Source organism: Poromitra crassiceps (genome assembly GCF_964638095.1).
Source record: "Poromitra crassiceps genome assembly, chromosome: 29".
NCBI lineage: Eukaryota > Metazoa > Chordata > Actinopteri > Beryciformes > Melamphaidae > Poromitra > Poromitra crassiceps.
The window spans coordinates 11,666,855-11,738,943 of record NC_139641.1 but is presented as its reverse complement, the minus strand read 5'-3'; the positions used below and the strand labels follow the sequence as shown (position 1 = coordinate 11,738,943).

At 42.5% G+C, this 72,089-nt stretch overlaps 4 protein-coding genes across 4 annotated transcripts in view; all 4 read left to right on the top strand.

The window, feature by feature from the left end:
- The window catches only part of LOC310800258 (C-type lectin domain family 6 member A-like), a gene marked incomplete at both ends in the record, with an annotated part of 4,089 nt that extends 602 nt beyond the window's left edge, over nt 1-3,487 (top strand). Inside the window, 5 exons of the mRNA XM_083662836.1 lie at nt 1,613-1,738; nt 1,844-1,930; nt 2,829-2,974; nt 3,132-3,235; nt 3,346-3,487. Coding sequence (XP_083518962.1) covers nt 1,613-1,738; nt 1,844-1,930; nt 2,829-2,974; nt 3,132-3,235; nt 3,346-3,487 — 605 coding nt within the window. The remainder of the gene's footprint in view (nt 1-1,612; nt 1,739-1,843; nt 1,931-2,828; nt 2,975-3,131; nt 3,236-3,345) is intronic.
- A 5,786-nt stretch (nt 3,488-9,273) lies between these two features.
- On the top strand, nt 9,274-10,686 carry LOC310800257 (E3 ubiquitin-protein ligase TRIM35-like; the record flags this gene model as incomplete). The annotated part of the gene is made up of 1 exon (XM_083662835.1): nt 9,274-10,686. One exon carries the CDS (start codon nt 9,274-9,276, stop codon nt 10,684-10,686), a length of 1,413 nt encoding a protein of 470 aa, XP_083518961.1.
- Nucleotides 10,687-17,289: 6,603 nt separating this feature from the next.
- On the top strand, nt 17,290-55,528 carry gnl2 (G protein nucleolar 2). Its single transcript, XM_083662520.1, has 16 exons — nt 17,290-17,483; nt 18,304-18,388; nt 19,965-20,059; nt 21,749-21,888; nt 34,491-34,675; nt 36,792-36,858; nt 36,970-37,128; nt 37,252-37,365; nt 40,516-40,644; nt 45,374-45,478; nt 45,965-46,123; nt 49,367-49,474; nt 50,261-50,760; nt 53,247-53,326; nt 53,623-53,714; nt 54,519-55,528. Exons 1-16 carry the CDS (start codon nt 17,420-17,422, stop codon nt 54,660-54,662), a joined length of 2,226 nt encoding a protein of 741 aa, XP_083518646.1. The 5' UTR covers nt 17,290-17,419; the 3' UTR covers nt 54,663-55,528.
- Nucleotides 55,529-66,573: 11,045 nt separating this feature from the next.
- The window catches only part of LOC310800256 (uncharacterized protein), a gene marked incomplete at its 3' end in the record, with an annotated part of 11,408 nt that continues 5,892 nt past the window's right edge, over nt 66,574-72,089 (top strand). Inside the window, exons 1-2 of the mRNA XM_083662834.1 lie at nt 66,574-67,514; nt 68,578-68,648. Of these exons, the coding sequence (XP_083518960.1) occupies nt 66,758-67,514; nt 68,578-68,648 (828 nt within the window). The 5' untranslated portion in view covers nt 66,574-66,757. The remainder of the gene's footprint in view (nt 67,515-68,577; nt 68,649-72,089) is intronic.

Genomic DNA, 72,089 nt, shown 5'->3' with positions numbered 1-72,089 from the left:
ACTTTTGCACAGAGAATGGGAGTGACTTTGATTTTGCTTTCAACATTATTTGCATTATCTTATAATAGAACAAGTCGTTAAATTTCATGACACGGGAATTTAGAAACAGTGGATTTGTGTGAGCATAGTAATGCTTTTTATTAATGATACGTATGGCTCGTTTTTGTAGAACAACTATTGAATTTAGAGTTGTTTTAAAGGTTGATCCCCAGAGTTCTACACAATAAGACATGTAAGGTAAAATGAGTGAACAATAAATGATATGCAAGGCCTTATAATTCAATACATCTCTAAATTTATACAGGATTGCTAGTGACTTTGAAATTGTCCCTTTGATATAATCTACATGTTGTTTCCATGACAGTTTACGATCAATCACAACCCCAAGGAATTTGGTCTCAAATACTCTTTCAATGTTAGTATTACAGATTTTTAATTCAATATCATCATCAATGATGATATTGACACACACACACACACACACACACACACACACACACACACACACACACACACACACACACACACACACACACACAAAATCAGGTCTCATTCTTCACCAACTCACCCATAGCCAGCGTTAAGTTAAGTTAATTACATGTAGTAGTTGGGCACTAGGTAGTTTTAATTTGTTTAATATTATAATAATTTAATTAGTTTTAGTTTGACAAGATAATTCCTTTGAGAGTGGTCAAGATGTAGTTAAACTTTTATTGGGTATTGTTTGGTAAATTAGTTTCTCAAACAATGCCCATATAACACTATCTCTCGCTCTCTTACACACACACACACACACACACACACACACACACACACACACACACACACAGACACACACACACACACACACACACACACACACACACACACACAAATGTATCCGCTGTTTGAAAGTGAAAGTATGCTCTCTGTTCCCCGTCTACTCAGTTTCTTAGACGGGAGGCCATCCGTTTCCATAGTGAGATTGAGTCAAACGTATATTTGAGGCCTTCTAATCCTGACATTGAACTTCCCTTTTCCTTACAGCCTTGACGTGGAACTTCTCTATTCTTTAAAATTCTCCTAATCAATTCCCTAAATTGCAAAGTTCAGTAGACAGTCACATGGTTTTTCTAATTTGACAACCATGACCAAATAAGCTGTGTTTCCTCTTCCTATCATTTGTGTATAATATCAATCATTTCATGCTTGTGGTTAGAGTTCCTCTCTTGATAGAAATATATAGCATCAAAATGTTTTTTTGGGGAAAACTGAAAACATGTTTCTTATTTAGCCTATTTATCTAGTTAACATAAATACATCGAAAAATGTGTTATTTGGAAAAGAATTACAATAAAAAAGTTATATTTGTGGGGGTCCCACAGGTTCTGGACTATGGGGTCCCAGACTCTATCTATGGGGTCCAAGACCCCATAGGTCCCCCCATAACTCGAACCCTGATACAGTATATGGTAGTTATGCTGCTGTACACACACACACACACACACACACACACACACACACACACACACACAGCAAAACCACAAAATGACGAGTCATGCTATATGAACAGCAATATTCAGTAGCTGTGTAGCAGCTCCTCTCTAAACCATGATGGCCTGTTTTCCTACAGGTGATGTTGTCCAGTCAGTGATGAAGCCCTGCAGGGTGACTACAGTGTGTCTGCTGATCATGTGTCTTCTCCTACTGGCTTTGGTGCTGGTGCTCATGTGTCTTCTCCTCGGCCTTAGGGTCCACTGTGAGGCATTCACTTCCTCTATCGCACAAGACATTAGCACTCTTCAGCCTCCATTTTGCATATTTGTTTCTACCTAAAGTCCACCACTGTTTGTATTTCCTGCAGGTACAAAAGCTGATGGCATCTTAGAAGAGACACTCCACAAACTGCAGACCCTCAACAAGACCTGGACTGAAAACAGGAAGACCCTCAGTGAGTCTGTCTGTCTTATTCTGTGTGTGTGTGTGTGTGTGTGTGTGTGTGTGTGTGTGTGTGTGTGTGTGTGTGTGTGTGTGTGTGTGTGTGTGAGAGAGACAGTATATGAGCATGCATGTACTGTAGGGCATTCACGACTAGTGAATTTTACTAGTCGACTAGTTGTCCCTAAAGGTAGTCGACTAGTCTGAGTTTTTTTCTCCCCCCCAAAAAACGCTCAACTCACGTCAAAAGGTCTAGTAGTACTAATGTAGTAGGCGGGACAAACCTGGGGAAAAGCAGAGCCCTCAATTGGCTCTGAGAGGTTGTTTACAAATTAACCGCGATCTGATTGGACTAAACCCAGCATGCTTGTCTGAACTAGATTTGCTGATTGAGTGACTGCAGTAATAACGCCACTAATTTGTCCAAATAGTTTAAATTATGTTTAGTTAACATGGCATAATGTAGAAATTTTAATGATTGTTAAAACAAATCTATTTTCAACAACGACAAACGTTATGTCCACCTTCGCTTGCTGCTATTCAGACTGATGATGTGCTAAAGTACCGTTATGCCCAAACAGAGATCAACTTCACATATAACTTGTGAAACTACTATTATTCCCGAGCGCGGCGCACGCGCTCACCGCTCCCCCAGGGGATGGGTCAAATGCGGAGAACAAATTTCACACATTGTGTGACAATCAGTGGGACTTTACCTTTACCTTTATTAATAGCAATCTCGACAATTAACATGCATGTCCACAGATTGCATAACGTGTTGTTTACTCTAGTGGTTTTACTAGTCGACCAGTCAAATAGTTGGTGAATGCCCTAATGTACTGTACATTTGAGTGCATAATGCATTTGTGCTTTTATTTGCTGCACATTCTTATCATCCTCTCCTCTTGCAGAGCATTTCTGTAAAGATGGAGGATGTAGATCATTCAGCAACAGTGTTTACTACATCTCTAATGATGTAAAGAGCTGGGATGACAGCAGGCAGGACTGTATACAGAGAGGAGCACACCTGGTCATCATAAACAGTGAAGAAGAACAGGTAAAGGGAAAAGTGGCAAAACACCCCCCCCCCTCCCCCCCAGTTCCTGTTTGAGTTTAAAAAACCTCTTTAGAATCTCTTGTGTTTAGTTATGTTACTCTCCACAGTGCTTCATAAGTGTGTGTTGTTGTCATTTGTCTTTTAAACAATTCAACAGAAATTCATCAATTTCTTGTACAAGCACAACTGGATTGGTTTGAGTGACAGGGATGAGGAGGGAATCTGGAAATGGGTGGATGGGACACGTCTGAACAGCACAGGGTAAGACATCCATTCTTCAGTCTTACCAGTCAGTCAACAGGTTGGCCTGATGATGCATCGTGCTTCTTATTTTCCATCAAGTACAGTTCACTCTTTTCTTTTTTAAACAGGTTCTGGATGAGAGGCCAGCCCGATGACAATAAGCAAAGAGAGGACTGTGTTAACATTTGGCCTCAAGAACTAAACAGCTGGTATGATGCCAGGTGTGACTCATTGTACAACTGGGTCTGTGAAAAAGTGATTGACTTCTAACATTATGTGTCGTCTCAAATGAAAACATATTGTGACTTTACACCTCACACCAAGTCTGTCATTGTCATTCACACAGAGAATGTGAAATGCTCCTTTTAACCCTTGTACCCTGCTGTTTTGTCCAACTCATCTTACTGTTGGTCCAAGCAACTACCCAAATTATGAATAATTAATAAGATTATTATTAATTTTTTCCCAAACATTTTTTATATATTTTTTTTATTCATTGGTAACTTCATCCCTCATTATGTGTACCAACATTTCATACTTAGTCAGAACTTTAACCCCTCAAATGCCAGTGTCCAGTAGTACTGTAAGTACAGTAAAAGTACAGCAATTTCCCATACATTTTTGTTCCCATAAATGCAAAGTGGATTTTTCAAGGGGGGGATTTCATAGCCTGGGATAGGTCAAAGATTGGCAGCAACATTAATTTTCATCCATCTTTAGTTTTTTTTTTTTTTGTAATTTCTATCTGTAAATTCAGATTACTTTTGTAATCAGATTACTCATTGTAATCAGATTACTCATTGTAATCAGATTACTTTTGTAATCAGATTATCATCAGTGATGTCATAAGATGTTTTTGGTCACTAATGATGTCACTGATGACATTCATAGACATTGTGACATCATCAGTTGGTTTTCATATTTACTGCATGATTTGAGCCAAAAAAGCAAAAAGTGCCTGTTTTGGACTCCCAGACTTTTTCCGCAAAAAACACAAATGAGCTTTAGTCCAGCATCTATCCTGGTCTAAAGGCTTCAAATTAGTAGTGTGCACTGTAAAATTCTGTTTTTGAATATTTTCCCATGTTCGGCATACAGATCAATTTCCTGTACATTTCATGTAAACTGCATGTAATTGGTTGTTGTGCCAAAACTGGGGGAATAGGGGGAAATAGCCAAACACAATAGAAACTAGTAATTACAAGCCTTGACTCAAGGTGAGATGTGTAACATCAGGGAAATAATCTTTTTTGGGGAAAAAAGCTGGAGGTCATAAAAAAGAGTCGTTTTTGTTCAAAATTAACATTGAAAACAATGGGAAAACTATGCAATGGACTTTGAGGCCATGTAATTCCCCCAAATTTTCAGCCAACCACAAAATTCCATTTCAAGGTTAAATTTCAAGGTGTTTGGTCCAGGATGATAGAATAAAAACATAATGTGAGTGCATTTTTTTTTTCAATGGCTGGAGGTCCCAAAAAAGTATGTTATAATGGAAGTAAATGAGAATTTGCGGTCCATGCAACAACCGCCAACAGTAAACATGCAAGTATTTTCTCTACAGGAGGCCACGAGTGTCCCTAACATGGTGAGAGGGAGACTTTTGTAAAACACACAGAAAAAAAGACCTGAGCATACTTTTGGCCTCAGACCACCAAAAATGTCAAAACCCCATCCGCGCGAATGTTAAAACCATCCAACCGTTGGACTAACAGGGTACAAGAGAGATTGGGGTTTATTGTTTGTAAAGCACTTTGTAATCTTTTTGTTATAACTTCAGAACACAAGAATGGCTGTTGGGACCAGGATCAGTTTTGTTAATCATTCAGTAGAAGTGTAGATTTAACAGCTCCTCTTTTCTTCAGTCTCGACTCAAGACTTAAACTGATTTTAGTTAGTAAGACTAGACCATGCAACATCTGCCTGAGGAACTTAGATAAGCTACTTCAATTATGATCTTTCAAATCATGTCTCACACTTCCATCAACCTACTGTAGTTTTGCATAATGTTTTTACAATGTAATGTTCTTGTTGTGTTTTTATTTTTAATTACCTTCACAATGTGCTTCCCAATTTTTTACTCATTATTATAATTCTTTCATTTTTGCCTTATGATAAAGTACATTGCAAACTCTGCTTTTAAGAGCGAACAAGATCAGAAGTGCTATATAAATAAAATGTATTTTGCCAAATTATTCTGTGTGGATTGAGAGATAATGTTTTTAGAAACACGCTATGATTGCCTATAATTCCTGTGCAGTGCACCACAATTATTGGATGCTAAAACCATCAACAGTTGATTCAGTTTGTTCACAGCTTGGTCTTACAATCAAAAACTAATTAGACAAAATCACCACGCTGACATGAGGATGTGAATCAGTTCTGAATCCATTATGAGAACAACCAGTCTTCATTTGATCAAGCCTAGGAAATGCTTTCACTAAGAGTCAGTTTTAAACTGAATTTATAGGCCTGTGCAACCTCAGCAGAAGTCTCACTTGATTGTGCAAAATCTAAATAAATTATTTATGATTTTGTATTTCTTTATGAATGCATTGATGCATAGATTGCAAATAAAGAGCAGATTTACAATACCTGGTAGTTTGTCTCACATCAAATTGAAAAAGAAATTCCTTTAAATATATGAACTTTGTAAATATACAAACAAGTCGTGATAAAAAGATTGTGGATAATTTTCTTCTTCATACCTCGATCGATGCTCTAGATTCCCACGTTTCTTAATGAGCCTGAGTCAAGTGCATCACATCACTTTGTGTTGAAAAGTGGTCGGGAAATGTGGGCTCAGATGGATAAAAAAACACATCAAAGGTCAAACACATTGTTGGAGTTTAAGTTGAGGTCAGCTACAATGAGTCACACTGTGCTCTAACTTCACCAGCGAGATGAGATCATTTTCTATAGATGACTGCTTGCTCTGTGTTTAACAGTCACTGTGCACAGTGTGACAGGACATTCACACCTTCCTGTGCAGCCAGGGCCGTAGCTAGCTATGAGAACGGGGAGGTCCGGACCTCCCCTAATATTTCAGAGATTTTTTTTTTTTTTTTTAGCCTTTATTTAACCAGGTTTGTCCCATTGAGATCAAAGATCTCTTTTACAAGAGAGACCTGGCCAAGAAACAGCAGCAACACAAAGTTACAACAAACAAACACATAAACACATACAATTGAAAAACATTAAAATGATCAAATAAAACATTTGCATACAGACAGCCTGTTCTCAAGAGATTTTACCATAGCCTTAAAACCATTTAAGGTTACTAAGCTATTAAGTTTAAGATCAGACTGCAGACTGTTCCATGCGGTGGGTGCAGAGAACCTAAAAGCTTTCTTCCCCAATTCAGTTCGGACTTTGGGAACAGAAAATTGTAGAGTGTCCTGAGAACGAAGATTGTAAAAAAATAAAACAATCTGCATGGAAAACAGGAAAAGCATGAAAAACACGGGATCGCTTTTATTTTGAAACGAAAGGCAGGTCAGGCAGGAAGTCATCTGACGCCGCGTCCGCGGTAACTTGATTCTGAGAGAGCAGCAGCATGGTGGTGAGTGATGACTGTCTGTCTGCCTGGCGAGATAATTGAAGGTGAGCGAGCTGCGAGACAGTGAGCGAGTGAACGACAGACAGTGAGTGACTGACTGCAGCAGAAGCCAAAGTACACTCACACAGAAAAGGTAATTCATGTTATTAGTATACACATATTACTGTTACAATTACACTTGGAATGATCATTATAACTTATGTTTGTTCTATTTAATTTCAGTGGGCCAACAGATGATGAGTGACTGACTGCAGAAGAATCCTAAGTACACTCACACACTCTCACATCCTTCTAATAAATACATGTTCTTGCCAGCCAACAGGTCCCTCTGTATGTTTTTTTTATTATCGATGATGACTTTGTGATGATGATGATTACATGATAACATGATTTTAGTTAGTAAGATTAGGCCCAGGCCCCCCCATTCCCCAAACAGGCCCCCCCATTCCATTCCATTCCAATTTTTTTTTTTTTTTGGTGTGCTAAAAACGTTTTTCCGTTTTTCTGTTTTAAAGTTTAAAACGGAAAACGAAAACGAAAAAATGAAAATGGGGAAAAAACGGAAAAACTAAAAAATGAAGAAAAAGAAACCATAACAAAAAAACTGATTCCCCCCATTTTGTTTTTTCAATTTAAAACCATTGAAAATGGGTTATACTTGAGTACCCTGACCTGGTCTATTTATTTTTAAACATTTATAATACTGAATGAATGTTTAATACTAATGTTATGTTAAATAATCTGTCTTAACCTGTTGGCACAGGAAAAGAAAATTTGAAAACATACAGAAATACCCACTGTAATATAGGTGAGCACATCAATAAACTATGTGTCATATATTTATTTAGGTAGAAATACATTTTTTGATGGCACAAGGGTTTTCTGGTCCAATTACTAGTAAATATTACACAGTAGTGTATAGACAGGGTTAGACCAGGAAGCTTGTTATTATTTATTATTTATGGAGAAGGGGTGGGAGTTAATAAGTTTTACTTCTTCTCACTCCTTTTCGAATATGTATATATTCTATTTCTCTTTGTTTCTGAAATGGCTTTTATTTTATTATTTTGCTTTCATATTCGAAATAAACACTTCAATCAATCAATCAAAAAAAAAATTTTGCCGCGAAAACTGCCGCGCTTAATATCGTTTGGCCCACGACTCCTTATATTTTTCTGTATGCGGCCCACAACCAAAAAAGTTTGGCCACCCCTGACTTAGGGTGTCAAGTCATAGTCTATTTTTTATTTGTCTTTATTGAATGTTCCAAAACTGCATGTTTAACTAAGAATAAGCTAATGATTATTTCCATCCACCACTTATTTAATTTGGTTACTTTCCTGTCAAAAGTTTGTAAGGAACAAAGCATGCTGGGAGAAATATGCAAGTGTGTTTGTCAAGAATGTCATCATCATCTGTCATTTGCTCCGTAATGAAGATATTTCACCCTATCACATACAATAAGGTTATTATCAGACAATTTGAAAACGGAATTCTAGACTTCGGTCCTCTTTTGTTCTGCATATTAAAACCACACTCTTGCTGGCATTATATTTCATATCATTTTCCTTGGCATAGTTAGTGCATATATTAAGAAGCTGCTGGAGACCAGCGCTACTCGGACTAAGTACCACAAGGTAATCCGCATACATTAAATCAGGGGTGCCCAATACGTCGATCGAAGGTAGTGTGGTAGATCGCATGGCATTGAGGAGATTTTTTTTTTTTTTTTTTTTTTTTTTTAATAAGAAAATAAAATATAATGGAAGTAGTTTATTTTAATTATGGATCATAATACAATGCAATTGTATTGTAAAGTGAGAAAAAATAAATCATGTATTGGGGGAAAAAGTGAGGCATCGATTTAAGATGCATCGATGTGTGTGCGTTTGCGATGTTGAAACTGGACTGGTAGATCTCGGGAGGCTGGCTACTTGAAAAGTAGATCTTGGGTCAAAAAAGTTTGGGCACCCCTGCATTAAATGATCGACTAGAGAATTCAGAAGGCAGCCAGTGTTACACACATTCATTTGCTGTCACAATTCATCCATATATACGGTAAATTAAAAAGAACAGGAGACAAAATACCCCCTGTTTCACGCCATTGCTTACTCCAAATGGAGCCGAGACACTATTGCCCCATTTTACTTGCATTTTCTGTTTTCCATACCAGTAGGCTAACAGTCTCCTCACACTGAGGATCTACCTGTCATGTGATCCTCCTTTTCATTCCATGGATATACGCACTTAGGATTACGCACCAGGAGGCTCTGAGCACAGCGGTACTCCAAGAAGAATCTCGTGAATAATTAACCCATGACAGAGGCAGGTGAAATTAAAAGCAGACTTTGACATTGCTGAACAGAGCAGAGTCACCATTACAGGATGCGAGATCGCTACTGAAACACACAGATTCGGAGGACTGTAAAGCAGCAAGTTGAAGTGGATGTGATTTGGTGAGTCTTGCTATTGAAAGATATTTTGGATACCAAAGCAAATGGCGGCGAAAATGGATCTTCAAAGTTACTTGAGTTGCCATGTGTGTTCAGAGACTTTTAGAGATCCTGTGACTCTGAGCTGCAGCCACAGCTTCTGTTCCAGCTGCCTGAAACAATTTTGTGAAAAAGCTAAAAACAAAAACTGTCCGATTTGTAAAAGAAAAATGTCAAAGGGTTTTGTAGTGAACTTTACACTGAAGGAACTAGCTGACGCCTTTAGGCAGAAAGCTGGGTCATCTGAGACGGCTAAAGGAGAGGAGAAAGTGGAGGTGGTGTGTACTAAACATCCAGAAGTGCCTAAATGGTTCTGTAAGGAGGAGCAGAGAGCTGTGTGTCCTGTCTGTGAGTTCCCTCACCACCAAGGTCACAAGGTGGTTCCTATAGAAGAAGAAGTCAGCGAGCTGAAGGAGCAGCTGAAACCTGACTTAAAGTCTCTACAGGACAAGAGGGACAAATACAAAGAGGTGGAGAAGAAATACAACGAAGTGGTTCAACACTCCAAGAAAGAGCTGAAGGCCACAGAGACACAGATCAGAGCGGAGTTCAACAAGCTCCGCCAGTTTCTGAAAGAGGAAGAGGAGGCCAGAGTGACGGCTCTGAGGGAGGAAGAGAAGCAGAAGGAGAAGACTATCGCCAGAGAAATGAAGATCATTCAGGAGAAGATCTCCTCTCTCTCAGAAAGCATCTCTGCTGTTGAACAAGACCTGCAGAAACACAATGTGCCGTTCCTCACCAGTTATAAACCCACTCAGACCAGAGCCAGAGAGCAGCGCTCACTGCCTGATCCACAGCTGGTCTCAGGAGCACTGATAGATGTGGCCAAACACCTGGGCAACCTGTCCTTCAGAGTCTGGGAGAAGATGAAGGGGAAGGTCACCTTCAGTCCTGTGATTCTGGACCCAAACACTGCACATGGCTGTCTCTCTCTGTCCGATGACCTGACCAGTGTGAGGCGTGGAGAGTCAAGGCAGCGGCTCCCTGACAACCCAGAGAGACACACCAAGTATCTCACTGTGCTGGGCTCTGAGGGCTTCAGCTCAGGGAAACACAGCTGGGAGGTGGAGGTGGGACATCATCCTGACTGGGCTGTGGGTTTGATTAAAGAGTCCGTTGAGAGGAAGGGGGCGGTACCTGCCTCAACCAGATCTGGAATCTGGGCTTTAATGCACCGCAAGGGAGAATACACTTCTGGGGTTAGTAAGATCCCAATGAAGAAGGGTCTCCAGAGGATCAGAGTCCAGCTGGACTATGACAGGGGGGAGGTGTTCTTCTACAACTCTGAGGGCAACACTCACATCTGCACTCACAAAGACACTTTCAGTGAGAAACTCTACCCATATTTCAGTGTTGGAAGAGCTGGTGACGCAGAGACAACTGCTATCAAAGTTTGGCCAGCTGAGGCTTCTCTGTGATGTTATGGGATGTTAATGAGGTGTGTGCAGTGGCGCTGGAAGTACTTTTAGGTAGGGGGTGCTGCAAGGCAATTTTTTTTGGCCACTTTGTCGCCAGATTAGAGGAATATTAACATTAAGATTAGACTGTTGTGTTATTATTCAGTCACCTTTTCTCACTCACCTCCATGTCACCACTTGCTCCCACTGCTGTGTTGGAATCCTCATTCTCTCCCCCACCCTTTTTGGACTTTTAGCCATATTTAGAGGAATATTTAATTTTAAATGAACATTAGGATTATACTGTTGTGATGTCATTATTCAGTGTCTTCTCCTCTTCTCTGCAGCATTACTCAATTTACCCTCAGGAATCAGGGACAGTGATAGCCTACCTGCTATTCCTCCCATATATCCAGGGCCGGATTAATAGTACCATGGGCCGCCGGGGCTATTCATTTTCTAAGCTATTCATTTAGCCTTTTAGTCATAAAGTCATATTGGCCAGAATTACATGAACATTTGGACACTTATTCAGCGGGTATTTTGCATGTTGCGTTCAGGTGCACTGTAAAAAATACAAAAAAATACAAAAATTACATCTCTTGACACCGCACCCAGCTTCCCGCGCACAGATTATTTTGAATAAATTAATCTTCATGAATGTGTGATGGAGCAGCAGAGAATAGGCCTATAAGGAGAGTGGTAAATGTGGTAACTTGGTGTTAAGTAGTGTGGGTCTGATGGTAACTTGGTGTTAAGTAGTGTGGCTCTGATTCGCCGTGTGAAGCAGTTTTAGCAACATGGTGATTGTGGGGTCAAAGGTGAGCCCTGGAGTCAGTTGAGCAAAAAGACCATTTTTGTTTTAGTGTCATAATTCTAAAGTTTTAGCTACAGAACATGTTTAATTTCCATGGATGCCAAACAACCTTAAATATATAGAAAAATGATTGTTTGAAATAGACACACATTATTTTAAATGTAAATATAAAACAGAAAAACACTCGCCCTGTTCTCTCTTTCTGTAGAACATTATTTTTACTAAGTTGAAATTGTAATTATTTGAGTGTTAAATCATTGGTTAAAGCTGAACTTTCTGAAAATGTGTCTGAGCTTTTAATGTTTACAAATATTCTTTTTAAGTAACGCCATGTTTTACTATGCAGGAAGGACCATGGCTTGTCCACGGTTGTAAGGATTTATACTTCCTGTGTACCACTATCATGAAGCATTGAGGTTTATTACTGACTGTAACTTGACCTGTGATTGGCCTATTACTGACTGTAACTTGACCTGTGATTGGCCTGACCTTTACACTCAAAGTCATTGGTACAATACAATATAATCAACAAGGCCTGTACTGTAAATCATTTGAAGTTAATTATCCAAGTCATAAAAATCATAGGTTACAGTTTAATTTCTGAAAACTTGTTCATATTGAGTGCCCTCAGCTTTTAATGCTTATACAGATATTTTTAAATAACATGCCATGTTTCACTGTGTAAGATGGACCGGACATGGTGTGTTGGTGTAAGGATTTATACTTCCTCTGTACCACTATCATGAAGCATTGAGGTGTATTACTGACTGTAACTTGGCCTCTGATTGGTCTGACCTTTACACTCAAAGACTCATTGCTACACTATAATCAACAAGGCCTGTACTGTAGATAATTTGTTCCATTTAAGCTGTATTATCCAAGTCATAAAAATAATAGGTTTACAGATTAATTTCTGAAAACTTGTTCATCTTAAGTACCCTCAGCTTTTAATTGTAATTAAATTAAATTAAATTAAATTAAATTAAATTAAATTAAATTAAATTAAATTAAATTAAATTAAATTAAATTAAATTAAATGTTTAAATAACATGCCATGTTTTACTATGCAAGATGGACCAGACATGGCATGTTGGTGTAATGATTTAACCATCAACTGTTCACTATGTGTATCATGGAGCATTGAGGATTATTACTAGTCTACTGTAGTGGGTTCACTGTATAAACGTTATAGAGGCTACACGTCATAGTAGAGTCTGTTATTGAAATAACGTGGTGGTCAGTGGTCACATTTAACATGTTTGTTATTAAGTCTAACCCAAACCCTAACCTTAACCTTAACCAAGTTGTTTTACTTGCCTAAACATAAGCAAAGTTGTTAAAGTTGTTTGTGTTTAACGTTAGAAACCCAGCGAGGCTTTCCAATTAACCGCCATTTTGTTTAAAGATGCACGTTGAGATGGTAGGTTGTAAAAAGCCACGTTTTTGAAACGTAAAAGGTTGCTATTGACAACAAGTTGTGTTTTGATTCACATGTTGCTGCCACATCGAAAAAGGTCCAGCAGCAGCGTCTCTTTTTTTTGAGAAAAATGCAATCTTTTAATGTATCTTCTGAACTCATGACACTTTTCTATAGGAGTTTTATTTAATCTGTTTTTATGTTTTGCATTGTGCCCTGGTACGGCAACACAACCATGGCCAATAAGAACAGGCTCGGTAGCCTAGTCAAGGTGGCCAGCAAGGTTTCTGGGAGCACCTTAACCCAGCTCCTCGACCTCTACAGGTGATCAGGAAGACCACGTCCATCCTGGAGGCCCCTGATCATCCCCTCCATTCAGAGTTTGAGCTCTTGCCCTCAGGGCGTCGGTTCAGAGTGCCCGCGACGAGGACCAAGCGCCTCAAACTCTCTTTCGTCCCGGCTGCCATCCAGCTGCTAAACGGCAGATAGAACTTTAATTCCCTGGCTTTGCCTGTTTGCACCTTACTGCTCACTCTTGCACTTTTTATGATGCTACCTATTTTGCACTTTCTGATATTTGCCTTCATTGCCCTGTGCTTTTTTGTGCTTTTATGTCTTAGGTATGTATGCTTTTAGCTGTAGTTTTATCTTGACTCTTAAGTGTTTGTTTGCTTTTAGTACTTGTTGTTTTATGTGAGTATTTTTGTGCCTGTTTTTAGTGTTTGTGCTGCACTATGTGTGTTTTTAGATTTCCTGTCTGCAAACCAATTTCCCTGCAGGGACAATAAAACTACCTTTGACCTTTGACCTTTGAAGGTTGACATTTTGTGCTTTTATAATGTTATTTTTTTATTTTTCCAGTCGTCGCCCCATCCCCCTTTGGTATTGCATTGCTTACGTCACCTTGCTTTTGCTCTTTTTGGACTTTTGCAATTGTTGTGAAGCAATTTAGTTTAGTTTAGTTTGTTCACAGTGATGATCAAATGACAGGTAAATCCTCAGTGTGACACAGTGATGGTCACATGACAGGTAGATCCTCAGTGGGACCCCTCTTTCACTCAACTTGACCAACAGTTTACTGTGATTTACACCATCAAAAGCTTTAGAAGCATCAATAAAACACATAAAGACAGTAGAGTTTTGTCTTCTATACTTGCCTACAATTTCCTTTCAACCATATATACACACAGGTCAGTGCCATGCTTGGCTTTGAAGCCAAACTGATTATCAGTGGAGTGAATGAACTGATTTATTCTATCCAGCAGAATGATCTCCAGGACTTTAGACAGTATGCTGGCTAAAGCTATAGGTCTGTAGTTGTCCAGGCCTACTGACCTTACCAGCTTTGTCCTTGATCACTGGGACAAGTAAGACAGAAAGCATGGAGTCTGGCAGCAAGCCATGGAACATGAAACCAGTCAAAGATAGGGCAAGGAGAGGAGCTGTTCTCAAACTAGCATACTTGAGATGCTCGGCAGTGATGCTCTCTAAACCGCTCGATTTATTATCAGAGATCTGGTTTATGGCATTATACATTATTATATCTCGGCACGCATTAAATTCAAAACACTGGTTCTGGCCTACAGGGCAGTACACCAGACTCTGTACTTACAATCTATGGTCAGGCTCCAAATCTCTCACCGTTCCCTCCGCTCCTCCACCAGCGCAGGATGCCTCGCCCCTCCTCCACTACGGGGGCTCAAAAGTCGCTCATCCCGTTCGTGACTCTTCTCGTCCCTGGCACCTCAATGGTGGAACGAGCTTCCACCTTCGGTCAGGACGGCCGAATCACTGCCGATCTTTCGGAAAAGAGTAAAGACACACCTTTTCATGCTCCATCTGGGCCCTTCTTGATCTAACTTCTTTCTCTCTTAAAAAACAAACAAACAAACTACTGACCTAAACTAAACTTGTACCACTGTTCCTTCAGAAGTTGTAGTTGTCACAGACTGTGTTGCATAGTTGATTGCTCTATTGCTGACAAAAATGTGTTATTGTAAGTCGCTTTGGATAAAAGTGTCTGCCAAATGACGTAATGTAATGTAATGTAATGTAATGTAATACATCCAGTGTTGGGGGTAACTCATTACAAAAGTAACATATTACATGTAATATATTACTTTTAGCAGTAACTTATTTATAGGATTTCAGTAATATTATACCAGTTACTTTGTCAAGTAACTCAAGTTACAAATTGAGTTACATTTTATTAAATCAATGCACATATTTAAAAAAGATACAATAATTTCTTAATCAAACTGTTTTTATGCAAATAACCACTATAGATGACAATAACAAAGGAAAAGGATAACATTTAGAATTTTGGATTGTTTACACTGACTTCAAGGCGGTTGAAATTATTTTTGGGATGGTTCCGGGGCAACGATGTCATTCTGCTGCTGCTGTTGTTTTGGTAAAAGTAATGCAAAAGTAGTGTAATAAGTAATGAGTTACTCTACACAGACAGTAATATTGTAAAGTAACTTATTATTTTCAAATGAAAGTTACTAATATGTATATATTACATTTTGAAAGTAACTTGCCCAACACTGAATACATCTGATGTGTTCTAATAACCATATTCAGCACTCTCTGTGTTGTCTGCATTACGGCCGGTTCACACACACGCCTAGAGCAACGCTTAAAGCAACGCCTAAGCAACGCCTAAAATTTAGGCGTCCTTGTTAACAGACGAGAGCGTTCACACATACTGCTGCCACGCTGTGCTGAAGCCACGCTCGCGCTGTGCCTACGCTGCGCTGCATTTATCGTTTAGGCGTCTGTTCTATTTTTCAGCTCTAGGCGCGCTGAACTGTCAAGCTGGCTGTTGTTTCTGGTGGACTTGGGCCATATTTTCTACCGAGTTTGCCCAAAAGGGAGGGTGGAGCGCGAATTAACGAGTGCATAGTAAGAGAGCTGTCCTTCATGTGTTCCTCTATTAACGTCTTTTCTGTCAGATGTATATATACCCCCCCTGTCTCAATGCATGTATCACTCATGGTGTTGATGACTCATAGTCACATGATTACCCGAGGGAAAATAACAATTACAGCGGGCCAAGAAATAGACAAGACATCCTCACTTGCACATTACAATAAAAAAAGAGGACTCACCCATGCTATAAATCAGATCTGAAAAGTGTAAAAAAACCGCTGCTCATGTGTTCAGCGTAGCGCAGAGCGTGGCGTCCTGTGTGAACGAAAATAGGCGCCAGGCGTGCATGAAGCAATGCCTATATGCGTAGGCATAGGCGTAGGCATAGGCGTAGGCGTGTGTGTGAACTGGCCGTTACACAGCTCACTATTAAGGCAATTATTGTCTGCATCAATGCAATTAAATAAACTACTATAATGCTTTCGCCATACCTCAGCAATATTGTGTGTACCAGATGTTCCATCTACAGCACATGGTAGAGATGTTTTACAATTATTGAGAAGTCTCACTTCTTTCCAAAAGTCAACAACACTGTTTCCAAGCAGCTTCTTTGCCATGGAGTCCGCTCTCATTGCTTGTTCATTTTTAGAGATAAAACCAATTGCGTACTTATACCACCTTGCATTAGTGAGCTTCTTATGCGACATCATTCATCAGTGATGATGAATATATGATGTCATAACTCCTGCTGAGAGAAAACAAGCTTCAACAGCCAGAAACCCCGCTGAGGCCGCTATCAGATCAATCTCAAATGATCCAAAAGTTCAGTTTCTGACTGAACTTTTATTTAAAGTCTAGTAACAAAAAGACAAACAAATATATAAACATATAGACAAGTAACAGCATGTACAAATATAGACAGAGTGTACAAATAAACATAGACAAGTAACAGCATAAACAAATATAGACAGAATATACAGATATACACAGACAGAATTGAAGTGCTACACTACTACTAAACTGAAAGGGGGAGTTGTGTGTGTGTGTGTGTGTGTGTGCGTGTGTGTGTCAGTCAGTGTGTGTGTGTGTGTGTGTGTGTTTGTGTGTGTGTGTGTGTGTGTGTGTGTGTGTGTGTGTGTGTGTGTGTGTGTGTGTGTGTGAGAGAGATGGGGTGTCTAATCAACAGATACAGCGGTCAACAAAGAGTTAGTCTGTTTTTACCTGGGTGAATTCCTGTTTTCTCTTCAATCTTGATCTTTGATATTGTGCTATCTTCGTCAATTTATTGTATCTGTAGGGCAACAATATTTGTACTAATTATGTACGGACAAGACCCACACGGGTCCTGTGCAGATATAGAGGTCCTGTGGCTGTCATCAGAGCAACGCCAGCTGGACCCTTTCTGCTCTCTGATTGGTTCTTGTCCCTGTCGCTCCTTATCCAGCTGGACCCTTCTGCTCTCTGATTGGTTCTTGTCCCTGTCGCTCCGTGATGACGTTCTTCCTGGTTGCACAGCTCATAACACGTGTGCGTGCTGCTCTCTCCGTGAGGAAGAAAACTGTAAATAAGTGTAGCTGTCGGACCCCGGCGTGTGGTTTCTGTGTATTTCTTCTTTTTGTTAAGGCTTTACCAGCTAAACAGCCAACATGGTGAAGCCACAGTTCAAGGGGAAAGGCACGATCAATCCCTCGTCGTCGAGCAGCAACCCTGGTAAGTTTGTTTACAGCTAATGCTAATTCATGCTAGTTGGGTGAACATATGCTCTGAGAAAGTAATTTCGGTGTAATTTAGTTTAACTATATCATAGTTACATGTTACAGTATCACCACACACACAACGTGTCAAACCCAACTATAAGTTACGATAACCTGATTGAAACATAAGTTTGCTTAAAGTCGAGCATGGTAAACAACCTTGAGGGAAGTGCCCGTTTCTGAAGTGTACGGGCTTGTCATTTGTCAAACCAGATTTTTTTGTGGGGCACTCAACATAGAGGCCATTTACACTACACCTGGCGCTAACATGCGTTTTCTGTGATCAGATTGCAATCAGATTGTGTTTTATCACTTGAAATGCCAGGTGTAAACACCCCCAAAATGCATTGCAGAAGGATTGCAATCTGATCGGCCAAACCACCTCCGGAGGTGGTCAGGGATGCATTGTGTACACATTGAACACAAGTGTAAATGCAATGTGTCCTCTCAATCTGGATACACCAACTGTATGCGGATTGAGAGGACAACCAATCTGATTGCAATCAGATTGCAGAAAATGCATGTTAACGGAATCAGGCTGAAGTGATCAAATACAATCTGATTGCAATCTGATGGCAGAAACCACAGTAAAATGGCCTCATACAGACATATGTAGGCCTACATGTCTGTATGATCGTAGACTTGCCCCACTACTAGTCTTGTTTACACGTGCATTTCGTTTTCAGAATGCAGAACGTGCTTTGTTTATATATGATCTGTACATTAGTTGCAAGTCAATATTAAGTGTACTGTACATACATATTTCACCTTTACAGATCGAGTCAAGGGTGCTGGTGGGAACAACATGAGGGACCGAGCCACTATCAAGCGTCTGAATATGTACAGACAGAAGCAGAGATGGTAGGCTGAGTGATGATGTGTGTGTGATGCACTGTTTGTTGCATGTTGACTGTGTTTTCCATACATAATGCAGCATGATGAGAGCGTGCTCTCAGGGGCCTTACCCTTGTATAAATAAAGGTTAAAGCAGGACTAAACCCACCCAGATTTCTGGCAAAACGGTATAGACCTTATTCGCTAACCCTGGACGGCACCATATTGTTGACATACCGTCCTGCGCGCACACAGCGCTGCAGCTGACAACTAGTAACAGCCTTATTGTCGTTTCTGTTCTATTACAAAATAGCGATGGTAATGACAGCAATAAAAAACCCACAGTTGTTATTTGTATGCTGCCGACGGCAGCCGTTAATCTGCCTGTAATAAATAAACAAAAGAACGAGGTGAACAGACTTTGCTGTGAGGAGCTGTCAGAAAGTTTCACCTGTCTCAACTAACTATCCACACACCTCTCCTGTGCTGCTGACGTATCCTCCGTCTCGCTCCCTTCACGTCTGAGGACGGTAGAGATAGAAACAAACCACGGGGACTTTATTGCTGTCATTACTACAGCCATGCCTAACGCAGGTCACCGTCCGAACACAATTGGAACGATACAGGTAACGCTAACAGCGGCTAGCTTCCTATAAACGCTGCTCTTACATAGGCTGTCACTTGAGAGCTGCTGCGTTCTGTCGACAATATGGTGGCGGTGGGCGTGCTAGTACGGTACATGAGTGACGTCAATCGAATAAGGTCTATTCTACTTTATTTGAAAACTGCAGGCAAGATGGCCACCTATACTCCCTTGTACCCTGGCAGAATTCCTAGCCCATAAACTAACATAACTTGGCCAATAAGTATGTAACATACAAAATAAAACAAACAATAATGTCTTCATTTGATGTAGAATGCAGAGGACATGTAACTGGTTCGTTAAACCAGTTACCAGTTAAATTGAATAAGTGATAAGTGACAGTAAAATATTATATATTTTTTAAATGTCATATTAGGCTCAGTAAAAACTTTCCCTCTGATAACGGGTATGTTTGTACTTACACTAGGGTTGGGCATTTTTAATCAATTTCCATAATCGAAATTCGGGAAAATTAACGATCAATTATCGATAGCGTAATAATAATTATATATATATTCTGTCTGGTAATAACGTTGCGCGTTCTCAGGCCATCTATAATGGCGATGCCACTTGAATTCACTTAAACACGTGTGCCGTTACTCACACTTTGTTGAAAATTAGGAGAGAAGTGTACGAACTGTCATAGTTATAACGGCCTCACTGAGGTCCGCCGCAGACGGCTGGGTGCATTTGTTTGTGTGCCCGGCGCATGCTTTGTTGGCACAAAGGCCCCCGCCCAGCCAGAAAACTAGAGACTATATTCAGCTCCACCTCACGTTAGTCGGCTGTGCAATGGAGTGGAGCGAGGAGGAACGAATTCCACCCAAACCTAGTCCGCAAAAAAACAACAACAAAAAACAATAATCGATCAAAATTCCACGTGATCGAATTCATTCCTCAACGATCAATTATCGATTATTGATGAACATCCCCTAACTTACACTGTTCTTCCATTGACAGCAATAACAGAGGGAAAGTCATCAAACCGTTGCAGTACCAGTCCACAGTGGCTCCGGGGACTGTAGCCAGAGTTGAACCTAACATCAAATGGTTTGGTGAGTACATTACAACCTGCGGGAGCCTTCATATTCTCTCTCTCCCCTCCCACCCCCCTCTCTGTATATGGGCAGACTGCACGCATAAACAAGTCAGTTAAATGTTGCCATGTTCATTAACAAACTTTCAGTTTTAAAGCAGCTACGAGCAAGATTTTCGATTGTTATTAAACAGTCTAAATTTAATATTGATGCATCACATCTTACCTCTAATAGTAGACGAGACCAACGCTGAGTAGTCTCGCTTGAACCCCGAGTGAATCGGCCAGTGTGGTCTTGACGATTAGTCTGTCTGCGGCCGGGGCAGATCAGGAAGTGAAATGAAACGGTTTGCGGCAGCCACTTCGGCCATAACCACAAAATAACAAAATGACTTCCAAACAAACTGTTAGAATATAACGAGAGATGTTTGCGAGAGTAGCAAGCCCCTGCATGGCGTTCTCCGTGTTTACGGTCTGTTGCTAGGCAGAGCGAAACGGTTGAAGGCAGGCAGCTGCCGTAAACCGTTTCGTTTCACTTCCGGGTTTAGCCGGCCCGCCGGAAGACAGACACAGACTCTATAATCATCAAGAGAGCAATCTCCGATTCACACGGCTTTGGTCTCAGCTACTATTATAGGTAAGATGTGATGCATCAATATTATAATTATACTGTTTAATAACAATCGAAAATCTTGCTCGTAGCTGCTTTAAGAGTTGATGTTTTATGGAAATGCATGCTCGTTCATAGATCATATATGTGTGCCCAAATTGAAATTGGACCCTAATGAAAGCTGTCTTGAGCCATATTCTTCAAGGTGTGCATGTCTGATGGTGAGCAACACTTTATTACCTTGTTTGACTTCATGTCTCTCCCAAGCAGAGATAACACATCGGGGGTGCAACCACAGTAGACTACAACACTCAAAAGCTTCTCAATGTGTGGTCCGGGGACCACCAGGGAGGTCCCCAGGAAATTGATGAATTGTGAAACTTTACAATAGAGACACTGCGTAACGCGTCATCATTCAGAAGCCACGCCCAAGACGGGGGGAAACAGAAACCCCCCCTCCAATCCTGGCATTCTCCTATGTCACGTGCACGGTTGCGTGTTGCACAAAAAGATTGTATATACGGAAGATGAACACTCCAACTTCCTTGACAGCTAGATCCACATTTTTCTTCTCGCCAATTCTCAATGGCTTCCTTGTTTTGCTCAGGAGTACAAAATAATTTTTACATTTGTTGTCTGCGCAGCCCACCACCACACAACAGCTTTTAGCTATGTTTAATTCAAGGAAATTGACGTTGGTGTGTGGGAATGAACGGAGCTTTTCCCCCGTGATGGGCGTGGCCTATGCAGTGTCTCTATGGTTTCATTTACAAGAATTTAACACAATTAAATCATGTAAAAGTATTAGTTTTGATCATAGTTTCTCTCTTATCTCTCTACTTGCAATACAAACAGTCATGGAATTCTGTACCAAATCATATCTAACAATCAAAATACTCTCAGATTTGGCTTCCAGAGAAATCGAATTGGGTCCATAGCTCAAATGTTCTCTAAATCAGGGGTCCTTGATATGAAAAGGTTGAGTCACTGATCTAACTTACCAGAGGGGAAGAGCAGAAGCAGGAACTATGGCTGACTTTGGCTGAAGTTATAAGGGATGTGACGTTCACGTTGCTTCTACGTCTCCTCTGTCCTCAGCAAACACCCGGGTGATCAAGCAGTCGTCTCTCCAGAAGTTCCAGGACGAGATGGGTGCTGTAGTGAAGGATCCGTACCGTGTGGTGATGAAACAGAGCAAACTCCCCATGTCGCTGTTGCACGATCGAGTCAAAGCCCACGTGAGTAACAAAGACAGTATAAACCAGAGTCCGACCGATACTGGATTTTGGAGGCCGATGCCGATACCGATATTAGGGAGTAAAAAAATTCCGATATCGATATATCGGCCGATATTCTTACATTATATAATACACCATTATATTACACAATTCTTTTGCAATGATCCCTCAAATATCAAACAGTTGACAAAGATAGGACTTGACATGACTTGAGATATGTAATGTAGGCAGGATATTTTACAGCTTATCAATCAACTTTATTGTCCAAAATGACATCACTGCAATGAAACGGTAAACTGAACTGGGAATTTAATAATGATAAATAACTAGAAATGCAAAAACACAAATAAAATAAATATAAAATATAACTTGAGTTAAGAAAAAACGTCAAATATACACAACATGCTGTCTATAACTTAAAAAATATATAAAAAAAAAAATAATGAATTAATTAACTATTAATTAATTATTAATTAAGAGATTAATAACCCCTGGTAACCGCCTGAGACTGATTTCTCTGTTCTATCACTTGCTGTTGTCTGTCAGATGCTCCTTATGGCTCCATGTGGCTCTCAAGACATTTTTATAGATGTTGATATGAGTGTTCGTACTAGAGGGGTGTAACGGGACGGGGGGTACCAACGGGACCCAACGGAAATCTCGCGGGATCGGGCGGTAATCACGTCGGCGTGGGCGGTCAAAAAATAAACAGCGGGTCCCGCGATTTCAGTCTCTCCTCGTGTACCGCAGAGTAAATTCATAATCGCCTCGGAGATAGACGATCTTTTGCAGTGCGGCTGTTCCTGCCTGTCAGTCTGAGAGTTGCTATGCAACCCTCGCCCCTCTCTCCTCGGACTCGGAGCGTTCGGCGAGACAGACGGGCTGCATGTGAGGAGAAGCAGGTAGGCAGCAGACTGAAACCAAAGGTTTTCCCCCCCGACATGAAACAAGGGAATAAAGTTAGAGATGGTAGCGACGAGGGCTTTTCTAGTTACACCCAGAGACATTCAACTTTTCAAACCCAGCAACTTTTCAGAACGCTGCAAGCCCGTCTGGTATTCAACCAACCCAAATTATCTCGTGTCACTCCCCTCTTCCGGGACCTTCACTGGCTTCCCATCTCGGCACGCATTAAATTCAAAACACTGGTTCTGGCCTACAGGGCAGTTACACCAGACAGCCCCTCTGTACCTACAATCTATGGTCAGGCTCCAAATCTCTCACCGTTCCCTCTGCTCCTCCACCAGTGCAGGACGCCTCGCCCCTCCTTCACTACGGGGGCTCAAAAGTCGCTCATCCCGTTCGCGACTCTTCTCGTCCCTGGCACCCCAATGGTGGAACGAGCTTCCACCTTCAGTCAGGACGGCCGAATCACTGCCGATCTTTCGGAAAAGACTAAAGACACACCTTTTCAGGCTCCATCTGGGCCCTTCTTGATCTAACTTCTTTCTCTTAAAAAAAAAAAAAAAAGTTCCTTCAGAAGTTGTAGTTGTCATAGACTGTGTTGCATAGTTGATTGCTCTATTGCTGACAAAAATGTGTTATTGTAAGTCGCTTTGGATAAAAGCATCTGCCAAATGATGTAATGTAATGAAATGAATGGCCGCGCTGGATAAGAAGATTTGACAGATTTCGGATCGCTTCATGACTCAATGAGAGGGAGATCAGGTGAACTCACTCTGGGATGGGAGATGCAGCTGACGACGTTTCAGCAGTTTAACCACCATGACTGAGGCAGATAAGAAGAAGTATGAGGCTGTTAGAGCAACAGTGTTTGATCAGGACTACATAGGTTGAGGCCACGTCTCGTCATAGACGCTGGTTTAGCTTGCTCAGCCTGGCTGGGGGCGGGGTCAGGGTGGGGTAAAACCCCCCGTTCTATCCGTTCAGCAAAGTTAGAATTTAGCCTGATAGCCCAGCCCAGGCAGACACGATCGGGGATTTAACCACCGCAGTAAACGCACGTCTGAGCAGACGTCTTGTGTTCTGCTCTAGAACCCCCAAACCTGTAGTTTAGAGCCGCAGCACCGTCTTTTGGTCAGTCAGCCCATGAGATATATCGGCGGTTTTACCCCACTCGCGCGCCAGCCGTTTAACATTTTGTGGGCGTTCCCAGACATGCGGACTGTCTCTATAGGAAAACATGATGTGATGTTTGAGAGAGCCCAACTCAATTAAGTACCGTGGAGCGGCCACACCCTGCATCCCCCAGTCCCGCGCACCCCTCTAGTTCATACCTACAAAAATCAGTTCTCTTTTTCCCTGGTGAGCATCATGTGGTGTAGATCAGAATCGTAGCAACTGTTTTCCCCCCAGTAGCTTGTTCCTCGGGGTTTTATGAGGTGAGATTCACATGAAACTGCGCCAACGTTTCAGCCAAAAGAGAGAAATCACTTCAACCTTCATTCACGTCTCGTTCTTCTGCCCCTCTGTGACCCCTGAGTGTACTGGTACCATGTTTGGCACAGGAGAACTTTGGACTTCACCACCACCCCAAACCCAAAATCATTCCAAATAACGTCCAGTTCTTGTTCTCTCTCAGCATGTTGGCTGAACTTGGCTGACTTTTTCATTCTTCTTCATTTTTTTTCTCTCTCTCTAAATGGTTCCATGTGCGTGCAAGACCTTTCAAAGAGCTTCAAGTGGCTCGAGATGAATTGGCCGCTTTCTTTTATCTCCTCACCTTCATGTCTAACTATTCAATGACAAAATGGTACCTGTTGTGAGGTATACTTTACACCTGTTGTGAGGTACTGTATACTAGGGCTGTCACTTTTCATTCGAAATTCGAATGCAACTTTGAATGTGGGGGAAGGGGTTCGTTTTCGAAATGTAATTTGAATGTTCGATTTTTTTATTTTTTTTTAATTATATATATATATTTATTTTTTATTTTTTTTATGAACCAAAATTAACCAACTGCTGCTTGCTGGTAATGTTAATCCCATGTCAGAAAAAGTCTCCAGATTTGTCGCGTTAGTCTCTTCTGAGAAAGATTGTCTCCAGGGTCTGAAAAGTTGTCTCGAGTTGGATGCAGCCAAGTTTGTGAGGCAGTGTTGTGACTGTGAGCGTCCAAGCTAACACGTCGGGCTGATGCCCGGTGGCCTGCAGTGGGTTGCACCAGCTGTGCGTAAGTTGAAACGTAAGCTAGTTTGAACGTAAAGTCTCACTAAGTCCGAGTTTACGCACTACTAAAAATATTTGGGTTGCACCAAGTGAAATAGTTATAACGTAGGCATAAGTTAGAACTTAAAATTTACACCTACGTCTTACTAGGTGTAAAGTCCTCCGTAAAATAGCAGTTGGCACGGATTGCAACTTGGCACCGTGGCGCATCGTTGTTTTGCGTCCGCAACGCGCTCTCCGTGATAAATTACACCCTTTGATATTTATGACTCACGCTTTTGTTTCCCACAAGCTGCAGCACTGCATACAAATTAAAATAACCGCAACAATTTAGTGAGGCAGGATGGTGTTATAGCCTACAATACTGATGAAGAGCTCACAGATAAACGTTAACAGTAATATGAACCTAAACGAACGTTACTCAATAACGTTCTCATTTGATTAGTGTTGATGAAATATGAAAGCACTAATTTGCGGTGGGCAACATGTCCTGTTTTCACTCCACTTAAACAACCGTAAATAAACACCGTTTCCACCGTGCTTTTCACTGATTGGTCACAGATACTGTACACGTCATTGTCTGCGACACTATTTTGGTTAGTATGGACTTTAGGGTCTACTAGTTAAGATGTACCTTACGTCTCCGTGGTGCAACCAAACAAAGACACAACTTTAGTGTCAAACTAACTAGTTTGAACGTAGCAGTTAGTGTGGACTTTACACCCTAACTTAAGACAGAACTTACGTTCAGCTGGTGCAACAGGCTGCTGGACTGGATTTTTTTTTTTTTTTTTTTTTTTTTTTTAATTAACCAAAAAACTTCGAATATATTCGAACGAATTTCGGGCAATTAAAGTTCGTTCAAATTTTATTTTGGGAAAAAGTGACAGCCCTACTGTATACTTTACATCAGAAAAGTAAATTTAAAGAGGTTTTCAAAGTGGGATGCGGGCCTCCCCAGGGGCGCTCCAAGCAGTTTCAGGGGAGGCTCAGGTCAAGTCTTCCATTACTTCATTTTCAAAGACCCCGTAGTTAAAGCCTCCCCAGTCTTGATGCCAGAAATAAATATGCCGCTACATGCTCTAAACTTTAAAGTTCATTAAAAGATGATTTTTGAGTGAATTATCATCTTAATTGTCTTTATTTTTAGTTGGCACATGCTTAAAACAACTTGAAGCTAAATTTAGAAGCTGATGATAACTAAATCAGAGCGATTGAGTAATTGTGCGATAAGCTGCAATTTATGATCCGATTAGTGGACTAATCGTTAAAATAATCGGTGACTGGTCGACTATCAAAATAATCGTTTGTGGCAGCCCTGGAATACCAAAATGCATTGGAAGTTGGAAACCATAATTAATGTTTTGGTACACCTGTGTTTATCCTGCCTTTGGGACACAAAATGGCCACTGTGAAAAGGGTCTATAAAGCGATGAACTTGAAGTTGAAAAAGTGTAAGTTCTTGGAATCTTCTATCACCCCTGAAGGAGACATCAAGATAAGAATAGGACAGGCCAGGAGCATTGGCAGCAAACCTGATGGAAGTGTGGAAATCACAAGATCTAAGCCTGAGCTTGAGCAATTATGCAAACTAAATCAAACGGTAATGTCTAAGAATGCAAAGAAATGTAACTGGCTCGTTAAAACACGCATTCCAGGAATATTATTTACATTTATAACGATAATGGCGCGCGCCTCCGAGCCTGAGCCTCCCTGGCTGTCAGGGGTCGTCTCTCGGAGATTCCAGGCGGGCGGGCAGCACCCATGCATCGGATTGTCCGCTCGCGCCGCACGAAGCAGCCTGGCTGCCTGGTACTCCGCGGATCCCACTCGCGTAGCACGACAACACGCTGAATCCCACCCGATTTGGGGGTGGAACACTCCAGGATTGGCCGATGCCAAAGCCAGTCGACAGAATTGTCAAATCAAATCATTGACACCGTATATGGTCCGCCTCTCAATTTGTTTTCAGTCTGAAACGGACTCAGATGCGCGTGACGAACGGGTTCACCTCGACTTTAAGGCAGGCAGACGAAAGGATGATTGAGGTCTTAGAGCTGTGGCTGTGGAGACGAGTACTGAGAGTCAGTTGGAACGAGAGACGACATTTTTAAAAAACAGCTAAAAACGCATCTTTTCAGTTTGGCTTTTACTTAGCCTCTTGTTTTTCAATGTTTATTACTTGTGTTGCATGTGATTCATTCATTTCTGTATGATTCACTGTTGTTGATAAATTGCTGATTCATTGTTTTAACTGTATTTGATGATGTGAACTGTGAAGCACTTTGTGACCTTGTTCTGTGAAAGGTGCTATATAAATAAATTTTACTTACCGTAAATTCCGGACTATAAGGCGCACCGGTCTATAAGCCGCACCTTCAAAGGTGACTATTTTTTTCTTCTATAAGCCGCACCGGTCTATAAGCCGCGGGTGTTTTGATGTTTAATTACCATATGTAAGGCTTCGTGCACAGAGGGGATTGTCGGGAAAGAGATGGCTGTTTGGGGAAGCTCCCATTTATTAACATTTCAACAAAACAAAAGTCAGGTCACTAATCCCCAGACAAAATCACACATTGTGGTATTTTTTGTTTTTTTTACAGTACACACAGTGTCCGCGGTGTGGTGAAAAGAGGGCAAGAGAGGAAATTAAAACAGAAGTGGATTTATAGTTAGAAAGAGTGCTAAAGAAGAGAGAATTCCGTTTTTTATTTTTTTATTTTAGTTACTCACAGTACTATTGACCAGTCCAACTCAAAAGATATTCGGCAGTTTCACTTTGAGCTCTTGTTCCGCCGCTGTCCATCAATGGTTATGACGAGTCTCGCTGGGTACAGTACGCCAAAGCGATATCCATTGACTCGATGATGCTGTTGTATGTTGCGCGTTTCTGTTGCACCAACGCGGAGAGGTCCTGCCGGACGAAAAAGCGCGTACCCTCCCAGGTGAGGGGCTTCTTCCCCGCAGCCTGGAGGATGAGTTGACGGTCGGGCCAGCGGAGTAGGCAGATGAAGATGGCCCTCGGTGGCAGGCCGGGGTCTGGACGTGGCCGAGGCGCCCGGTGTGCCCTGTCCACCTCTGGTGGTTTCTCGCCTTCCTTCAGGTCCAGGATGTAACACAGGATTTTGCCACGAAAGCGTCCATGTCACCAATCTCAGCTCCCTCTTTTACATTGATCAGGCGAATGTTATTTCTTTTACTCCTGCTGATTAAGTCATCAACCTGCGTGTGCAGGGTTTCGATTTTGCATTTTATCCATTTTCGGACTCACTGTGTTGTTTTTGTCCTCCAGTGCGCGGATGCGCTTTTCCGCATTATAAACTCTGTTCACGGTTGCCTTAGTTTCTTTAGTGAGTGAGTGGATGGACTTCTGCACGTTTTCAAACTTGTTTTCAAGCTGCTCAAAACCTCTGAGCGATGTCGGACTTAATCGATAGTGTTTCACGGAGTAAAAGTTTAGCCCAAGCGGTGTATCTCCAGCCTCCAGCAGGTGAGTCATTTCCTCATTCATGGCGTGATTGCTTCGTCTTTTTCTTTCTGCTTACCTGTGTTGTGTTATGTTATGTTATGTTGTTAAAAGAGGGCAAGAGAGGAAATTAAAACAGAAGTGGATTTATAGTTAGAAAGAGTGCTAAAAAAGAGAGATTTTTTTTTTTTTTTGGAAAAAATCCATAGATAAGACGCACCGTTATATAAGCCGCAGGGGGCAAAAAAGGCCAAAAAACGGGAAAAAAGCCGCGGCTTATAGTCCGGAATTTACGGTACTTACTTACAAATGACTGGGTGAGGGCGAAAGTGGGAATAACTGTAGAGCAAGGAATGCTGGAGGAAGTAAAGAAGAGGAAGCTGAGAAGATATGACCAGAAGAAAAGACGAGGTGACCGCTTAGTGCAACAATAGAGGGAGAGGTGTGAAGGAAGGACATCAGAGACTGGAGAGGAGATCTGGAATCTGTAAGAAAGGCTGCCATCGAAAGGAACGCCCACGGCCCATCATAGGGCTAACGCAAACTGAACTGAACTGTTATCCTGCCTTTGGGACACAGATTGGCCACTGTGAAAAGGGTCTATAAAGCATTTTCTTTCTTTTTTTTGGCTTTGCCACAAGTGCCCCCTTTTCCACTCACCACTGTGACCTGTATGAACTGGTGGACTGGCCCTCCCTTCACACCAGGCGGCTTCAACACTGGCTTCAACTAGTGTACAAGTCCATTCTCGGCATGTGTCCACAGTACCTCTCATCCCTCCTGCATATTTCCAACAGCAATTAACCGTCTAAGATCCACCAACTTCATCATGCTCTCCATCCCAAAAGCCTGCACTGTCTTTGGCCGTAACTCCTTTCGCTTTGCCGCAGCAAATGACTGGAACACACTTCAAAACACACTCAAACTCACAGCTCTCATATCTCTCAACATGTTCAAACCCACTCAAACTCACAGCTCTCATATCTCTCAACATGTTCAAACACACCCAAACAGCTCGTAGTCGACCGCTGCACCTGCCGTTAGGACTCTCCCTCCCTCTCTCCCCCTATAGTCCCATCATTCATTCCCAGCAACCCCCCTCCTTCTGCATCTTGTTGATTGAATGTTGTTGTTTGCTTCCTGATTTTACTTCTGTCTTGTCGTTATTTACTATACGTATTAGGGATGTTCATCAATTATCGAAAATCGATAATCGATCGTTAAGGATTGGAATCGATCCTGTGGCATTTGGATCGATTTTTTAATTATTAATTTTTTTTTTTTTTTTTTTGGACTAGGTTTGGGTGGAATTCGTTCCTCCTCGCCCCACTCCATTGCACAGCCGACTAACGTGAGGTGGAGCTTCATATAGTCTCTAGTTTTCTGGCTGGGCACAGGCCTTTGTGCCAACAAAACTGTTTTAAACATGGGAAATTCACACCGGCATGCGCCGGGGACAGCAGTGTTGGAGAGGAGACACATTGAAATAAAGAGTTCATTGAGGAGAACACGTTGTCTTTCGTATTTTCTGCCATAGGCATTAATTTTGTAAAAAAAAAAAAAAAAAAGTTTGAAAATATTGAAAATTTTCTAAGTATTAATAAAATCGATGATCGATAATTGATCGTTCATTTTCACCGATTATCGATTTTGGAAAATTTTCTAAATGAACATCCCTAATACGTATTTTATATGTGTTGCCTTGTGCTGACCTGATGTACTGTTTGTAATGTTTTTTACCCTTGCTGCGGCCCCTTGGCCAGGTCACCATTGTAAATGAGAATTTGTTCTCAACGGTTTTTACCTGGTTAAATAAAGGTCAAATAAAAAAATAAAAGTTATTGAATCATTAAAAAATAATGTTCTTGAATCCAAACACTGGCATGGTCTTGTTCCAAGAGAGGAAGAGGAATCAAACCAGAATCAGCGGTTGGGAAAGGGGAAGCGTGATTTCAAAGAAGCAGAAGAGTCCTGCAGAACATCTTGGCCGATAGTCCACCCAACCTGAAGGTCTTACACATCATTGTTTCTGACCAAATCTAAACTGTTTCCCCCCCCCCTTCATGGCAGTGTTGCAATAGAGGTATGCCTGCGTCTTGTGTTTTCAGATCTTTAGAAGGTCTAATCAGTACTGGCGCGCGCATGGCACTTTTATTGGCCGATTCGTTGCATTTTTAGGTGTTCTGTTTCCTGTATGCGTTTGTTCTGTGACTCTGTACCAGACGGTGGAACCCCTGGAAGGACAGCATCTCTTTGACTGCATCTGAAATTGGTTGTAACATCAACCAAAGCTTCCCTCACAGTCGCCCATCTGTTTGGTTTCAACACAATGTTAACTTACTGTAGTGTGTTTCTTCTCACTATCGCAATCCAACTCACTGTAATCCTTCTGGCCTTAGAAATCATTGTGTGTGTGTGTGTGTGTGTGTGTGTGTTAGGGCTGTGAATCTTCACTGGCCTCACGATTCGATTCGATTTCGATTCAGAGGGCTGCGATTCGATTATCGATGCATCTCGATGCATCACTTTTTCCCCCGCAATACAGGATTTCTTTTTTCTCACTTTCTTTTTTCTCACTATGTGGCTACTTTCAAAATAAAAGTGCATTTGGAATTGCATTGTATTATGATCCATAATTAAAATGAACAAATGCATGTACTTCCATTATATTTTATTCGATTATTTAAAAAACCTTTTTTTCCCCTTTTTTTTTTTTTTTTTTAACTCATTCATGGCCAGTTTAGGACTGCCAATATTTAGCACAGGCCAAAGATTTTCATAATTGTTGGTCATCTTTCAAGACCCACAGTAAATTATCTATTAGCACCAAAGTGATTTGCAATACCTCAAAATGAAGATGTACGTCTCTGGGTTCACCAGGAAAAAAAAAGTGAGCTTTTAGCATGTTCTGTACTCTACTTATAGCCATTTATATACACCCTGTTTTCACCCAAAAGGTCTCTCTGAGAAAAGAAATTGCAGAAAATGGCATTTATGTACAGCACACAATCTCAGGCAGAACTCGCTCTCAATTATTTTATTTTGAACTGTATTGACATCAGACATGTAAATATTATTCATTATGACACAAATGACAAAAATAAATAAATATATATATATATATATATATATATATATGTATATATATGAAGTGCTTTTTTTACATTCAACAATACAGTTTGCTCAGTGTGAGTGAGTGTGCAGACAGACAGACAGACAGACACACAGACAGACAGACAGACAGACAGACAGACACACACACACACACACACACACACACACACACACACACACACACACACACAGAGAGAGAGAGAGTTCTGTCCACAGCTGCTGCTAGATCGCACCTCCTTCCCCCGCACCTCCTTCCCCCTCCTTCCCCATCAGCGTTTTGCCTCCTCTGCCTCTGCTCGTTTTCCTCCTCTCGTTCGGGCTGGGACGAATGCTGCGACACGACACAGGAACGGGTCCGGCTTGGCTTTGGGACCAGGCGCTGCTGGAACCGGATCGATCATGTTCGTCACGGGTTTGACTAGGCAATCCAGGTTCGCTCTGCAGCAAGGCGAGCAGTGCAGCGCGCCGAGGGGCGTTTCAATGGCGTTTCTCCTCTCTACAAGGAAGCGCATTTTTCTGTTTTTCCTCCTTTCCTCCTTCTCCCTTATTTCAAACAACAGCTGCGGTATGTGTTTGATAACGTGCTGTCGGCTTGACTTTGAGGTTAGGGACCTGAAAACATGTCACAGGCTGGGGAAGTGTTTGAACTACGCGCTGCACTAATAAAAACAAAAACACGTCAAACACGTCTTTGGCGTGGATGGCTATTTCTGATAACACGTCAAAGACGTCTTTGGCGGTGAATGAGTTAATCGATTTTTGACATTTGTGAATCGATGCAGAATCGTGCACGTCCGCATCGCGATGCATCTTATAATCGATTATTTTTGACACCCCTAGTGTGTGTGTGTGTGTGTGCGTCGGCTTCAGCACGCATTACGCTTGGAATAGGCGTGAATCCTGAACGATCGCTTGAGCAAGGCGTGAGCGTGGCTTCGGCGTGGCACGCGCACTGGTGGTGTGGACGGCTTCGCCTGTTAAAGGAACACTCCGCCCATTTTCAACCAGCTTTGTATCATTAGAACATCATTAGTATATCAGAAAACTGTAAACGGTTTTGAAGTCTGTCATTTAATTTGACTCAAATGAATAACTCATTAACTCAAATCAACTCTCAAACTGTAAACGGTTTTGAAGTCATTCATCTAGTTTGACAGTTATTGAGAGTTGATTTGAGTTAATGAGTTATTAATTTGAGTGTGGACCAGTGATGTCAGTGGTCCACACTTTAACACTCAATAACTGTCAAATTAAATGACAGACTTCAAAACAGTTGACAGTTTTCTGATATACTACTGATGTTCTAATGCAGTGGTGCCCAACCAGTCGATCGCGGTCTACTGGTCGACCGCGGACTGACCCCAGGTCGATCGCGTCAAAAATCGATTATTAAAAAAAATATATATATATATATATATATTTTTTTATAATCAAATAAAATATAATGGAAGTACTTGCAGTTGTGTATTGTAATTATGGATCATAATACAATGCAATTTCAAATGCAATTTTATTTTAAAAGTAGCCACACAGTGAGAAAAAAGAAAGTGAGAAAAAATAAATCATGTGGGGAAAAAAAGTGATGCATCGATTTAAGATGCATCGAGATGCATCGATAATCGTAATGAAATTGAATCGTAGCCCTCTGAATCGTAATCGAATCGTGAGGCCAGTGAAGATTCGAGAAAGTGTTGTGAGGTTAGTTACTGCAGGCTGGAAACGATGTGTGTGCGTTTGCGATGTTGAAACTGGACTGGTAGATCTCGGGAGGCTGGCTACTCGAAAAGTAGATCTTCGGTCAAAAAAAGGTTGGGCACCCCTGTTCTAATGATACAAAGCTGGTTGAAAATGGGCAGAGTGTTCCTTTAACAAGGACGCCTAAATGAAACTTACAGCTTCGGTTGAGCGTTGCTTCGGCGTCCTGTGTGAACGGGGGCTGAGGCAAATTCCTCATATGTAATCTTGCATACTGTGGCAATAAAAGCGATTATGCTGTTTACTATATTTTTGTTCTTCCCCAGTAATACCTTCAAATGTAGTGTTATTCCATCTTTTACTAGCCCCACTCTGGAGAACATATGCCCAGTGGCTAAACCTCCGGCCTCCTGCTTGGTTTGTGGTCCTTCTCTGTCAGACAGCTCAGTAAGGCTTCTTCATGTTGAGAACATTCATGGTCCACCGCTGAGAAGCCCATAATGACTTGACAGACATTTATTCAAGAACATCCATTAGAAGATTCCTTCATGTCGTTGATGTGGAAGAAGAGCGGAGAACAGTGGCTACTTATGTGGAGGCTGCTTTTTGTCTTGAGAGGAGGATAAAAACGTTTCAACCGCTGCTGCCGTGGCTTAGGCCATGTTCACATTACAGGCAAATCTGATTTGCTGATGAAGTCATTAATCATCATTATCTTGATTGGTTTCCCAAATCTGATTTGGGAGTGTGTCCGCAACTGCCACAAATCTGATTCTCAAGTCGGATGTGTGTGTCCAGACCTAAACCGCCTATCTGCATGGGTTGCTATGGTAACGACGCGGGCGTCAGTAAATACGTACGTTGGCGACGTGGTTTGATAAGCATTTGATGACGAGTTGCGAGTGACGTTCAAATCAGATTTGGTGGATCTGCGCGTCCGCACTCAAGTCACATCAGTCGAAAGCAGATTGGAAACTACCTCCATATTTGGTTTGGGACAAGTGACACAAATCAGACTTGGAGCGTCCAGACTCATAAAACCAATCTGGATAAAGTCATTAATAGGTCACTAAAGTTCACAAATCAGATTTGGCCTCCTAGTCTGAACATGGCCTTAGATGGAGAAACCAGCCAGGGTCTGTGATATTGGTCTGAACTTTATAAACGTTTTGCTCCTCTTATCTTCTTCCACCACTTGCAGAACTCCAAGGTGCACATTCTCGACACAGAGGGCTATGAGACCACGTTTGGGCCCAAGGCCCAGCGGAAGAGGCCCAGCCTCATGGTGGGCGACGTGAAGGATATGGTGGAGCAGGCCGAAGCCTCGGCCCTGAGCTACAGCACCGACAAGGACCGAGACCTGGTGACCGAGGACACAGGAGTCAGGTGAGGGCCGCGACCTGTACCTTAGGGCTTGGGCCGATAGAGAGCCCCTAGGAACGAGTCCGGAAATCATCCATGCTAAAGCCCAATTTATGCTTCGTCTGCCGACACTTTTGAAACGGTCGCCGACAGAAATGAGGACTTGAGTCGACACTTTCAAGTGTCGGCGAGCAGCAGTGTCTGCTACATGGTGAAAGGTCTAGTGTCGCTGACTACGTCATAGTATCACGCAAGTCTGATTGGCTATATAGACGGCACGCGCTTGACTTCTTTGAGGTCCACCCGCTAGTTTTCGCTCGATTGAAATGAATGAACGTGTCCCCGCTATTTTTATCAGCCTGTCCTTGATGTATGACTTCGTGAAAATCACAAAGAACGTCGTGACCAATTTCCCAGAGAGAGAGGAGGTGAGTTGTGTGTGGTTGTGTATCGTTTATATGCGGCTGCAGCCAAGTACGTTACATCTTGCCTCCGAGGTGGTTTCACTGTGCATTTCGTTCCCTCTCTTCTCGGCTGTCTGCAGCTGCTTATAGCGTTCGAGTGTCACGTGACCGTTGAACCGAGGCGAACGTCCTCTGAAGTATAAATGCAACACCATGAGCGACACTTTCGTTTTCGTCTGCGACCATGTGCTGAGCGACACTTTCTAATAAGTATAAATTAAGCTTAACACTCCTGGTTCTTCACTGTCTTCGCCTATGGGATTTTTGAATGGGTTTTTGGCGCGATGCTTCTAATAAGGTCTCTGGGCAACGCAAGCTTAATCAAACGCGAACCAGTGTTTAGTAATATCATCTTCACACATGAGGACCACTTTTATGAGTTTTGAAGCTTTTACGTGCCGTTAAAAGGGCGGCTAGCTAGCAAACGGCTAAATGAGACTACACTGTTGAGTCGACGGGGATACATTATATACGTCAATAACGTCATCACTTCAAAGGACGAACACGGAAATTCTCTTTCCCTCACCTGGTTCAGCCCGTTCAGCCCGGGGTAATCAGTGCACACATCAACAACAGTCCAGGTTGAGCGCTGACGTGACGTGGAAGCCTATGCGACAGTGTGTAGTTCTGGATTAGCTTAGCTCGAGCTTTTTACTTCTAGGGCTCGCATTTATGCTACAAAACTCATGAAAGTGGTCCTCATGTGTGAAGATTATCCGACTGAACTCTGGTTCGCGTTTGATTAATCTTGCGTTGCCCAGAGACCGTATTTGAAGCATCGCGGCAAAAACCCATTCAAAAATCCCATAGACAGAAACAGTGAAGAACCAGGAAGTCCGGGACTTCTGCGTTCCGACTACAAAAATACGTCATCCCTGGGGCTCTCTATTGCCGCTCGATATTTTTCACAATATCGAATATTGAAAAAAAATAAAATGTAAACTCTCAAACATTCGTGCAAATTCTGCCCTGCTGCTGACCTTCATTTCACTGCTTACTGTACATTATTGGTACTGTTAAGAGAGTCGTATCGTATGTGCTGCTACAAAGAGAGAGGTCACAAAAGGAAGTGAACCGCATAACCTCTTGTCCCTTATTCATATACTATTCATTAGGGGTGGGAATCACCAGATGATGCCCACGATACGATACTAAAACGATACTTGAGTCACGATACGATAGTATTGCGATATATTGAATATTGTGATATATTGAATATTGCGATATTTCGATATATTGTCTAATTCCGTTTCCTTGACCTCACCGGAAGTAAAACATGCAGTGTTTTTTTGTTTTGTTTTGTTTTTGCCCCACATGTAGGCTACATTATTAAGCTTCTCTGGACTCAATACGCCACTGCAGACGTGGACTGCAACATCGGGCACTTCGGGCAGATGCCCGGTGGCCTGGCATGGCATGGCCTGCAAAAAAAATAAAAAAAAAATATCGATACAATATCGTCAGGCAAAATATCGCGATACTATGGTGTATCGATTTTTCCCCCCACCCCTACTATTCATACTACTAATCACAATATGTCATGTCATACATGACATACATGCTGCATCGCGATATAACATTTTGAATATCGTCCAAGCCTGAACTGTTCATGATGCTAGCTGCCGCATTTTCACACACAAATATAAATATATTGCCACCTGCAACTTTTGCAACAGGGATGAAGTACGTGAGGAGATCTTCAAGAAGGGTCAGTCCAAGAGGATCTGGGGAGAGCTTTACAAGGTATTTGATCCATCCCCCCTTAAGCCTAATTTCAAGTTCCCTCGCTGATCATTCAAGCTTTGAGGATTCATTCTACTTCCATGTCTTCTGCGTCCTCCTTTCTTCCCGTAGGTGATCGACTCTTCGGACGTCGTCATCCAAGTGCTGGACGCCCGCGACCCCATCGGCACGCGCTCCCGCAGCATCGAGACCTACATGAAGAAGGAGAAACCCTGGAAACACCTGATCTTTGTTCTCAACAAGTGTGACCTCATCCCCGCCTGGGTCACGGTAAGGGGATTTAGAACGACGAGTTCCTCTTCAGTTCCTGTTCGACCTGGGGGTGGATTGTGTCACTCCACAACATCATTGTATGGCTGTCTCTCACTCTCTTTCTGTTGAATTTTGAACCAGAAACGCTGGGTCGCTGTTCTTTCCCAAGAGCACCCGACCCTGGCTTTCCACGCCAGCCTCACCAACTCCTTTGGCAAAGGCTCCCTCATCCAGCTGCTCAGGCAGTTTGGCAAGGTAAGCAGCAGACCATGACTTCAAAAATAGCTTTGATTTTGTCACGGGCCATAAACCAAAATTAATTTCCTGAACCAGGTAGCACGGCTTTAACACAGTTTGCATGTTCCGTGTTGCTGTGTGGAGTTTTCACATTCGCCACAGAGCTATTTTAGTGTTTTTGGTTTATAAAATGAGGCCTTGGATACTCAAATAGCATTTCTCAGGGCTCCAAAGTGTGCCTATTTATGCGTATTTTCCCACCTTAAGATCTGCCAGTGCGCCTAAATACTTTTATTCACGAGTTTAATGGTGAGACCGTGGGCGCTTCCATGACACCCTCCCTCCCTGTTTCCATGACACCCTCCCTCCCTGTTTCCATGACACCCTCCCTCCCTGTTTCCATGACACCCTCCCTCCCTGTTTCCATGACACCCTCCCTCCCTGTTTCCATGACACCCTCCCTCCCTGTTTCCATGACACCCTCCCTCCCTGTTTCCATGACACCCTCCCTCCCTGTTTCCATGACACCCTCCCTCCCTGTTTCCATGACACCCTCCCTCCCTGTTTCCATGACACCCTCCCTCCCTGTTTCCATGACACCCTCCCTCCCTGTTTCCATGACACCCTCCCTCCCTGTTTCCATGACACCCTCCCTCCCTGTTTCCATGACACCCTCCCTCCCTGTTTCCATGACACCCTCCCTCCCTGTTTCCATGACACCCTCCCTCCCTGTTTCCAGCTGCAGGTTGCCTGTTTCCACCCAGGACCGTTCATAGCGAAAGAGACTGAAAATAATCATCATAATTGTTGTGACTTTGTACCTACCTATGCCTTGTAATGGAGCCCCCCAGCATAATAATTTCACACGTGCATAATTGTACAACGGAGTGACAATATCTTGAATCTTGAAAGAGAGAGACCGCTAAAGCTACGTTCAATGACCAAATAATAAGAGTTCCGGTTTGGACGTTTAGCCTTCAAAACAAAAGCGGCCGCTATGCAACCACATACTATTTTTAGCCATTTCGGCTAAAATAAGCCCGTGCAGTACGAGTGAATTGACATTCACCTCGTTTTTGTAAAATATCGCCGCTATGCAACCACACAACATTACTATTTTTAGCCATTTCGGCTAAAATAAGCCTGTACAGTACGAGTGAATTGACATTCACCTCGTTTTTGTAAAATATCGCCGCTATGCAACCACACAACATTACTATTTTTAGCCATTTCGGATAAAATAAGCCAAACGTTCCCACTCTTTGACAGCGGCGCGCACCTCCTTGCTAGTGAAAAAAATGTAAACAGGAAGTCGACAACCGGCAACCGCTGAGAATCATGGGAAACGTAGGTCCAGGAATAAGGTGAATAAGACACACTGGTGCACTTGGAAATTTTCTAGTGTATTTTTTCTCTCTCTCTCTCTCTACTGCCCCGCTCTTGTGCCACAGCGCGCCGTGCTGTCAATCTCTCACATACAGAAAGACAGGCAAATACAAAAATAAATGTTAATTGCTTCTGAGTGCTTTAGACTTGTGCAGAATCGTTTTACTTTGAAAATCCAACTGGAAGTTGTATCGTTCTTATCGCTAGTGGAACACGGGACAGTCTGCAGCCAGCCCTCCAGATCCCTGGCATGACTGGCTGCAGACTCACTGGTACCAGACACACGGAGTCACAAATAGATGGAATTAAAATGTGTCAGATGGTGGTTTTGTACACGGGAGACAAAGCTACGCCTTCAGCAGACATGAGTTCTGGCTAACGTTAGCTGGCTGCTATGACAATGACATCTTAGCGTCTAATGTTAGCATCGTTAATGTTAGCATCCCGCTATTGACCTTATTCGCTAACCCCGGACAGCGCCATATTGTTGACATTCCGTCCTACAGCTGACAACTAGTAACGGCCTTATTGTCGTTTCTGTTCCATTACAAAATAGCGATAGTGATGACAGCAATAAAAACCCCACAGTTGTTGTTTGTATGCTGCCGTTAATGCCTGTAATAATAAACAAAAGAAAAAACGAGGTGAACAGACTTTGCTGTGAGGAGCTGTCCGAAAGTTTCACCTGTCTCTCCTAAACTATCCACACATCTCCTGTGCTGCTGACGTATCCTCCGTCTCGCTCCCTTCACGTCTGTGGACGGTAGAGATTGAAACGAACCACGGGGACTTTATTGCTGTCATTACTACAGCCGTGTGTAACGCAGGTCACCATCCGAACACAATTGGAACGATACAGGTAACGCTAACCAGCTTTTGCCCACAAGTTGTCTTGCGACCCCCCCCTCCCAACACACACAAAATAACTTGCGGACCCCCCTGGGTGGTTCCGACCCCCCTGGGTGGTTCCGACCCCCCTGGGTGGTTCCAACCCACCAGGTTTGAGAACCACTCATTTTGGCTACTGCTGCTGCAGTATACGATATTTATTAGCCAAATGAATGCAATTAAGTCTAGCACAATCAGTTTAGGGTGTAATATAAAGAGTAGTATAATTTATGACTGACCCACAACACTGACCATAGCACACAGGGTGAGGTAGTTTGGAACGGAGTCTGTTATGTGTGAGTCTGTCTGTCTATATAAGCTTTAAAAAATCTGATAGATCAAAAAATAAATAAAGGCCTTTTGACGTTCAAAAGGAATGCGCAGGCTATATATCTTTTACTGTTGTGTTTTTAAAGAGGCTATTTTTGAGACCGGCATAGAAACGTTTTTTGTGTTTCTTTCCTTGTAAATGTATTATGATGTAATTATGTATTATGTAAATATATGATGTTGGCCCCTATTCACAAACATGTCAGGGGAGGAGCTGTTCCAAAACAGCCTTCAAAGTTTACCTTTAGGGACAAACACAGGATGGATACGAGATATTTGTTTTGACTGGGTTTTGATCTTCTATTTGATATTTGCCTCCAGTAGCCATTTTTTCCTTCTTCTTGTTGACATAAAAGTCCCTTTTTTATTTTTAGATGTCATGCTCCGGCATGTGTTTTGAACGGAGTACATTGTAGTTCTCGGGAGATGACAAGTTCACTTGTTTTATTGCTAATGTCAACAGACAGGGCACCATCTAGTTATTGGGCCGAATTAAAGACAGACTTGAGCATGTTATTCAGGAAACGGCACATTTAATGTTGAATGTTTTTGCCTCCCACACAGCTCCACACAGACAAGAAGCAGATCAGCGTGGGCTTCATCGGCTACCCCAACGTCGGAAAGAGCTCCGTCATCAACACGTTGAGGTCTAAGAAGGTCTGCAACGTGGCCCCCCTCGCCGGGGAGACCAAGGTATGGCACCAGCCTCCTCTCAACAACCACCCAGGTTGACTCGGAGCTTGTGAGGATGTGTGGCGAACAGTGTTGGGGGTAACTCATTACAAAAGTAACATATTCGAACAGTGTTGGGGGTAACTCATTACAAAAGTAACATATTCGAACAGTGTTGGGGGTAACTCATTACAAAAGTAACATATTCGAACAGTGTTGGGGGTAACTCATTACAAAAGTAACCTATTACATGTAATATATTACTTTTAGCAGTAACTCAGTAATATAACTTATTACTTATAGGATTTCAGTAATATTATACCAGTTACTTTGTCAAGTAACTCAAGTTACAAATTGAGTTACATTTAATTAAATCAAAGCACATATTTAAAAAAGATACAATCATTTCCTAATCAAACTGTGCGTTTTTATGCAAATAAGCACTATAGATGACGATAACAAAGGAAAAGAATAACATTTAGAATGTTGGATTGTTTACGCCGACTTCAAGGCGGTTGAAATTATTTTTCGGGATGGTTCCAGGGCGGCGATGTCATTCTGCTGCTGTTGTTTTGGTGAAAGTAATGCAAAAGTAGTGAAATAAGTAACGAGTTACTCTACACAGAAAGTAATATTGTACAGTAACTTATTACTTTCAAATGAAAGTAACTAGTAATATGTAGTATATTACATTTTGAAAGTAACTTGCCCAACACTGCTGGCGAAGCAGCATGAGCAAGGAGAACGCTTCACAATGAGCAGTGCAGGGGACAATGGTGCTCACTGTAGGTACTGAAACTAATGGATTTCTACAGATGAGGTGTTTCCATTTACCTTTCTTTAGGCATTCAGCAATAGAATAGGGAATAATCGAGCAGAGTAAACGGTTATACTAAGAAAAACAACAAAATAAGATATATATATATATATATATATATATATATATATATATACCGTAAATTCCGGACTATAAGCCGCACCGGTGTATAAGCCGCACCTGCAAAGTTGACTATTTTTTTCTTATATAAGCCGCACCGGACTATAAGCCGCGGGTGTTTTAATGGTATTTTTTTTTTTTGTGTTTTAATGTTTAATTACCATATGTAAGGGTTCATGCACAGAGGGGATTGTCGGGAAAGAGATGGCTGTTTGAGGAAGCTCCCATTTATTAACATTTCAACAAAACAACATAACACAACACCACCTGTGTTTTTTTTTACAGTGCACACAGTGTCCGCGGTGTGGTGAAAAGAGGGCAAGAGAGGAAATTAAAACAGAAGTGGATTTATAGTTAGAAAGAGTGCTAAAAAAGAGAGATTTTTTTTTTTTTTTTTTTTTTTTGAAAAAATCCATAGATAAGCCGCACCGTTATAAAAGCCACAGGGGCCAAAAAAGGCCAAAAAACGGGAAAAAAGGTGCGGCTTATAGTCCGGAATTTACGGTATATATATATCTATAGATATAGATATATATATCTTATTTTGTTGTTTTTCTTAGTATAACCGTTTCCCATATATATATATATATGGGATGCATGTTATGGATTTTTTTTATGCACACCTGGGGTAAAAAAAAAGGCAGATGTAGTGAGCATAGCTCTGGCCTAACTGACATCACTGTGAACACAAAACAAATAACACTTCTGATATAATATGATTGTTTTAATAAAATGTATCGCTCAATTATAGTCAATACAAAAATAAAGGCTTTTATAGAACGGAAAGCCAATGACTGCTTAGTCTGCAGATAAAACACGGTGACAAAAGGCATACTAAATTATGTTTAAAATACATACTACAGCATGCGCTGGGACGCGTCATCAGTGATGTTAGCTGGGGTCGTAAGGTGTTTCGGGTCTGTCAACATCATACACCCTCGCCCAGTAGACCCAGCCGAGGCCGATTAAGACCCCGACCCGCGTCCCAGAAGCAGCCGCTCACGGATCAGCCTTCCTACTCTGTCTGCAACGTTGCCCGCGGAAGGGCTGATCACGCCCAACCCGCTGCAATAGAGTCAGTGCTACACCGCAGTATTGAGAGACCCTTCGGTGCATGGAGGATCTAAGGCCAGACCCTCCCGGAGAAAAGGCAATCCTACCATGGGCAGAGAGGACGCCTCAAGAAGGCCTGTGCGCTGCACGTCACTCGCCTGCGCCGAGCACCTCGCTCTAGCCTGAAGGACCCCAGGCCGTGCCGATCTTTACACAGATTTTCAGGAGGCTAATCCGTAGCGTTTGTGGATTTCTCCCTCACGAGAGAGCCAGGCTGGGGTGCTAAACCCCATCCCGTACCGGATGCCATCTCTCCGACCGTCAGCTGTCTCTCCAGCTTGTCACCAAACTATACTCGTTTTTTTTGGTATTTAGACTCTTATTGTCATGTTACTGATCTGTTCGAATTTTGCATTGGTGCCAGTTCTCAGTGAATTGTAGCCTGGGTCCAGAGAATGGGGCAGGCACTATAAACCATCTGTGTCGTTTCACTTTTTACCGAAAAATGCTGCCACCAGATTAAAGAAAAGACACTATGTGATGTTGACTGATGCTTTTTATGTAATGTGCGCATTTGTTTTCCTTATTATTGGTCTGCAGAAAGATGGCTGTGTCCAGCAGCTGCAGCAGCTAGCTCAACTCCAAAGTCCCTTTGGTTTATAGTGGGACTCCCGGCTAGTGTGGTTAGCTTAAAGTTAACAAAAAATGTCCCCGCAGGGTAAAGGTGTGAGTATTTTTCACCAGTGGTGATTTTAGCCTGACATTTGTGGAGGGTCAGTTTCATGTTGTCACGTCACCACGCACCATCACACACAAGAAAGATCTAGCCAATCCATGGTGGGCAGATATGACTGCGATTCAAGTGCAAAGGAGCAGAAATATTCCAAAACTAAAAACACTTCACATTTGTCTGGTGGGACTAAGGCCGTAATCAAGCTGTGAGGGGAATACTGATTTCCTCGGCTGAAACGACTAGTCCAATGAGCGCCGAGTAGGACTCTTAACGCTGTTGTCATGTGCGCCTGACCTAACAACAATCTGGCGACCGCTTTTTAAGACAAGATAGACGCTATCGAGGCTGTTTTAAATGGATTAAAAGTACTAATTCATTTGAAATCCAAACGGCACTCTGCTTTGACGGCATTTATTTGTTCACAATTCACTCTGATATCAGGCTAAATTGGGAGGTGATGTGAGGTGAAAAGATTAGCGTTTCTTTGTTTACTCTTTAATTTTTGATAGCTGCTATAACAGAAGTTGGTTGGCTCCATCTTTTTTTAACTACCGGTACACAACTAAAAATGTAACTGGCGACAGGCCCGAGAGAAAGAACAACAGCCGTCCTCATCCTTCATTTCCTCTCTCTGGAGCTGTTTATCCCGTCTTGGAATCCAAGGTTCTGGAAACCCCAATGTCAAAAGTGGGGTCACGAAAGAAGGTGATAATATCTTGACTCATCCATCCTTTCCAAAGCTGTGAACTTGAACTGCAAGAGAGGGGAGATTTCTTGCACCCCTATATCCCACCAATCAGATGCCCCTATATCCCACCAATCAGATACCCCTATATCCCACCAATCAGATGGGCGCTTGGCCAGCAGTTCATCTCCCACCTTGTTGGTGATTCTTTCTTGTTGTCTGACTGCAGCCAAACAAGGCCCGTGCTCTGCAGCACCGCAGACCAGAGCCGTGTAGATAGAAGAGTCCCGACATCTCCATTCACTCCAATGGACCAGTTTTTTACTCTCAAGAGTTCCAGGAAGTAAGGTCCTGGATTAAGCAGCACTGTCGAGTTGCAGCAAAATAGTCAGTTTGTGTTGTACTACTCTGAAAGGGTTTTTCCCCCCTTGAATCAAATTGTACATTATCAGCTTTATTTTAGCATGCAAAAGTAGCACGAGACCCTTTCCTGGCTGTTCATTGGCTAATGAGTCTCGCATTTTGGTCCTCTGCTGATGCCACTCTCTCTCTAGAGCAGTGGTTCTCAAATGGGGGTCCAGGGACCCCCAGGGGTCCGTGGCACTTTTCCAGGCGGTCCGCAAAAAAGTTTTCAGGAAAATAAAAAATAAAAACTTTTTTTGTGTGTGTGCAAAAGCTTCATAGTTCAACGAAAACATTGTATGCTTTAAATCTAAAATGTTTCATGTCTTACATTCTAATCTAACAAACCTATCAATTTAAAAGTCAAGCATGTTACCGTGGAAACAATTAAGCTTAGCCCAAAATCACAAATCAGAATGAGGGGGTCCCCGGTATATTTTCTATCTTGTAAGGGGTCCTGGGCTGAAAAACATTTGAGAACCTCTGCTCTAGAGGACACTACCGCAGGCCTGTGCTCTGCAGCACTGCCCCGCCCCTCATTCCTCCTTTCTTGTTTGAATGGATGTGCATTTTCTTTAGTGTAAAAAGTCCTGTCAAATGCCTCTACTCGATAAACCAAACATAGAGCTGAGTAGTGGTTTTCAGCATGAGTAGAGAGAGGGGGAAAAATACTGTTATTACTGGTGTGAACCAGAATCAAAGTTGCAGTCTATTTGCTGGTGTGTTTTATTTTCCCCCTTTGCTCTTCCAAAAGATAACAGTGTTTTACATTTTGCTGCCCCAGTCATCATTTTTACATATCATTTTTACACATCATATTTGACATGTTTACATAGCATTGCCTCGTCTTTACACATCTTGGCCAAGATGGCAAAGTTGTATGTGTTGAAATTGAAATAATGATTTGACCATACAGATAAGATAATCTCTCCCTTTTTAGGTGTGGCAGTACATCACGTTGATGAGGCGCATCTTCCTCATCGACTGCCCCGGGGTCGTCTACCCTTCAGAAGACAGCGAATCTGACATTGTCCTGAAAGGAGTGGTAAGTCCTTGTTCCAGGATATGTCGTACAGTGTGTATTCAGTGTTTGAAAAAGGTTTGTCCCCTGATCAATCCCTCTGCTCACTTGACTTTGTATTATAGTTTTCATTTTTCCTTTCAAAAATACCAATTATGTGCATTTTGGATTAATATTTCATCGTGTGGTGAGTACCGCGAAGCACAACATGTATTTTGGTGCCGTGAGATGTGTGTTTTGGCAGATTTTTAACAGCTGTACCATTAGCCTCCATTCTATGGCGATAATTACTAACTTCACGACTGTAGCTCACTGTAAACTGAGCGGACAGTGCCGGTAAGGCATGGTGTATCTCGGTTATGTGGGGGGGGATGTAGCAAATGAGCTAAACTTCCAAAAAAGTGGTGTGTCCCTTTAAGGCTTAATATGTCTCACGCAGCAGGGTGGCCTAGACATATTAGAGCGTGGTGAGGCTCATATTTTAAATCACACATATTTTCTTTTTTTAAGGTTCAAGTGGAGAAGATCAAGAACCCAGAGGAGCACATCGGGGCGGTGCTGGAGCGGGCCAAGCCAGAATACATCCAGAGGACCTATCGCATCCCCACGTGGAGCTCGGCTGAGGACTTCCTTGAGAAGCTGGCATTCCGCATGGGGAAACTCCTGAAGGTCAGTGGGTTAATAAATACGGCCTATATACCTGCGGGACTGCAAATTAAGCCATGAGAGGCTTGCCTCGGGTCCACACCTTCAAATCTGCCCACTCCAGTCTCCGATGAAAAAAGTTCAGTCCAATGAATGCTGGGGGGGGGGGGGCGGGGTGTTTGGAGATGACGACGGACGATTAGCCAATCGGCAACAAGAGCGGGACTAACGCCGTTGTCAAGCTGTGGGCCGGACCAAGGAGGAGTAATAACAATGGTGACCACTATAGACAGGATACAGTAGATACTGCTGTCCTGTTCCACCCAGCTGGTGCGAAGCAATAATCGCGTAAGTGTAATTTGGAAAATCCTGGAGCGAAAAGTGTAAGATTAAGCACAGGTTGTTTTTATGGTTTATTATGGTAATTCACGTTGAAAAAAATAGAAAAACATCGTCCTGGCACCCAGAAACTCAAATACTCCTTAAACGTCTGCTGGGGTCCACCGGCACGCCCATTGACTCCCATTAAAACCGCCTTTTTGAGACCTCCAGGAAATTTTTACAAAATTAATGTATTTAATTTTTTTCAGCGGGCATCCTGTACCAAATACCTTGAAATTTGACCTTAATATCTAACCTTGGGGTTGATTGAACATTTGGTTGAGTTACAAGGCTTCAACATCCATTGCATAGTTTTCCCATTGACTTCAATGTTAATTTTGCAAAAAAACAAACAAAAAAAATCGACTCCCAGCCACTTTCCCCAAAAATAATTATTTTTCTGATCTTACACCTCTCAGTTCGACTCAAGACATCAAATTTGTAGTTTCTATTGTGTTTGCCCCCCCCCGCTATTTCCCCAGCACATCACACAGCACAGCACAGCAACCAATTACATGGAGATTTACATGAAAAGTACCCTGCAGTTATCAATCATGGAAAAATGGTCATATGACCTGCGAACGCGGATTTTCCGGTGCAAACTAATTATTTGAAGCTTGGCCCTTATTTGATTCCATAGGATGAAGCTCATTTGCGTTTCTTGTGAAAACTAGCTCGAAGTCGAAAATGGGCAGTTTCATGTTTTTTTTTGTAAAACTTACCTTAGTTGAAACTACATCGTATCTCCGCGCCCGTTCTTTGTAGAGACTCATGACGAGCATTTTCGGAATCGGCATCAAAAAGTGACTCTAGATGTGTAATCTTGTCGCGATCATTGCCGTTCTAAGAGGTTTCAATGACTTCCGCGTTGAGACCGGCAAAAGCTGCGAGGCGCAGCGGGCCACAGTAACATCCGATGCCCACGAAGGAGCGCCTTGGGCGGCGGAGGCGGTCAGAGCGTCATCCATGGAGGCCAGTTCTGTGCTCCCTCACTCATGGCCTAAATGGTGTCGCTCAAGCGTGTGTTTTGAGCAGGATGTTCAACTACGCATATGAGGTGGGAGGAATGGAATCAGGAACGGATATGGATCGATAAAAAATAAGAAAATACTTACTTATAAATATAAAAAACAAGTACTAATATCAAGATCCATGAAAGTTAAAAAAATGCAAATTTGCAATTCTCAAAAGATGGAAGCTGGGATAAAGTAATTCCTCCGCCAAAAATGTCATCAATCCATAGCTATGATAATCCCACCACAGCGCCACCAGGTGGCATTCATGGGAAGGGAAAAAAATAATATTTTGTGTTTTCTACTGAAAATTTTATTGTACAGAAAATACAGTAAACTGGCATTTGAGGGGTTAAAATTCAGTGAGCATGAAATGTTGATATGAGGTATGAGAGATGAAGTTACCAATGGATAAGAATCAATAAAAAATAAAAAAATAATTAATTAAGACTATCAAAAATAAAAATTAATATCAAGGTGCATGTACATGGACCAGCAGACGTTTAAGGGTTAGCGGGTTAGCAGGGTACAAGGGTTAAAAGCACCCATTACTTAGAAATCCGAACAGTACTTTGAAGGCTTTCTTTTTGTGTGTGTGTGTGTGTGCACGTTCGCCCCACTGGATTAGATTCAGGCCGTTGGTCCCTAGTGATTGGTTAGCCCAGGGGTGCCCAACCTTTTTTGACCCAATATCTACTTTTCAAGTAGCCAGCCTCCCGAGATCTACCAGTCCAGTTTCAACATCGCAAACGCACACACATCGTTTCCAGCCTGCAGTAACTAACCTCACAACACTTTCTCGTTGTCCCACAACCACTTGACATTAGGGCTGTGAATCTTCACTGGCCTCACGATTCGATTCGATTACGATTCAGAGGGCTACGATTCGATTCGATTACGATTATCGATGCATCTCGATGCATCTTAAATCGATGCATCACTTTTTTTTCCCCAATACATGATTTATTTTTTCTCACTTTCTTTTTTCTCACTGTGTGGCTACTTTTAAAATAAAAGTGCATTTGGAATTGCATTGTATTATGATCCATGATTAAAATAAACAACTGCATGTACTTCCATTATATTTTTATTTGATTATTATTATTTATTTTTTATTTTTTTTATAATCGATTTTTGACGCGATCGACCTGGGGTCAGTCCGCGGTCGACCAGTAGACCGCGATCGACTGGCTGGGCACCCCTGGGTTAGCCTAAATTGAATCCCCCTCCCCCCCATGCAAATCGGTTAGAGTGGAGGCACTGGCAATACCCTGGTTGCTGATGTGGTTCCTCCTCTGGTCGTTAAGGGCGCCTGTTCAGAGGGAGGGGAACCGGTTGGAATAGCGTGATCCTCCCACGTGCTATGTCCTACCAGGTGAAGCTTCCTCTGTCAGGTGAAAAGAAGCGGCTGGCTAACTGCCCATGTCTCGGAGGAAGCATGGAGCCAGTTTTCGGCTCTCCCCAGATCGGCAGAGGGTGGAGCAGCAACCAATATAAATAAATTACAAATTAGCACTAATGGGGGATAAAAATGGGATAAAAAAATCAGGGAAAAAATATTAAAAAAGAAAAGAAAAAAAAGCTCTGGTTGGTCTGAGTTTTGACAACAAGCTTTAGAGAGAAGATGTGAAAGCAGCAACACAGCTGGCCTGCGTGTGTGGCTCTCACTCTTTCCATCATTATGTCTCACGCAGATCTCCACACGGCACATGTTAGTTTCAGGATCGGTTATAGGATCTGAAATGGCTTAGGGCAGGATTAAAAACTCATGTGTTAAAGATTGAAACCGTTTTCTTTTATTGTGAAGCCTTTCAATTAAAAAAGCCGTTTTGAATCTTGTTGCTTGAACAATATATTGTTGGTATTGTTGCAGGGGGGCGAGCCAGACCTTCCTACAGTCTCTAAAATGGTGTTGAACGATTGGCAGAGAGGACGAATCCCCTTCTTTGTGAAACCCCCCGGACCTGTGGGGGATCAAGAGGTGAGAGGCTGTTAGATTTCAATCAATAAACAGGTGCTCTCATCCCAGAACGGAGGTGTGTTTGTTCAGTAAATACTAGGGGTGTCACGATATTTCGTCGCACGATATATCGCGATATCGAAAAGTCACAATATCGATATCGTCAGAAAAAAATGATATCGTAAAAAAAAAATGTTTTTTTTTTTTTTTTTTTTTGCTCCTGAATAATAATAGAACAAATTTAGCAGAATCAACACGCATGAGTGAGGGGATAGACTACTACTGGCATGGCAAAACAGCTCAAGGGGTACATAAGATTACATAAGTTTAGGGACCATTGAGCATGAGTTATTTAAGAAATAGATTGTATACTTTATTTTTCTTTCGCCATGCAACAAACATTTAGTTTGTGACAGTGTGACACATTCTATTGCAAGAGAAGCATTATCTTCCATGTTGTTTTCTAGTTATTATAATAACAATTTCCAAAAACAGCATTTGTTTTGTATTTTTTTATGTACCGTATTTCAAATGAAAGACTATTTTTCCAGTATTTTCCCAGGGCTCCCTTGAAAAGAGGTTTCGATTTCAACGGGACTCACATGGTTAAATAAATGATAAATAAATACATTTTACAAATTATTTACTTTTGTTAAAAAAAATATTGATAAAATATCGTATCGTTATCGTGAACCCAATATCGTGTATCGTATCGTGAAATTAGTGTATCGTGACACCCCTAGTAAATACCATTTAGTCCCCACCGCACCTTCCCATGTCAACCCTATTTTATCACGGTATTTCTAGGGCAAGGAGAGACTGCAAGTCACAGAAGGACCGCCAGAGGTCATTGAGGATGTGCAGGAGGAACAGCCAGAGAAGCAGGCTGAAGATGCCGTCCCAGCAGAAGGTGAGGCGCAGCAGCGACAGAAGGAGCAGGTCCAGAGGATCCTGGCCAACGTCCGACAGAACTTCGGCAAGATCAGCGTGGCGCCCGACTTCAGCGAGGAAGACCTGCTTCCCGTGGAGATGCCCGACATCGACTTCTCCGGCTCCGACGCCGAGGCCAGCGAGGGAGAGGAGGTCGGAGGAGAGGAAGACGAGGGAGAAGTCCAACCGGCTGACGAAGGGACCGAGGCGGCCTCTGACACTGCGGTCGCTCAGACCGGCAAGGCGAACGCCAAGACCGGCAAGGCGAACGCCGGCACGAGTTCTTCACGCCAGGTGATCCGCGAACTGGACGAGAAGATCGCAAAGTACAAGCAGTTCCTGGACCGGGCCAAATCCAAGCGCTTCTCCGCAATCCGGTCTGTCTGTTCTCTCTCTCTCCAAACCTCAATGACGTTATTCTCTTTGTTGTTGTATACTGCCTTCATCGTTTTGATCCCAGTAACGCTGTCAGGGAACGAGATGCCAGGCATTTTGAGGCGATCCATGCTACCCGTTCTTCAATCCCCTCGGCAGATTGGCAGTGGTTGAGATACTGCGTGGTGGTTGCGTGGCTGAACCTCCGTACAGACACATAGTGGTTGATTTGCACTGGCTCATCAATGGCCTGTTTTTTCCATAAGCTTTTGCACGTCACTGTGTTCTGCACTCTGCATCTCTTTACTTGCTCTGATTAACAACGTCAAGTTAGCGTTACTCAGCCTAATAATCACACTGCCATTCCAGCAGATTCCAGCGGGGTTAAACAGTGTGGATGTGAGTTGGGTAGGGACTAACCCAGGGATACTCAACTTGCTTGGCCTGGGGGCCACTTTCGTTAAATGATAGGAGGCCAGGGGCCAGTTAATAAGCAATCAATTACATTTTTTAGGGATGGGCGCGAGTACTCGGGTACTCGAGCACTCGTTCATAACGTCAGTAGTCGAGTAACGTTTCTGCTGTTCGGGTACTCGCCCCACTCCCCCCCCTTTAAAAATGTTCTAGAAGATCTACGCACGCATCGTCATGTGGATCTGGCAGCATGAATTGCACGGGCGTCAAGTCAGCCAGAATGTACAAGTACATCGTCCGCTTTGTTGCTTTCAAAATAAAACGCTTATTGTACCTTATTTATTTTGAGTAATGCGTTACAGCCACAGTTTCACGCCATATAACATCACAACGAGTATTTTGATACAAGGTTTGCTGCTTCATTCGTTGAAATACCTTTTCTCCTCCAACGTGCATTAATAAGCTATTTACTTTTGTTTAAGTAACATTATTTTGAAAGTTTTAACCGGAAGTTTTCCAGCTCATCCCGAAAATGGTGGCTGAAGATATGCTCCCGAAGGAGACGCAGACTTCTTCATAGCGCACGCCCGATAAAACTCATTCAAAACTTTGCAGTAAACGCTAGTTTACCGACTACACTGTCGTTTCCCATAACGGTAGTCACAAGGAATGTGGAGAAAGAATCACTTTTTGGGAGACAATCGCTTCATGGTGATCACTATTCAGCTGCAGCTCAGCAGCTGTAACGTTAATCACACTGGTCAGTTTTCACTTTTTGGCAGAACACCGGACCTTGTAATCCGTGGATTTACGTTAGTGTAACAGTGATCATAAAGTAAAATGGATGATACTGGACAATAACCTGACATTGCTGGACAATGGACATGTAGGCTATTGGAAATGCATTCGCTTGTTTCACAACTTGTCTGCTCCAAAGCGCTAATGCCATCCATCCAACCATCGGAGATAGGTAGGCTTTAGATGTTCGCGTCACCTAATATCACAGTCAGTCCCTCTCCTGACAAAAAATGCTCCAGGTAGCGCTTTTTCCATGCAAAAATGCAAACGTTATGTGTGAACAGCCCCATATACAGCAGATTACCCCTGCTCAGTCATTACCATAGTAATCACACAGCAGACCCCCCCCCCCGCGCGCGCGCGAGTGCTCGAGCACTCGTTCATAATATAAGGAGAGTACTCGAGTATTTAAATTGCTTGAAATGCCCATCCCTAACATTTTTCTGTAGCGGATTGTAGGTTTTTGGGGTGTCAGCCGGAGTTTAGTCTGACAATGTTGTGCACACCGGATAGTTAGTTAGGTTAAGTACATACATAAGTGCCTGGGTAGCGAGCAGACGGCGGTATTTGACAATTTAGCAGCTAAATCATAGATTATTGAAAGATATTCCATATTCCGGATTAGGGATGTTCATTTTGAACAATTTCCATAATCGAAATTCGGGAATATTAACGATCAATTATCGATTATCGATAGCATAATAATAATAATAATAATAATATATATATTTTTTTTTACTCTGGTCTGGTAATAACGTTGCGCGTTCTTGGCCAGCTATAATGGAGATGCCGCTGTGTAGTAAGAATATCAGACACTAGCGCTGTGGCCAAGTAAACAAACATGTCAGGTGTGAATTCCCCATGTTTAAAACAGTTTTGTTGGCACAAAGGCCCGTGCCCAGCCAGAAACCTAGAGACTATATGAAGCTCCACCTCACGTCGGCTGTGCAATGGAGTGGGGCGAGGAGGGACGAATTCCGCCCAAACCTAGTCCAAAAGAAAATTGAAAAAAAATCCACGTGATCGAATTCATTCCTCAACGATCAATTATCGATTATCGATAATTGATGAACATCCCTATTCCAGATTCAAATGCTATAACAGAAGTGGAGTATTGGCCAGAATGACATGAACATTTGGACACTTATTCAGCGGGTATCTTGCATGTTAGGTTCAGGTGCACTGTAAAGTGTTCTTTTTTTTTTGCAATTCCATCGCGGGCCGCCAGTTGAGTATCACTGGACTAACTCATGACAATTTGCTTCTCTCTGGACAGGATTCCCAAGGCACTTTCTGACAAAGTGTTCACAGACATCAAGACTAAACAAGCAGCAGCAGCTCAAGCACAACTGAAAGGTAGTTGATTCAAATGTTTCATCATGACTGTGTATGGAGTTGCATGTAGAAATGATTTACGAAAATACTTAGTTATGGTCCATGAAGTCCCAATGTCTTCCTCAATAAATAAATAAAATCCCACAAAAGCTTGGTGAATCCTACCAGTAGCTGCTCCTACTGGTAGCCCTTTTCCTACATATTACCAGTGGTTACCTGTAGCAGATTATATTGATGTGGTTAGGTTGGCAGTGGGAATCGGTCAAGCGCTTGTGGCGTGTAATCATTTCAATCTCTTACTTTTTGTTTGAATTCAGCTGTAATCCAGAGGAGCAGGAAAAGGAACGCTGCGGAGAACGAGGCGGCCAATGAGGCGGCCAAATATCCGCCCAGACTGACGTCCAAGCAGGTATGCAGTGTTCTCTCTGATGTCACATCAACTCATCCACCTGGGTAGACTAGGGCTGGGTATTGGTTCAAATTTCAAGAATCGATTCGATTCCGATTCACAAGGTTCCGAATTTATGAGTCCCGATTCGATCCGATTCGATTAATTTCAATATCGATTTGGTTAGTGATAAACAAAACATAAACATAAAACATGTTTTTTGAGCTGTAACCTGAATTACATGATTGTCCAGTTATGTAACACAGGGGTTCCCAACCTTTTTTGCGCCAAGGACCGGTAGATACATGGGAAAAAAAGTTGCGGACCGGTTGTCAATTTTAATAAGGTGGTGACAAAGGGTAAATAACAGCCTTTTCATCTGTCAATAAAGACACTTTCACAATTATGCACAGTGATTTGATTTCAGCCTATATAATTTCTAAAAGTAGATATTGGTGATCAAACATTTCCATTTATGTAGCCTACAGTATTTATGTTTTTGTTTCAACTACAAACATAAATAAACGTCAACTTGAAACTATGTTTCAACTACCACACAATATTATAGCGTATGTTTATAAACAAAACAAAAGATTTAATAAAAAAAATCGATCTCTGGACATATGAATCGATATCAAAGGATTAAAATAAAAATTTATTAAAAATCTGAGATTTTTTTAACCCAGCCCTAGGGTAGACACTTGAGATGAATGCCTATTTCTCTTCCTGATACAACAAGAATGAGGGTGAAAAGCCCTGGTCTTCATCAGCATCAGATCTCATCAATCTGTCTTCTCTCTACCTCTTTCTCCATCTCTACCACAGAGAAGAGCGGTGGACCGCTCTAAAAAGGTGAAGAAGGTCGGTGCACGCTATTACGAAACGCACAATGTGAAGAACAAGAACAAGGACCGAAACCCCCCAGCTTCAGCCACAGAAGGCAAAAAAGCCAAGCGATCGAAGCGCTAGACTGGAGTAAAAAAAACAACACACACACACAATGGGACATTTCTAATAGAGACACTGCGAAGCGCGTCATCATTCAGAAACCACGCCCAAAACGGCGGCAAACGGAAACCCCCCCTCCAATCCTGGCGTTCTCCTATGTCGCGTGCATGGTTGCGTGTTTCACAAAAAGATTGTATATACGGAAGATGAACACTCCAACTTACTTCCTTGACAGCTAGATCCACATTTTTCTTCTCGCCAATTCTCAATGCCTTCCTTGTTTTGCTCAGGAGTACAAAAAAACTTTTAACTGGCGATTTTTTACATGTGTTGTCTGCGCAGCCCACCACCACACAACAGCTTTTAGCTTATGTTTAATTCAAGGAAAATTACGCTGGTGTATGGGAGTGAACGGACCGATTTCCCCCGTGATGGGCGTGGCCTATTTCATGCAGTGTCTCTATAAAGCCTTGTTTAAATGATCCGATCCGGACAGTGGTTGAAAAGGCCATGTTGTTATTGAAAATGTGGAGTTGATAGGTGGAACGCTATGTTGGCGTTAATGGTCTTCATCAAGAGGCTACTTGATGCCTTATCTTGACCTGATTGCCCTCAGGGAAGACACAGACACAGTTTTGTATTCCGCCTTATAAACTTGCTTTTCACTTTGACTTACGGATTTTCACTACAGAGTGAAGGGGGATGAATGATTTTCATTATTCAGTTACCAATGTGGACCCCAGGAAGGGTAGATGTTACCTCGGTAACAACTTAATGGGGATCCAAATAAATAAATAAACAAAACCAATGTAATGCTCTTGAAGTGAAAGAGAAATGTAATTATTTCAACTGTACTCGTCACGCTGTTAAATAAAAAATAAAATAGTTGATAATTACACCCATATAGTCGAGCATGTTTCCTGTTTTTGATGATGTTTAGAAAGAAGAGAAAAAGACAACAGACTTAATTGGATAATGCTGTATTGGGATATGCAAATCAGTTCTTAGGTGTGGGAGTTACTCCTGATGATCCCTTCCAGCTGGTCCTGAAAAGAAGAAAGATGAATTAAGCTGGTAGCAATTTGAAGAGGGACAACACAGCTGCAGCCAGTGCAAGATCCAGGAAATGTCCTGGTTGGTTAGATACTCATTCACATTTGGAAAACCTTGGTACGTCCTCTCACCATTTAACTTTAGTTGTGCTTTTTTTCTTGTATAGCTTGAGGCCACGTGTCGTCATAGACAGTCCGCATGTCTGGGAACGCCCACAAAATGTTAAAACGGCTGGCGCGCGAGTGGGGTAAAACCGCCCATATATCTCATGGGCTGACTCACCAAAAGACGGTGCTGCGGCTCTAAACTACAGGTTTGGGGGTTCTAGAGCAGAACACAAGACGTCTGCTCAGATGTGCGTTTACTGCGGTGGTTAAATCCCCGATCGTGTCTGCCTGGGCTGGGCTATCAGCTAAATTCTAACTTTGCTGAATGGATAGAACGGGGGTTTTTACCCCACCCTGACCCCGCCCCCAGGCTAACCCAGCGTCTATTGTGGGCGTTCCTAAAGCCTGTATGGGTGTTCCCAGACATGCGGACTGTCTCTATGTAATTCTAAAGCATCTTACCTTGAGCTGCTGGTTGGTTCTCTTCAGCAACTGAATGTCCTCCGAGTGCTTCTTTTCTTCCACCTGTCTCCTCTCGTTCTCCCTCTTCTCAGTAGACTCACACTTAGCTTTCTCTTCGTTCACCAGCTTCCTCAAGTCCTGCTTCTACTTCTCCAGATCACAAATCTAGGCACAATAGACACTTCTATTTTGGAACAGTTTATTCCAGACAGGGAGATCTGCTTTATGTCATATTAGCACTAGGGCAGTGGTTCTCAAATGGGGGTCCATAGCACTTTGCCAGGGGGTCCGCGAAAAGTTTTCAGGAAAATAAAAATAAAAACTTTTGGTATTTTCTTTTTTTGCAAAAGCTTCATAGTTCAACGAAAATATTTTATGCTTTAAATCTAAAATTGTTCATGGATTACATTCAAATCTAACAAACCTATCAATTTAAAAGTCAAGCACGTTACCGTGGAAACAATTAAAGGAACACTCTGCCCATTTTCAACCAGCTTTGTATCATTAGAACATCAGTAGTATATCAGAAAACTGTAAACTGTTTTGAAGTCTGTCATTCAATTTGACAGTTATTGAGTGTTAACACATTGAGTGCCAAGGACGTCTGTGGACGTCCTAAAAAAAAGTAACGAGGAGTGCCAAGGACGTCTGTGGACGTCCTAAAATCATAATTCATATTATTCCATAATTCTGCTGTTTAAGGTCGTACCTAGCCAGTGAGCATGAATCCCTTCAAGGGATCACACGGCGCCACCTTAAACATCGTCACAGGAGCTGCTCCACCCACCTCAGATCCTTTACTTTGTACAGGAGACAGCGGAGAAAGCGTGGAAACCGATGCATGCTTTCTGCCAGAGCCGTATATATTGCTCTGTCTACAGCGGAGAGTGGGCTCGGCTGCATCCGCGCTCACAACTGAGCTCTTATGCTTCTATCTATCTCCACACGATTTCCTAGAAAGCCAGCATCCGAAGCCGAACGGCCAAGCCTTTTCGTTCAGTCGCGTTTGCCAGCGCGCATCATTTCCTTGATGGGCGCTGGGATCTGTCCGGGGCAAAAACTGAGTCGAGAAAACAAACTCTGTGCGTGTGGGAGGAGCCCGCAGCTCAGAGGTGGAGGGTGGAGAGGGGGGGGGGGGTTGGGGGAGAGGGGTGTGTGGCACACAGGCTGCACAGAAACCACACCACACGCCACCACATCAGAAAACACCAGCCAGAGTCAGTGAATGTGCTCGAAATTAGAGTGCAAAAGGTATTCATAAAAGGGACTATATCTTGGAAAGTTAAAAAAAACGACAGAAAACCCTTGAAAGTGCACTTTTTTGAGAGGCTGTCATTTCATAATGGAACTGTCTAGAAACAAAATTTCTTCTTTGGAAGAAGCAGGAGTGTTCAATGTTTCATTAAAGTCCAGCCCCGTTAATATAGCCATAATAGAAAAAATTCTATAGCTGTTTTCAACTGAATGGAAGTGAATCTGGCACAGGCTCCAGACAATTTTACTGAAGCGCTGTGGCACTCAATGTGTTAAAGTGTGGACCAGTGACATTACTGGTCCACACTAACTCAAATTAATAACTCATTAACTCAAATCAACTCTCAATAACTGTCAAACTAGATGAATGATGAATAGTTTGACAGTTATTGAGAGTTGATTTGAGTTAATGAGTTATTAATTTGAGTTAGTGTGGACCAGTAATGTCACTGGTCCACACTTTAACACTCAATAACTGTCAAATTAAATGACAGACTTCAAAACAGTTTACAGTTTTCTGATATACTACTGATGTTCTAATGATACAAAGCTCGTTGAAAATGGGCGCAGTGTTCCTTTAAGCTTAGCCCAAAATCATAAATCAGAATGAGGGGGTCCCCGGTATATTTTCTATTTTGTAAGGGGTCCTTGGCTGAAAAACATTTGAGAACCTCTGCACTAGGGTATTTGCAGCCACCCTGGGTTTAGTGACTCTTTATTAAGATAAATAGTGCTCCCTGCTGGACACTCAACTTAAATACACCTCATTGGCTTAAAATGAATTCCTCTGGTGGGTGGGTGTGTTTTGTATGTGCGTTGTGGCAAATTTAAAACTGGTGGTTGCAAAATCTCTGGATAACCTCTGAAACTGACAAGTGTCACAAAATGTCTGATTTTTTTTTAAATCTTTGTGCCCCTATGGTTTTATCGTGCATTCCTTTATAACTGGGAACTGGTAATCTTACCGGTTCAAAGTTCATGAGCTGGGACGTGACGTCACTAGAGCTGGTATTTCCCATTCCAAACTCGTAGGAGCCTCAGCAGCCCCAACCTCAAAAATCCAAGATGGCTGCTCCACGCAACAACAGTAGTTATAATCGTATAAATGCTATTTAGCACTTCTGTCTCGTTTGTGTCTCGTTAAATCAGCTGTACACACAGCACTGCCTACTTCTATCTGTGTGGACATGAGGCTGCAGTGTTTGTATGCGCAAAATGCCACGAAATGCCTTGTTATCAACTGTTATTGCTAACAATGGCTAACAATGGCTAGCGAGTGGATCTGACCAGTGAACTTCCCAGCTCAACTTTTCTGCAAATGGAACGCTAACAAAACGGATGTGACGTCATTTAGCCTCCACATCCCAGTTATTTTGCGATAAAGGAACGCACGATAAGGCCACATGCCAGGGCACAAAGACAATTGCTCTATTGACATTGTGAAGAGCGATTTTTTTGAAATGTGTGTTAAAAGGTTCCCCTTAAAAAGTGTCTTTCAATGCAGAACAGCAGTTAAAGGCTTGAATAATGTTCTTACCAAATGATCACAGAAAACACAGATATAATTTCAAAGTGCAAGTTTAATAATTTCTCTGTTAATCTTAACAAATAAATAATCTGTTTCAACATGAGTTTAAAATTAAAATTCCTAAACTTTTTTGGTGTTTCAAAAGAGTGTCTGTAAAGGTGACAACTGTAGGGTGACCATACGTCCTCTTTTGCCCGGACATGTCCTCTTTTCACGTCCTGTCCGGGGTGTCCGGGGGGGGTTTATTAATTATTGAAAATGTCCGGGTTTTCACAGGACCATTAGGCATAACGGTGCCTGGCGCTTTAAATAGTACTCTGTTGCGTGTGACGTAATCCCTGAGAGGCTGCCTCCCATGTGGGCGGCTCTTGTGTCACTCACAAACACAGAGAGCTGACATTGGAGCAGCAGCACTGGCTCCGAGCCTCCTACTACAAAATGCCGAAGCGTAAGTGTGAATTAAGATTCCCCACTTACCGTCCTGGTCGGGACAAATGGGAAGCGGAGTGCACTGTGTGCAAAGCTATGTGTCCCTTTCAAATAAAGGTGCGGGGGATCTGAAAGCTCACATGGACACAGACAAACATAAGAAAGCTGTGCGGGGGGAGAGTTTGTCTACAAAATTAACGGACCCGGGAAAACGGAGGATTTGCATTTCATACTGTGAAACACCACAACAGCTACAGGTCCATGGATTGCACTATAGTGCCTTGAAGTAATATTAATAGTATTATATTAATATTGAAGTAGCCTAATTTTTGGTTTGTTATGGTTTTATTATTTACATTATTACATTGACAATATTGTAAGAGATATTTTGTTAAAATATTTTCTAATACAGAGGTATTATTTATAACATTATTTCATATTTTTGTATTTATTTTTCCAGTAAGACTTGAAAAGAGTATTTTTTTGTATTATAGGCTATATAATAAAGTATCTCGAGGCGGAGCCGAGTGTCCTCTTTTTGGAAATCAAAATATGGTCACCCTAGACAACTGGAACATATCAACCCCTGATGTTAAAGTCTTATTTTCTACATTCATGCAAGTGTTATGTACAGTATGTACTTCCTGGAATGAATCAGAAGAAATATTTTATTCATTCCTGGGGATTTTTTTTAATTGATCTTTGCAAACATTCACTTTGATCACACATTCAATCACTAAAGCCTGGTAAAACACACACACACACACACACACACACACACACACACACACACACACACACACACACACACACACACACACACACACACACACACACACACACACACACACACACACACACAGCTCCATTAAGGCCCATGTAGTGGGACAGAAACAGTCACAATAGAAATACACAACAAGAACTATATAGGCCACACAACAGTTTATGTTTTCATATGAATACATGTGTGTTTGGATACTCGCTATCACTGACTAAGGCAAAGAAAAGAGCGCCACCTACAGGAAATCAAACATCATCCACAGAAAATTCAACTTGGAAAAAGACATCACAGTCCCCGCCCACACTGTTTGATTGACAGGTGATCTGTGGGAAGTGCAGTGCAGAAACACCACAGCAATGAGAGCTAAGCACCAAAGATGGAGAGAGAGAAACACACACACACACACACACACACACACACAATGAGAGCTAAGCACCAAAGATGGAGAGAGAAAAAGAAGGTAAAACACAGAATCTAAATGAAAAAAGGGCTCGCAACACAAGTTTAAATAGCTCCCATGGACAACATTTATTAGGACAAACAGTTTTGGCCTGGTTCGGGCCTTCGTCAGTGTCAAAGTGAAAAATACATACAAAAGGAAGTGCTTAACTCATTGAGTGCCAGCCACTTTTGGAGAACGGACGCTCCCAGTGCCAGAGTTTTCAGAGCGTTTTCAGTGATTTCTCGAGGCCCACAGAATATTGTGTGATATTACTATGTAAACACCGAACACGCACAAAGAACGAGCTGGCTCTATTGTATCATCAGCAAAAAAAAGTTTATTGATACCATTTTCCGTTCTTTAGTTATGAGCCGGAGAAGATAGGTCGTTTTGAGCAAATACAGGCGTTTCAAATTATTAGCTGAGATATTCCGCCTTTTGTGAAATGAAGCATTTCAAGCACATTCACTGACTCTGAAGATAATATTTTCTGATGTACTGTAGTGACGTGGTGTAGTTGTGTGATGCCCTGCGTGCCCCACCCCCCTCTCCCCCCCTCCCCCCCTCAGCTGCAAACTCCTCCCCACACTAACACACAGCCAACACGCACCCACTCTATTTTTGGAGCGCTCCGTTTTTGTTCCCAGCGCGACACGGAAATGCCAAACCGGACTGCAGGGAAAGGTTTGGCCCTTCGGCGTCGGGTGCTGCCTTTCTGGCGGCTAATCGTATGGATAAACTATGCAGACAGACAGACAGAGGCAGAGGGGGGGCTCAGTTGTGGGAGCGGATTGACTGCTGTTCGCAGCCAGTCAGCTTCAGACAGAGCAATCTATATGGCTCTGGCTGCGGCATGCATCGGTTTCTCTTTGATCACGGCTTTTTCCAGCTGTTTTCCGGACCTTTCTCTAATCTGGAGAGCACTGTCGCCACCTAATGAGTCCGTAAAATAGGTTATACACCTTCAATAGCTCCCATATTTGTACAGGAGATGCCTGAGGCTTTGATCCACGTCCCACCGCCAAAAAACGCATTTGACGTCGATCGACGTCCTTGGCACTCTACGTCACTATTTACTTTGACGTCGATCGACGTCCTTGGCACTCAATGAGTTAAATAGCTTTTTCATGGGTCATTGTCTCTGCCTAGTGGTGTGGAGGCAGACCCAGGTACAATCTTCAGAGGAGTTTCACAAAGCATAAATCACAGTGTAAGGAAAAGCAAAATGGTGCCAGAGCCTATTCAGCTCTCCAAATAAAACTCAACAACATATAATAGCTGTACACAGTAATCATTGTATAGTAGATCTATAGAGTATAGATAGTAGAATAGACAGAGATTTGAACATATTATTTAGAATTGTACGCTATCAGAGTCAGCTGGGCTCTCTAAGTCAGTGGTTCTCAAATGGGGGTCCGCGGCACTTTGCCAGGGGGTCCGCGAAAAGTTTGCAAGTAAATTTTTATTTTTATTTTTTATTATTTTTTTTTTATTAAAAAATAAAATGCTACATGTTACTTATTCAAGTTTCAAGTTTCAAGTTTAATAATTTGTATAGCACCTTTCATACAGGGTTTGCAACTCAAAGTGCTTTACAGAGGCACACAGGCAAAGGCACACACGCCTTATTTAAAATCAAAAAATAAAATAGGATAGGATAAATAGGATAGGATAAATAAAAATAGGTTAAAAGTGGCAGTGGAAGAGCTGATTAACAGTCAAAGGTGACTGAGAACAACAGGGTCTTAAGATTATTCTTGAATGCAAGTAATGTCGGGGCATACCTGAGGTCTTTAGGAAGTTTATTCCAGCTAGTGGGGGCATAGTGGCCAAACGCGGCCCCACTATTCCTTCTCAAACTACTTCCTACATGGTGCTAGTCTATCAAAATATCTTGGCTGTCATTGATTGTGTTGCATAGTGGTTTTCTGTACTGTTGACAAATTGTGATATTGTAAGTCGCTTTGGACAAAACAAAAGTGTCTGCTAAATGACGTAATGTAAATGTAATGTAATAAAAAAAAAAATATATATTATTTTTTATTTTTTATATATATATCTTTTTGGCCAAAAGATATGGCATATTCATCTGATGCATCCGTCAGATTCCAGCCCTCACACCGCTCCCTAGATTCACCCCTCCACTAGTGCTGGATGCCTCGCCCCTCCACCACTACATGTAGTCAATAGTCGCGCGTCCCATTCGAGACTTTTTTCGTCCCTGGCACCGCCATGGTGGAACGAACTCCCTCCCTCGGTCAAAAATATATATATTCTTTTTTGCAAAATCTTCATAGTTCAACGAAAATAGTTTATGCTTTAAATCTAAAATGGTTCATGGATTACATTCTAATAACAAACCTATCAAATTAAAAGTCAAGCACGTTACCGTGGAAACAATTAAGCTTCACAAATCAGAATGAGGGGGTCCCCGATATATTTTCTATCTTGTAAGGGGTCCTTGGCTGAAAAACATTTGAGAACCTCTGCTCTAAGTATCTCACAGAGAATGTTCATTTATACAGTTTTGTATCAAAAGGACAAAAATAAATAAAAGGCAAAAACAACTGGGATATGAGTGTGCAGCACAGAGGCCTCACAAGTAAGGCCTGACATCAAAGTCTTCATTGAGTCCAATGGGTGCCATGGTGCCTAAAAAATCCAAGATGGCTGCTCCGCGCAACAACAGTAGTTATAATCGTATAAATGCTATTTAGCACTTCTGTCTTGTTTGTGTCTCATTAAATCAGCTGTACACACAGCACGGCCTACTTCTATCTGTGTGGACATGTTGCTGCAGTGTTTGTATGCGCAAAATGCCACGAAATGCCATGTTATCAACTGTTATTGCTAACAATGGCTAGCCTGGCTAGCGAGTGGATCTGATCAGTGACGTGAACTTCCCAGCTCAACTTTTCTGCAAATGGAATGCTAACAAAACGGATCTGACGTAATTTAGCCTCCACATCCCAGTTCTTTTGCGATAAAGGAACGCACGATTATTGTACAATGGTAATAGTGAGAACAGCCCGTGAAAAGTCGGAATGAAACGCTATTATGTGCAGTACTGAGTGCGCTTTCACTCTCAAACGACCGTACATCAGCACACCAAACTTGTTTTTACTGAAAGCCGTTTCAGTTCTCAGCCCTGATAGCCTACTCTGTGCTGCTTTTAATCTCTCTCAATCATGCTCTCAACACAACAGATTTACTTGTTGAAATGACTAAAAACGAACAGTTGCAAATCAAAGTTTAGCCTACCACATGGGTCAAGAAATGCGGTGAAAACACAGCTCAGTGTTCAGGGCCTCAGTGGCTCGAAAGCGGCCATGTTTGGAGAAAAGCCGTGCGGAGGTCGGGCAGGGAGAGAAATCTTCAGGTACACGGTGGGCGCCCTACGGAGGTAGCGCCCAACACATTGATGTCATTTTACGCGCCCGGCCCTCGCTCCACCCCTGCGCCCTTCACGGCATGGTGAGTATAAAGGAGGCTTTACCTGCTCTGCTGTGAAGAGCGGCTCCTCGCTGAGGCAGGAGACGATGATGGAGTGCATGTCCAGCTGCTCCCTCAGCCCCTCCTCGTCCGACAGCTCCGTGGCTCCATCACTCGCTCTCTGCCAAAGAGGATGGGGGGGATTTAATCAAAACCCTGAAGCTAGCACAATGAATATTTGAGATTTGTGGGATGAACTGAAAGGGCAGGAGAGGAGGCTAGGAGGGGTAAATTAAAACATATTATATATGAGGCATGGAAGGGAGGGGTGTAGTCCTCCAACGCACCGGTTTCTCTTCCAGGTTGAACATGAGGATGTGGAGGGAGCGTGTTCGAGACTGTTTCCAGTCCACCGCCATCATCTTCCCATAGTTGTCCATTAAGGCGTTTCAGATTCTGTGGGGGGAAAGAAAGAACACAACTCATGTCTTTTCCAACTTCTGACACCTGAATCTGAATACATAAATGTCCTGCTTTTAATAACAACATTTCAGTCAAGACATATCCACAGAAATATCCCAATCAGATGAAGCCATTCTGATCAGTAGGTGAAAAGTATGACACACTTCCATAATGATAAAGCCACTGCTGCACTAACCTATTTTAGAGGACATTATTGTTTTAAACATCTGTTTATTGGTATTTTAGAACAGACAGTAAGCAGCGTTATATAAATATGACAAAAACAGTGGAGAATTTGCATACACACACACACACACACACACATAAAAACAATAGGACACACCAAAGGACTGTGTATTTATACAGCATACAGTCTACACATCATCCAAGGTGAAGGTGTCTTATCAGATGAGGTGCTTGTCTGTTCGGCTGTGTGACTGACGAGTCACTAATGGTCAAAAGTCACAGCTGGATAAACATTGCATTTCCTTTCATTTCTTCACAATAAAATGCTTTTCACTAGTTTGTCAGTGGAAAGCTTTTTTTTGTTGCTTTTTACCCCTCAATTTAAATTTTTTAGAACACAGAAAAACGAACACACTCAGATACAGGAAAAGAAAAGAAATAAAGAAAAAACCAAAAAAAAAACTAAAAAATAAATAAATAAATATATGTATATATATATATATATATATATATTTATATTTATATATATTTATATATATACAATACAGATAGATATATAAAGCCCACTGGATAATTGCAGGATAGCGCCTCCTGTGGAGACACTGCCAGACAACTCATGGCTTTGTTTACATGGGGATTTACGGTTACCCCATAGTTATAAGCTGTTGATGAAATGCTGTTAATGCCTTTTGAAACTATAACAACTTTGTCATGACAAGAGAAGAGATGGCTCAATGATACCCTGTGTGTGTGTGTGTGTGTGTGTGTGTGTGTGTGTGTGTGTGTGTGTGTGTGTGTGTGTGTGTGTGTGTGTGTGTGTGTGTGTGTGTGTGTGTGTGTGTGGCAGTTACATCTTGTAATTGAGCAGTCAGGCTCTTTGGTGCTGATGATAGTTAGGGAGCCTCATCTTAAATAATCATCCAGCAGCAGCCTGCTGCCCTGAACCTTTATAGCCACAAAGCCTCTTCCTGGGCATAATCCAGATCTACTGGGAAGATTAGCAGCACTCCATACAGCCATGTAACTGTATTAAGCTGCTTTAGATATATATTAAAGCGGGCAATGTCATGATAAATGCCACATAGAGAGGCCTAGTCTCTATGTATGTTGCCGCTGACGCTGCTATCTGATACATGATCACAATTGTGACAAATGCCGCCCGCTCCCGGACCCGTCACGGTCTACCGAGCAGGCAGGCTAATAATATTAATACACTGAACACTCACTCGTCCTCCTCCAGCACAGAGTCCTCGGTGATCAGACCCAGGGGAGCGGTGCTGCTGTCCGTGTCGCCGGTGATCAGACCCAGGGGAGCGGTGCTGCTGTCCGTGTCGCCGGTGTTCAGACCCAGGGGAGCGGTGCTGCTGTCCGTGTCGCAGGTGATCAGACCCAGGGGAGCAACATCATCAGCGCTGCAATTAGATGCATCTCATTTATTTTCCCGTAGACATTTCGTAAAATACTTATACGAGGGATCAGCCGAGCAGCATTTTGGTAAACAAACCACGCCACTGGGTGGCAACGGCAATGGAACCCTATCCGGCGCTGTGAACGGCGGAACGAAAGGCGGACACCATGGACAGTACAATACACCCACCAACTGTTATGGGGTTAAACCCCCCTCTAGAGTCATGTTGTAATGGTACGTCCCAGCAGCAACCAGGAAGTGTGTGTATGTTATGTCCAACTAAGAGTAACGTTAGCAGTAGCAGTAGCATAATAGCCTATTTCCCGTTTATAATACTTTAAGAAGTTTAATTTACAAACAGAAGACTCGTATGTGCGGACGATATTATCAGGAATATATGAAGTGGAACCAGGGCTCCGTTGATCAGAGGAAGAAGACTCAGTCCAGCTCAGATGAATGGTTTAGCTGTGAAGCTAACGTTAGCTGTGAAGCTATTTATTGGAGCTTAGAAAGGTAAAGTTGGTCACAGTTCAGGAGGAAAAGTTCCAGTCTGTCACTGTGTGAACATTGAAATGTCTAAAGTCCAGAAGCTAAGAGCTGTGGTGGTGAAGCAGAGCATAACTGTGGCTGTTGAAGATAAACTGCTGGACGCTGTGCGGTTACACAGAGAGGCCTTGTCTCCAGACCTCCAGCAGCTGTTGGTCATTAAAGAAGAGGTTCCCGCTGAGCAGCAGGAGGACACAGAGCCCCCACTTTATATTAAAGAGGAACAGGAGGACCCAGAGTATCCACACATTAAAGAGGAACAGGAGGACCCAGAGTATCCACACATTAAAGAGGAACAGGAGGACCCAGAGTCTCCACACAATAAAGAGGAACAGGAGGAACTCTGGACCAGTCAGGAGGGAGAGCAGCTTCAACGGCTGGAGGAGGCTGATATCACCAAGTTCCCATTCTCTGTTGTCCCTGTGAAGAGTGAAGAGAAACCTCAGTCCTCACAGCTTCATCAAAGCCAAACTGAGGAGAACAGAGAGACAGAGCCTGTAGCCACCTGCTCAACTGAACAGATGAAAACAGAAGCTGATGGAGAGGACTGTGGAGTATCAGAACCAGCTAGTAATTCACAACCAACTAGTGATGACAACACTTCAGACTCTTCTGAGACTGAAGACAATGATGATGAATGCATGGAAACTAGTGAACCTCAGTCAGGTTTAGCCTCACAGAAAAAGAGTGAAGTTCCAAGGAAGAAACACTTCAGCTCCTCGGTTTGCGGTAAAGGATTTGGTCATAAAGGACACTTGAATGCACACATGATAGTCCACACAGGTGAGAAACAATTTAATTGCTCTCTCTGTGGTAAAGGTTTTGGTCATAAAGGACAGTTGGCGAGACACATGATAATCCACACAGGAGATAAACAATTTATTTGCTCAGTCTGTGGTAAATGTTTTGGTCATAAAGCAGACTTGAAGAAACACATGATAATCCACAAAGGAGATAAACAATATAATTGCTCAGTCTGTGGTAAATGTTTTGGTCGTAAAGGAAACGGTGACAAACAATGTATTTGCTCAGTCTGTGGTAAAAGTTTTGGTCATAAAGGACACTTGAAGAGACACATGATAGTCCACACAGGAGATAAACAATTTAATTGCAGTCTGTGGTAAAGGTTTTAGTCAGAAAGGACACTTGAAGAGACACATGATAGTCCGCACAGAAGATAAACAATTTAATTGCAGTCTGTGGTAAAGGTTTTAGTCAGAAAGGACACTTGAAGAGACACATGATAGTCCACACAGGAGATAAACAATTTAATTGCAGTCTGTGGTAAAGGTTTTAGTCAGAAAGGACACTTGAAGAGACACATGATAATCCACACAGGAGATAAACAATTTAATTGCTCAGTCTGTGGTAAAAGTTTTGGTCGTAAAGGATCCTTGACGAGACACATTCCCTCTAGCTTTCCTCAGCAACAGATTCAGCTCTTTCTGTGCTGCAGCTGCCCCCATCCTTTCCCTATTTTCAAAAGCCAGTTTTGTTTTGTTAATGCATCTTTTTACCTCCTTAGTTATATGTGGCTTATTGTTTGGGTAGTGTAGGATATCTTTCTTGGGAACAGTTATCTCTGTTTACGTTTTAAAAACTGTGACAGTTCACGACATGCATATATTATACATCAAACTCTTGAGCTACTTCTGCTCTCACTCAGAATGTCAAAATATAAGCGATATGATGTATAGTTTTTGAGATATTAACGTTTGTTTGGAGCACTCGTACTATTAACTGCCGCGGGGTTCAGCATGTCTGGGTGGCAAGTGACGTCACGCTGATTCGTACTATTGCTGATATGTTGATTGATGAGCACAATGTAACCCTGCTGTACCTACAGAGCTGCTTGGTGGGAAGAGACATCTGGCAGAGGAGGAGAGGAACGTTGTCCAAATGAATTCTTCAGCAAAGGTGAGGAAAATATCAGTCACTGATGCTGAGAACACACACACACACACACACACACACACACACACACACACACACACACACACACACACACACACACACACACACACAGGCACACACACACACACACACACACACACACACACACACACACACACACAGGCACACACCATGGACATATTATAAGATGGACTGAGCATTGGTCCCGCTCTGGCGGTTGAATTCAGTATTAGGTCACAAGGCCCGCTTCCCCATGTTAGTGGATGGGAAAATCACAACCGAAATAATCACAGTATACGTCAGATACTTTTTTTCCAAAGGTGGTTTGTATCATTTTAGATCATGCTAATGCCTGTGCAAGTGGTCATTTTTCTGATCAGTTTGTTTTCAAGTAGTTATTTGACATATAAAAAGGGATAAAAATGGATGATTGACAGCTGTGGCAGCCAGTCTCAAGCCGTCATTGGCTGGACAGGCTCTGCACATTATAGATCTATCGTCATAGACAAGACACACGGCTTCATGTTATCTAACGCTCCCTGGAAGTCGGGTGGCTCATGGGTTGGCTGTGCTGGCTACCAGACATCAATGGACCGCAATAAAAAGAACATTGTTTTGAGAAAGGTGCGCGAGGAATTAACGTTGGTTGGGGACTGAAGTAAGTTCAGAAAATATGTGTTTTATGAGTTACTCCAGCTACGTTATAGGTACACAATGGTTTTAACATGCAGGCTAGCAAGGGGACTGCCCCCTAGTCCGACACCTCACGAGACCGAATTTGGGTTAGGGTCTGGGGGAGGTTAGGTTTAGGCGTGGGGGTGGGAGAGGTTAGGTTTTGGGTTAGGGTCTGGGGGAGGTTAGGTTTAGGCGTGGGGGTGGGAGAGGTTAGGTTTTGGGTTAGTGAAAAACGGGGAATATAATGCCTCTTTTTTCGGACTCGTGAGGTGTCGGACTCGTGAGGTATCGGACTCGTGCCATGGCACCGGCTAGCAATGGCGTTAGCCGCTTTCGCTAGTCAGCTGTTTTTCATTATTTATCGGCTTAACTCATTCACCGCCAATGACGTCTTTGACGTGTTATCAGAAATAGCCCTCCCCGCCAATGACGTGTTTGACGTGTTTTTGTTTTTATTGGTGCAGCGCCTGCAGCAAACACTTGCCCAGCCTGTGACACAGACACAGGTCCCTGCCTTCAAAGGGTAGCCGACAGCACGCGATCAAACACATACCGCAGCTGTTGTTTTGAAATTGAGCAAGAGGAAAAGCAGCAAAACGGGTAACGCTTCCTTGTGCAGACAGGAGAAACGCCATTGAAACGCCCTCGGCGCGCTGCACGAGCTGGAGTCGCCTTCCTCTGTGCCAGCCAGGAGAAAACGGGAGAAAGTAATCAAGAGATGTGTTTGATCATCGGAGGAATGAGGAAATGATCGATCAGTTTGCGAGGGCGGTGAGGACGTGTTGAATAGCCGAGGGGAAAACGGGAACGATCATAGATATGACAGGGAGACATGGACGAGGACGGGTGTACCAGAACAAATCAAAATAAACACAGGAACAGCTAGGCAGCAGCGGGCAGAAGGCAGTCACAGCAGCCCGCTGTCCTTCTCAAGAGCTCTTCAGTTGGTTCATGAAATCGCTGGGCTGCGTGCCCTCCAGTGTTGCTCCTGGCCAATCCCAGCGCCACAGGGCGTGGTTATTGCTTATCCTATGTGGGGTTAGAAATCTAAAAGGGGGATCGTGTGTGTGTGTCTGTCTGTCTGTCTGTCTGTCTGTCTGTCGGTGTGTCTGTCTGTCTGTCTGTCTGTCTGTCTGTCTGTCTGTCTGCACACTCACTCACACCGAGTAAACTGTATTGTTGAATGTAAAAAAAAAGCACTTCATGTGTATATATATATATATATATATATATTTTTTGTCATTTGTGTCCTAACGAATAATATTTACATGTCTGATGTCAATACAGTTCAAAATAAAAGAATTGAGAGTGAGTTATGCCTGAGATTGTGCCCTTTTACAAAAATTGCCTTTTCTCCTGTTTATTTTCTCTGGGAGACCTTCTGGGGGAAAACAGGGTGTATATAAATGGCTATAAGTAGAGTACAGAACATGCTAAAAGCTCACTTTTTTTTTCCTGGTGAACCCAGAGACGTACATCTTCATTTTGAGGTATTGCAAATCACTCTGGTGCTAATAGATAATTTACTGTGGGTCTTGAAAGATGACCAACAATTATGAAAATCTTTGGCCTGTGCTAAATATTGGCAGTCCTAAACTGGCGGTGAATGAGTTAATATAACTTAAAGGAGAACTTACCTCCAAAACACTTTTTTTCAGCTTTTAACCAATATATATGACTTTTAGGGTGATGTGTGAAGAATTCTGGTCAGAATTTCCACATTTGACACCAAACTGTTGCCATTTTACCATTTGTATCATTTTTCAGCAGCATATCTGGCATAAGCGCCCTCTAAAGGTCGAACACTGCTTTTTTTTTTTTTCTCAAATGAATGGGAGATTAGGGGCACACTGACGTCACAGTGCCCCCAAAGACTATGGGATTTCAAGAGAATTACTCCCCTACCCCCCCTGTACCCTTTTGGCTCCTCAGAACTCCAAGCCTATTACTATTGAAGTTTGCTCTTAAAATACTGAACCAAACGTCGTCAAAGTTGGCACATGTCTTAATTATAGTTAGTTTCCCGCTGAATGTGTCATTACTTTATTGATATCTTACCTGGATAAGCTCGAATGATGATGTTTATATTATCAGTCCGAGTTGCAAGCACTGTCTCCAGCCCAGGCAGGCAGGCGGGAGAGAGTCGTACTGTAACATGGACGAGCCCCAAGCTCCGCGGGCGCGCGCAGCAGGCCAGCAGCAGCTGGGCTCTCTGTGCTGAGCAGAGAGAGCAGTCTGATATTTCCGCAAACAAATCTTATCGCAGTATAGCGCACATGTAAAATATAACGCTATACTACGACGTGACAACGTGACAAAGCTGGTCTAAACACATCGGCTACTGTAATATCGTCACTGTGTACAAGCAACGGGGGGGGGGGGGGGGGGTTGACTCGCTGTGTGTGTGTTTTGCTGTCTGGAGCACTTTCTCCAGTGCTCTCTGTGCACAGTCTGACATTTCCGCGGCTATCAGTCCGACTTGGAAGCACTTTCTCTCGGCCAGTCAAACGGGAGAGTCTGCGCGCACACTGCACACAGCAGCAGTGAGAGGCGGGGGCTTTCAGTCAGCAGAGCAGAGCAACTGGCTCTGTGTGTGTGTGCTCCGAGGAGGAGAAGAGCTCTGTCCTGCTCTGCGCAGTGCGCCCTGAGAGGAAAAATCAGACGAGGGAATTACGTGGAGAAATCTCGCATTGTGTTACCCCAGAGCGAGAGGTTTGTCCTATTGTGGGTGTGCTGCTGTTAACGAGCCCATGTCACTTTGCTCCCGTA

Coding starts and splice junctions, on each gene's coding strand:
- gnl2 (XM_083662520.1), top strand. CDS start 17,420: ATGGTGAAGCCACAGTTCAAGGGGAAAGGCACGATCAATCCCTCGTCG. Junction 21,889..34,490: donor ACGATCGAGTCAAAGCCCAC/GTGAGTAACAAA, acceptor CACCACTTGCAG/AACTCCAAGGTGCACATTCT. Junction 53,715..54,518: donor CCAGACTGACGTCCAAGCAG/GTATGCAGTGTT, acceptor TCTCTACCACAG/AGAAGAGCGGTGGACCGCTC.